At 40.6% G+C, this 62,346-nt stretch overlaps 5 protein-coding genes across 7 annotated transcripts; 2 read left to right on the top strand and 3 right to left on the bottom strand.

Annotated features, from left to right (window-relative positions):
• Window positions 1–19,468: 19,468 nt before the first annotated feature.
• lmo2 (LIM domain only 2 (rhombotin-like 1)) lies at window positions 19,469–23,539 on the bottom strand. The gene is made up of 3 exons (XM_070831473.1): window positions 22,921–23,539; window positions 21,413–21,628; window positions 19,469–20,722 (listed from the first exon to the last, which is right to left on the bottom strand). Exons 1-3 carry the CDS (start codon window positions 22,959–22,961, stop codon window positions 20,497–20,499), a joined length of 483 nt encoding a protein of 160 aa, XP_070687574.1. The 5' UTR covers window positions 22,962–23,539; the 3' UTR covers window positions 19,469–20,496.
• Window positions 23,540–28,931: 5,392 nt separating this feature from the next.
• caprin1b (cell cycle associated protein 1b) lies at window positions 28,932–39,148 on the top strand. 3 transcript variants are annotated; one of them, XM_070831055.1, is made up of 18 exons: window positions 28,932–29,055; window positions 30,514–30,678; window positions 30,886–30,948; window positions 31,061–31,147; window positions 31,251–31,489; window positions 31,585–31,667; window positions 33,210–33,392; window positions 33,502–33,554; window positions 33,644–33,727; window positions 35,395–35,595; window positions 35,670–35,778; window positions 35,887–35,948; window positions 36,051–36,143; window positions 36,755–36,901; window positions 37,260–37,413; window positions 37,576–37,755; window positions 38,394–38,500; window positions 38,593–39,148. In XM_070831055.1, the coding sequence occupies exons 2-18, from the start codon at window positions 30,514–30,516 to the stop codon at window positions 38,677–38,679; spliced, it is 2,097 nt and encodes a 698-aa protein (XP_070687156.1). In that variant the 5' UTR covers window positions 28,932–29,055; the 3' UTR covers window positions 38,680–39,148. The 3 variants fall into 3 exon arrangements, with proteins under 3 accessions (XP_070687156.1, XP_070687157.1, XP_070687158.1); XM_070831056.1 differs by having other exon boundaries at window positions 37,579–37,755; XM_070831057.1 differs by having other exon boundaries at window positions 35,413–35,595.
• A 1,407-nt stretch (window positions 39,149–40,555) lies between these two features.
• Window positions 40,556–48,974, top strand: nat10 (N-acetyltransferase 10). Its single transcript, XM_070830019.1, has 29 exons — window positions 40,556–40,646; window positions 40,871–40,991; window positions 41,117–41,208; window positions 41,304–41,475; window positions 41,584–41,706; window positions 41,793–41,854; window positions 41,945–42,059; window positions 42,783–42,890; window positions 43,047–43,180; window positions 43,270–43,363; window positions 43,449–43,547; window positions 43,626–43,762; window positions 44,265–44,389; window positions 44,466–44,616; window positions 44,939–45,035; window positions 45,159–45,275; window positions 45,620–45,721; window positions 45,808–45,882; window positions 45,960–46,076; window positions 46,186–46,319; window positions 46,408–46,456; window positions 46,546–46,645; window positions 46,736–46,843; window positions 46,927–47,099; window positions 47,191–47,310; window positions 47,409–47,507; window positions 47,765–47,838; window positions 47,953–48,033; window positions 48,122–48,974. The coding sequence occupies exons 2-29, from the start codon at window positions 40,878–40,880 to the stop codon at window positions 48,264–48,266; spliced, it is 3,117 nt and encodes a 1,038-aa protein (XP_070686120.1). The 5' UTR covers window positions 40,556–40,646; window positions 40,871–40,877; the 3' UTR covers window positions 48,267–48,974.
• On the bottom strand, window positions 48,739–51,963 carry mapda (N6-Methyl-AMP deaminase). The gene is made up of 10 exons (XM_070830021.1): window positions 51,831–51,963; window positions 51,577–51,707; window positions 51,236–51,296; window positions 51,039–51,126; window positions 50,856–50,937; window positions 50,610–50,736; window positions 49,924–50,004; window positions 49,698–49,836; window positions 49,510–49,610; window positions 48,739–48,930 (listed from the first exon to the last, which is right to left on the bottom strand). Exons 1-10 carry the CDS (start codon window positions 51,873–51,875, stop codon window positions 48,739–48,741), a joined length of 1,047 nt encoding a protein of 348 aa, XP_070686122.1. The 5' UTR covers window positions 51,876–51,963.
• A 992-nt stretch (window positions 51,964–52,955) lies between these two features.
• LOC139200875 (tyrosine-protein kinase CSK-like) lies at window positions 52,956–60,224 on the bottom strand. Its single transcript, XM_070830020.1, has 12 exons — window positions 60,107–60,224; window positions 59,879–59,992; window positions 59,556–59,674; window positions 57,539–57,758; window positions 56,701–56,794; window positions 56,504–56,569; window positions 55,980–56,079; window positions 55,805–55,895; window positions 55,643–55,716; window positions 54,712–54,907; window positions 54,532–54,618; window positions 52,956–54,047 (listed from the first exon to the last, which is right to left on the bottom strand). The coding sequence occupies exons 1-12, from the start codon at window positions 60,119–60,121 to the stop codon at window positions 53,862–53,864; spliced, it is 1,362 nt and encodes a 453-aa protein (XP_070686121.1). The 5' UTR covers window positions 60,122–60,224; the 3' UTR covers window positions 52,956–53,861.
• Window positions 60,225–62,346: the final 2,122 nt, after the last annotated feature.

Here is a 62,346-nt window from a genome sequence, read left to right on the forward strand (position 1 = left end):
GTGTCAATATCAATGTGTGATTGGCACAAACAAGAGAAAGTTGTCAGCTCTTTATTTGCCAGTTGCTTTCTAAGCCAGTCTCTGCTCGCTTTGTAAATTTTACTGTTTCCACAGGAATTTAGTTAAACATTTCTGTTTGTTGGCTAAAACAGCAAAGTGATGTTGCTTTTGACTCATAAATAATCTCTCAAGATTTATTCAATTTTTCCAGCACTGAAATGAAACCAGCTTTAATAATTTTATCAAACATTTGGTGTTGAAATGCTGAGATTTATTTGCACTTAATTAGCTGCATGCTCAGGGCGGTACAGACATGTAAAAAAAAAAGAGAGAGAGAGAAAGTGGAAACACACGTCTTTGTGCATACACATTTGTACATGCCAGAGTTCTGTCTGCTTCTGAGAGCATTTGGCTTCATGTATAAGAAATATAGGCGAAACTATGAATTGTAAGTTTGGTTGCATTTCTTTCTCTTTTCGCAGTTGACTAGTTATCCTGCAGGAAAAGCTGCTACAAACATTTTAAGATAATAATGTCACAAAAAAGAACCAAGAAATTCCATAGTTAAAGTTTGTCACACAGGAAAACAATCAAGAGTGACAGATTTCTACTTTGAGTGCAGCGCATACGCAGGCCTCCCTTAATATAAACCACTCCACTGCTACAGGCTAAAGTCTCAGCTGTCATAGATATACATCACTCATGCATGGCATTCTCTCTAAAAGGTTTCCACCAAATGGCGACTTGTCTGTTTAACTTCCCAGAGGAACCGTGTCCAGGTATTCACTGCTGAGGGGACGGCTCTCCACTGATGCAGCAGCTCAGAGCCTCTGGGGTTTATGTTGGCACAGGTCTCATGTGTATCAGCAGCAGAGTCCCTGAAAACTCCTCTGGTTATCGTTTTTTTTTTGTATGAGAGGCATGGCGGTGTGGGTAATGGGCTGGAGAAAGTGCTTTAGGTTAGACTTTGTGTCTCAGCACTGCTATGTTCAGTTTGGCTGTGGGAAAGGCAAGGCACGAGGGGAGGGGGGGGACATTTTTAGTCTGTATGTTGTTGTTATGCTTCATTGGAACATTTTTACTGTACAGATATGGTGAAATGGCAGTTTTATAAAAACATACATGAATGGAAACTTTCTAGAGCCACGACAATCCAAGTCAAATTTTAATTTTGCTGCGAGGATGTTCACATCATTCAGCAACAACATGTCACATGTCAGCAGTAAGCCTGGAACTGGACTTGGATTTGAACCTGTTCGGTGTGATGTCCAGTTTGCTCATAGATGGGAATTTGAAATAATTAGAGGAATGCTGGGAATTCATAAACCAGCTGAGCCTCCCCAGCCGGGCCTGCCACATAACTGCTGCGGATCAGATCTCACTCTGTCATTTGTCCCAAAGTCTATTTTAGGGTGACGTTTCTCTGTGCGTTGTCTCCTCTATGCATGCCTGCGGTAATCCCTGTTGTAGCAGTGTCCTCTCCCGTTATTCTCTCTGTCTCCTATGGCTGCAGGATACGTTAAAGGATAGTTCAACATTTTTTAAAACCCGTCTTAAAACAATGCTCACATGCCCATTTGTACATTGAGACAGTCTCTGATTGTTGTAACTGTTCATAAACTCTAAATTGGTTGTTAGAGAGTAGGAAACTGCTGTGCTACCTAATGTGATTTCAGCTTCAGATGTTCAGACAGAAAACAGCCCAGCGTTAACCTAATGCTGCAGTAGTGGTGGTGTTGTTTCAGGTACCAGGGAGACAAAGAAATATGACCCAGGAGGGTGCGTTTCAGTCGTGGATCTATGAGTTTTAAGGCTTGGATACTAAAAAACTGCACCAAAGTTTATGATAAAGAATTTTACAACTCTGATAGTTAGGTAGAGATAAGGTGAAGAGTAGAAATTCATTGTTCACATTACAAAATAATCCAGACATGCTAGTGCACCAGGAAGGTGCTAGCTTTTTTTGCATTGTCACCCCTGCTGAGGTAATGCAGTGGTCCCATTGAAAAAAATTGTTTTTTTTCACGCAGTGCTGTTTGTTTGTCTGAACATGGCCTAAGAGATGTGGGACAAAATCCCTTTTCTGTGTAAAAATGTATCCTGAGGTTCGGCTGAAGCTGTGTCTGTGTTGGATAAATCACCAGGTTTTCCCTCAAACTTAGTATTTTGGTCATGAAATTCCCTCTTTGTGTTTCCACACTGAACTCTGGTGGAGGCAAAGTAACACGAAACAGGACTCTCACACCAATAAGATTGTAAGTTTGGAAGACAAGAAAAGACTGCTGAACCTTTATATCAGCTTTGGCTAAACTTGGAAATGCATTTCTTCACAGAATGAGAACGTGGGATATTTCTCCCATCTCAGTGAAATCGTCTTCGTAAGAATCCCGTCAAAACCAGAGCAGAAAATTTCAACTTCAAATGAATTTACATTTGCGAGTGTGAGTGTTGCTTCAAAACAGACAAATATGAGCATATGATATGGCTCATAAGCCGACGCGGGTGCTTATTACACGTGTGTGGCTGTTGCTGGTTGAGGCTTTGCACGTAGACAGAGAAGTGAGTTAAGTTCTGATGTTAATAAGATGAGGATGGGTCCACAGTTACATCTCCCGTCCTAGCCTGTGAATAGCTCGTTCCGTCCACAAAACTGTTGATCCGTTACCGTGGCAACAAGACGATGAGCCTTGGTGGGGTTGCCACAGTATTTATCTGCATGTGGTATAAACCCAAGGTCCTTTAAACCAGTTACATTTTGTTAACATGATTGTACTCAGAATTACTGCCACGGTGCTCTGTGCTGCTTGGGTGTCCGGCTTCATTTGAGAAATCTCTCTAACACACCTGTAGACAAGCCATTAGATGGTGTTCCCCGCTGAGATTCACACAGAGAGATTATTACTAGAAGAGGGTCTCTGCATCTCCGACAAATGGCACACACCAAACCCTTTGTGTCTGTCTCTGTATGTGTGTGTGGGGTGTGTGTGTGTGTGTGTGTGTGAGAGAGAGAGAGAGAGAGAGACAGAGAGGGTAAAAGAGACACCAGATTTTTATGTGTAGCTTCAAATTGGTTTCACATGAGCCGGGCACACACTGCATCAGCAGATTCTCTGATCAAATTAAACAGAGATGAGGGGAGAGAAAAAAGAGGCAGCGGTTGTACTGATGTGTAATTCAATAAACAGTACCAAGCAGGGGCAGACAGAGAGGATGCTGTACTGCCTTCATCTCTCAGCTCTATATCTGGTTAACCCGTACACCTCCATCCATCATCACTGCAGGAGACGGCACTGGTCCTCACCGGGCTCACCGCACATAGCCAGTCAATACAGATGTATAAGATCAAACATGTAGAGTGTAATAATGCACATAATCTTACTTTACTCACCGTAACAAGCCATTTTTATATCCTTTTTGTAAGAAAATGTAAATGTAATCTAATAGAGCTGAAATATTCAGTTGATTGACAGAAAATTAATCTGCAACTATTTTGATAACTGATTTTACGTCAAAAATGTCACATTCTATATTTTTAGCCTGCCAGCTGTGAGCGTTTTCCGCATTTCTTTGTCTTATGTGATAAGACTTACAGTATGTGAATTGAATATCTTCAGGTCTGGACTGTTGGTTGGCCAAAACAAACCATTTGAAGCGTCATCTTGGTTTGGGGTACATTTTAATGGGCATTACGATTAAACACCTAATTGAGAAAATCTCCACATAGGATGGTGAAATCAAAATTAATCACCTATTGAACATTGCTGGGACCATTAGGATTAAGTTACAATCACTGAGTCATCTAATTGATTAGTTAACTGATAGAACTGAAAATAAACAATGAATTGAGGATATAATCAATAATTATGATAATCTTCAGTTTCTTGCCCTAGATCCTGAAAGTGTCTGGCAGCTTTGGATTTTTTAAAATAAAGAATTGTATTCATTTAAAAAAAAATATTAGGTTACTTTTTTGTGAGCGGACAAAACCATTCATCAGTTAACCAAGAATCAGAACTTCCAGCTACATCAGTATTACTATTACTATTGTTCAAATAATAGATACAAATAATAGACATGAATACAACACATAGGAATAGCACTGTTGTGCTTTTATCAAGGTAGATTAAGCCTGATTTACTGTCCTTCCTACTGAATAGTAATATTGATCTATTGAACCATTTAAACATTTAAGGAAAAAAAGACCATTTCAAAGATCAATATAGACTTATATCAGCTCAGACAAAAACACAATTAATGCCTATTACAAAGGCATTGCACTAACAATAGATCAAACATTTGACATGTGGAAACTTGAATGTGGAATAAATTTATCACTCCACAGTGTTAACATATTCATGGAGGTGCCTCGCTCTAATGCAAAAATTGAAGCAGCCCTCATGATTGCTCAAACACGGGACATATGGAAGACTTCAGAGGATGAGGTTGAACAGTTGTGGAGACACGCTGCAAATATCACAAGAGATCTCTCTCACACACACACACACACACACACACACACACACAGTAGTAGTAATGTATTCCAAAAGGAGAAACATCTCTGTGCTGGTGTTAAATGTCCTTTATATTGAGCCCTTATTGATGACAGCTAGAGGGCATCTTCACCATTAGCTTGCAGAAGATCAGTCGCTGCAAACATACACAGGAGATAATGAAGATAATGAGTCTCTGTTAATGCTGTGCAAATTGATTGCAGGCAGAAAACGTGCCATGTGCCAAGCATTCTGGAAAGATTACAGTTATATCCTGTAATTTTGATGTTAGCTTAATATTGTTGGAAAAAGCCAGATGTGCTTTGTTCCCAAAGTCATCATGAAAAACAACAATGAAGGCGTCATACTGTACATTTCAATTTTACAAGCCTACTTCTGAAATGATTCTATTCTAATATCATGTTTGTAAACTATTTGTAGATATGAATTTCTCAGTGGTTTCCAGCGGCTGCAGTGCACCTCGTGAGCAATTTCATACAAAGACTCACAGTCAAGGCCAGTCTAATGCAAGTCAAATGCTCTCAGTCTGAAAATAGCACTTGTTGCATTTCTACATGCTTATGGTTATTGTTTCCTGTAGCTCTAATATGTAACAAGTACTTTTTAAAATGCAGATTTTTATTGCTGTCTTTCAATAAGACCAAATTACCTGGAGGTCTTATTACACTTCAAACGGACATCCTTTCAGATCTTTATAAAATAAGGTGCCGACAATGCCAGACCTTTTTGTGGCTATCTGTGTAGTAGATTCTGAAATGTTAGAACTGAGCCTAACAAGAGTGTCCATTTGGTGTTCATCTTGGTACAGTATTGCTGCAGGAAAAATGGTGGGGTTCATTTAATTAGATGTAACATGACTTGCCCTGTATCTAAACAGTGTAATTGTCCAATTACATTTGACTTGTGTTTGTGGAGGCTTGAAGCTAAATAAATACGCAGGGAATTACACTCCGCCATGAGCTTTAGTCTCTCCTACTCACAATATGCTGTTTTGAGTATTTAAAAAAATGAAATTAATGAAATTTTATTAAGTACATACTTACATCAGTATCTCAAGACCATGGAAGGTAATAGCCAAAAATACTGCAACATTATTTTTTTACCCAGGTCTCCTCTATGTGCCCGTTTGATACAGTTTTAGCAAGTGTTTGGATTGTAACAGAACACCATGTGTGCGCTGACCCAGCCTGTTCTTCCCACAGCAGTGTCTGGAGCAGGCGAGGCGATGTGCGCAGAGACGCAGCACCAAAACAAAACAAACGGGTCTGAGGGAACATGTCTGTGGATCCAGGGTTCAGCACTGCTACACGGGGCTCAAGAAGGACTCCTATCTAGATGGGGAAAGAGCCACATTCCCCTGAAATGAGCTTCTCTGGGATGAAAGCTTTGTGTGAGCTCCCCAGATGACCCACGACCCCGTCTGTATTTGTGCAGGGGGGAGCCCTGATCCTGGGTTCTCTGCCTCCCTGCCAGGATCCCGGGGAGTCGCGTTGGGGTGGCCAGACAGGCCCACCATTCTACCCTCGGGTGTTTTGCTTTTGGGGTAAAGAGAGACCCTCAGATGAGCCGGCACTGTCACAGCAGTAACCTTTCACCCTAGGAGTTTCAGAGGTGGGCCAGATGAGGCCGTTCCTGGAGTGCTGTGCTATCCCATGTCAGAGTTTGCAACACAGTAATATTTCAACAAATCTTGAGATCTGTTGTCAGTGTTTTGCTTCAAAACACAGTTTGAGATTTTAATATTGGCTGACAATCATATGTATTGGAGTTCAAATCACAGTCATGTGATTTTAACATATTGAACAGGCAGCATGATGTCCACATTTTACTTGCTAGTAGCAGAGTAGAGCCTGGCATGTCTCAGCAAACAGGGAAGCAGCTCCAGAAAATCAACTCTCTGCGAGGAGGCGAGGAGAGAAGCTGTCATCAGAAACCTGTTTTCTCCTTTGATCTCTGCCAGCGATGGTGTGTTGACATCATCACACCCAACAGCCTCTGATAACTCGCTCAAGGGATGAGAGGAGGACCGATGCAGGTTCACAGGTCAGAAAAAAAAAAATCACGTATGTACCCAAACCTGCTGATACATTTGATTAGTAAGGATGCTGAAAGTTCAACGGCAGCAGTCAATGTTTTAGGCTTGGGGACAGTGTTCACCAGGACTGCAATTGCTAACCTCTGCCCTGCCCCTTAGGCTTTACAGGAAGTCAGAGTCAGCCCCAAATACACCCAATTACAAACAAACACAGATGCCCCAAATTCCAATCTCACTTGAAACAGTTGGCTGACCCTCTTTTCCCCTCTGTTCAGGTTACCTCTACCCACTCTCACCCTCAGGCCAATGTTAATCCAATCGAGAGTTTGCTTTAAAGGAGGTTGAACAGGAAGACACTGTGGGTGACTGGTTGACCAACCTAGCCTTCACCTCCTCCCCCACCAGCCTGCATATGTTCAAGGGGGGACACAAGGATAGAGTGCATCTTGACCCGATCGTTAGCGTTACTGTGACCAACTCCAGGTTACCTACATTTCCAGTTCTGCAACAGCACACTTTTCCTCTCATAATATAGTTTTTATTTTTTCCTCACGAACTGTTTTGTGCACTAATTTCCAAAGTGCTCATCTACAAGGGGGACAGTTCAAGAAAAGAAATGTGAGATTAAGATTTCAGTTTTTGTCTTTAACCAAAACACCTAAAATTATACATAGTTTTCCATTATGGAAATAACCAAATAACACTAAAATGAGATTGCACCGGCCGTGGAAATTCTGGTGCATGGAATCAAATACAGACTGTTATTGATTAAGACAATACAGAACAGCTGATGTTTCGAGTGTATAATGTTTACCATGTTCACTATCTGAGTTTAGCATGTTAGCATGCTAACTTTTACTGATTAGCACTAAACGCAAAGTTCAGCTGAGGGCGATGGGAATGCCATCAAATTCGCAGGTATTTGGTGATAAAAAGATTTTGAGTAGATGAAAACTCTGCCAAAGTGATTGCAATTCATCCTGACAGCGACATTAAAGCTTGTACAAAATTTCATGGTATCCAATAATTGTTGAGATATTTCAGTCTGGCCCCACGTGATGGACGGACAGATTGACATTGCCATCCTCATAGAGACTGCTAGCGTGGCTACATAGAAGATAGTTTTTATGGCCTATAGAATATTAGATGACTTGGTGTGCCTCTGCTAGGCTAGTGGGATGAGCTGTCCTTATGTATTAAATGAAGTGGAGACAAAGCCGCGAGGTCACCAGGTGTATTCATGTCTTAAAAAGACGAGCAGCATTTTGGTTTGTTTATGTGTTAGACAACAACATTTCATTCAGCTTCGCTCCTTGTTTTTGCTGGTTTTGCTACAATTCACTTTCTTTTTTCTTTTTCCATCTCTGAAAGAACAAACTGTCCCCCACTCATACCACTTTCATTATCTCTTTTTTTTTTATTCCTTTGTCACTCTATCGCTCACACTCTCTTTCACTTCCTAGTGCCGGAGTCTGACGTTCCTGAATGCTCAGTGTCCCAGGAGGCAATATCCGGATTTGGTCTTGTGGTTGCACCATAAAATATCCTGACCAAGTGACATTCCTGTTTATGCTCTTTGGCTGGCTGAGCGTAAAGCCCCCAACTCCAGTTGAATTAGAGGCTACATTTGCCCAATATACATGTCCGTCATGACGAAATGAAAGCTTTTCTCTGTAAGCCATTTTTTATCTATTTCACTGCTTTGCTGCTCATCGTCTGCAACTTACTTGAGCAATAATGATAGAATTTACTGCAACTGCTGTCATTTTAACCCTCTTGTTAATAGTAACTCTACATAACAGAGGGTGGATATCTTCACCTGCCATTTGTTAATGCTGTCACTTGCAGAGCTACATGCGGATAGACCATATGGTTCCTGTGCATCTTAGACTCCCAGGTAGTCACTGAGCCAACAGACAAGGTCGCCTCCAAGAGACAAACAAAGCTGTACTCATCCTCCTAATTGTCAGGAATGTCCTCTCTGAGACAAGAAAGAAGCTCATTCACATGGCACTTAATCAGAGTCATGCTTCCTGCACTGAATTTCGGAGGACACTTGTTGAACAACTGCCTTGTCCTCTTACAAACAGCTACAGAACCTCTTGTGTCCTGTTCACCCCTGCAGCACCACCACAGGACAATGTTAGTTCACAGCATTGGCCATGTCTCAATCTATCACATCCGTTCACTGCCACTTTAAACAATGTGTCACCTTTTACTCTTGTGTTGCTTTGATTATTCTATTTGTTCATGGTTTGGACGTCAGGGACAAATACTCATGGACAAATTACAGATCTCCCAGAATAAGTTAATCAGGGCTATGTTGTGGTTGAACCCATGGGCACATATTCCAGTAGCTCAGGTGGCACCTTTTGAAGACCAGTGCTGTACAACTGCAAGTCAGTGCAGTTTGTAATCTGACTCGTAGCAGCTAAATGCTTCATGAACTTCACCAGCTAGCCACAAACTTTGTCCGTCTGCTGTTTGGTGCTAATCAATACGTGTGCTGTGGGTTTTAGAGGAATTTTTTTCACTCAAAACAGCTGCCAGTTTCAGCTGAGAATAACACTGATGAAAACCATGGGAGTGAAGTAAAACATTAAAGTTGCAGGCTGTAATATCAAAATAATGAGCTAAAAGATGCTAAAACCCTGCATAGTTTAGTGGGAAGTTGCACAGCCTGGTGAAACTTCTCTGTGGGTTCATCACTGAAAGCGACTTCTTTCATATTACTTCATTTGATCCATTGTTAAAATTACCATAACGACTACTGCAGCTTTAAAAAGAAGGCAAAAATTACGGCTCATAGCCAACATAGCGCTAAGAAAATATTTCATCGGGGGATATAAGGTTTCATTCCGTATATATTTTATTGTATATATGCCTAGATGGTGGTATTGTTGTAAGCGTACCACCCCATTTAACAAAGAGATCTGATGCCAGATACTGAGAATTCACCATCAACAGTATTAATACTGGAGGTATTATTCTAAGAATAGAGTGTGAAGCTCTTTCCTTATTGAACAAGAGAATGCACGTATTAGATATTACATATGACGGTAGCAGATATAATGTTAGTATGACCGAGTGTCGATCACAGCCCCACTTTGCTATGCTGATAGAAAGACACTGCATGAGATGCTGGCTTAACTGTGATTTGTGGGTTCAGATGTGATCTGAGTCAGCTGCAGTAGTCATTATTGCATCCAGGAGTCTGTAGCAATTATAGTAACAAAGCTTTACAACATATAACTTGAGAATAGGGCCTCTGGCTGCCCCACAGACCCTTGCTCTCACTATTGTGCTACAGGGTATTACTGTAAATCTATGGGCCTTCTTGGCACAAGCCAAGAGGGTGTAGTCTATCTTTAACAATATGACAGTTGGCAAGTGAGCTGACCAAGCATTAAAGACACATGTTGGATAATACACTTGTCTACACACACATTTGCCAAGATTGCTTCCACAAGTCAGCTCCACAAATGGTGGCGAGAATTTTCTGACATTTCTACAATCCTGGATTTAAGATTAACATTTTCTTTTATATTTTATAACTAGCCTTGACTTTCTAATCCCACGGAGGGCTTGTGTCCCTTTGGTTTAGTAATGAGCCATATTTTACAGACTTCAGCTCCTCTCGGGACTTTGATTTACTCTGAGAATTAGCAGACTTGAAGCAATTTATTGAACTATTTCACTGCATCGCAGTACAGCTATGGAGTAAGCCATTTTCATTTTCTTTAGTATAATGCCAGCCATTTCCTGCCAAATTTGCATGAACAAGGGGAGATTGACAGTAAACAGCTGTGTGAATGTGGGGCTAATGGGTCCACATGCAGGGGTAATATTTCAAGCTGGGATAAGTTGTGTCACCATTCAGAGTAATTTCACAATCCTGTGTCACTGATGTTTTTGCATTTGAAGCTTTCTTTTTGCAGTTGTTGAAAGTAGTCAAGTCAACATGCTCGGTATCATGGCTTTTGACTGGATGTTGGCCTATCGGAGTTAGCTGATGGCAAACATTCCCAAAACTCGATGTCTCACGTCAAAGGGATTTGTGGAAATTCTTCTCACAGACAATAATAATTGAGATGTTTTTGTGTGGTTGATCCCAGTCTAAAGATAGTTACTCACATGGCAAACACAAGACATGGCAAGCCCAAGCACTAAACCTGTAAACTGCGTGGTTCCTGAAATTGGTGGCCTAGACAATTAGAGTGGAGGGGTCCACACAGGGGTGCTGACCAGAGGCCGATCAAGGCGCGTGATTTAGCCTGAAAGGTAGCAGCAATGATGGAGGGTCATGGACAAAGGCTCCACTCACCAGTGCTCTTTTGCTTTACGCCTCACACTCACGCGCATTGCCCTTCGATTGCTTATTGAATTACATCTAATCATTCAATTAAAGTCACATGGAGGAGCAGCATTCGTTGTCTCAACTGAGCCACTGGACGCTGGATAACGGGCGCTGTGTTGTTGTTCGTGGGAAGTTTCAAAACAAGATGTCTAAAATGTTAGCACTATGACAAGCGTCTCAATCTCTGGCTGCAATCAGATTTGTTTGACGACAGAAAACCATCATGAATCCAGATCAAATACAGGAATTTTCCTGTACTGCATCCTGTTCAGCTGACATGAATTTATGTGCTACAGGTAGAAATAACGGACTTGAAAAGCAAATGTTTGCTGTCAACCGCACATTATATGTAGCTCCTGAGTAGAAAAAAGAAGGAAAAAACAGGTTTTACACAGAAAAACAAAATAAAGGGTGCCAAGGCTCTTAACAATCAGGCTTTGTCCAAATACCCAGATGGAGTTAAAAAAAAGTGTCCATATAACTTCTACATCTTGTTAAAGAAAGTAACCTCTGTCTGAAGTTATGATACAGATGCGAAAAAATAGTAAATACTAATTGGAACCTGTGAATTTTCTTTTTCTTTTTGAATGACAAATTGCTTGTCAAAAATGACCATTGACTATTTACACTCCAGTTTAAATAAATAAATGCAACTATGGGCTTTTTTGGCATGTATTGCAGCATCATAAAACATTATGAGGCATGCGAGAATACCTTTCCTGTTGAATTACCAGCAGGATCTGGTAGGAGTACAGTAACTGTATTTATCTTAATAATCAAATAAAAACTTCTAAATTATATGTACTTAATGTTACAAATTTTAATATTGCAACAAAGTACACGATATAATATTTGGGAGAAGTGGGTAATTTACTGGCATAGTTCCCCATGTATGTCTAAGGCCTTATGCAAGGTCACTTCCAAGGTTTTCTCAATCTATACAAGTTCCATGTGGAGATCTACTGCGGCTGCAGTCGGTTGGGTGTTGAGAGGCAGCAGTGAGTGAGGAGGAAATGGGGTCTGGCATGTTGACTCAGGAGTAAATCCCCCCGGACTTTTCAAAAGGCCGCTATTAGAGTTTAATCACCCTGCGATCCAGGACACACTCTGAAGCTGAGAGGGTTGACTGATGAGCATGCAGCATACAAACTGTAAGCATCAAGTCATCCAGAAGCTGCAATCAACGCTTTGAATGGATGAGTGCAATCCAATGATGAGGAAATAGAATAAGCTTTGGAAAAAAAAAGGAATGTTGCACTCTTCTTTCCACATTTCACGCCTACTATTTTATCAAAAACGGACTGTCATCTGCACTTGAACAATCGGTTTGTGGATCCACTAGATTATAATTGTAAATGATACTTGAATGGCCTGTGTGATTTATTCCTCCTCCTAGTTATGTTTTATTACCTCAAATTTCTCAAGGCCTTCGCGACAGTGTTCTCAATTTCACAACAAGCGAAGCTCTTAGTTTTCATTTAGTCTTATTTTTAGACAAAGGACCCATTCTGTTGTCTGCAAAAGCAAAAAGCAGAGCACCAGTGAATTGTTTCAAGGACATTTGCATAATGCTTAGTGACTGAGTCTCTATTTTAAGATGAATTTTTTCCAGACATGGCTGCTTAAGCTACCAGAGAAAAGAGAAAAGAACAAGTGAGGAGAGAAATGGACTATCAAAGGAAGGAACTGAGCTTTCATGTTAGGACACTTTGATTGTGTTACAGATTGGTTCCAGGTGAGGCAACTCTGAAAGAGAGGAAATCCAAGGGAAGAGAGAAGTTCTTAACTAAGGATGGCATTGCCAGGATTTAAGCATTAAGGGAAGATTTAGAACAGCAGGTGTAGAGAATCGATGAGGTTCAAATATTCTATATTGTGGTGGGTGGCAACTCCCTGCGGTTCCTCAACAGTTTGGGAAAGTGTCCTTTTTTAATCAAAGACAAACTTTTCATAGAGGAAAACCAGTGGTGGGAAGTACCTATCATCAACTTTACCCAAGTACTGTACTTTTTTCTGTGTTTTTTACTTAACTTCAATACTTTCCTTTATATTCCTGTATGATATGTCCACTCCATTACATTTAAGGCTTGCAACTAAAGATTATTTTCATAATGAAAGCATGAAAGCTGAGTTGCTTTCTATGATAGTCCATTTCACTTCTCACTTGTTCTTTTCTCTTTTCTCTGGTAGCTTAAGCAGCCATGTCTGGGGAAAAAATCATCTTAAAATAGGCACTCAGTCACTAAGCATTATGAACATGTCCTTGAAACAATCTGCAGATTGTTTTCTTTATTATTCTTCTGACCAACATCATAAAACTTTATTATAATGTAAGACCAAGGAAAGAGGCAAATTGTCATCCATTATCAAAATTGTTGCAGATTTTTTTATTAATCAGCTAATTCTTGCAGTTGTAAATCAGCTCATAAGATAACACATTATTATAGATGAAACTGCCTTGGATACAAAGTAGCTCAACCAGCTACAACATAAAAGTGATGCTTAAACACACACATTTTTGCTTGTAGTGGAGTATTTTTACTTCTTCCACCAGTGATAGAAGCTGTATTAAAGCCTGTGACTGTTTAAATCGCTGCCCAGTCAGTTTTCTGTCCTGAAGTTCTTCATGATCTGTCCAACTGTGGTCCACCATCCTGCCAGTGTGCCTGCCTGTGCTGGCTTTCTGCGATGATTGGAAGCAGGCATTGCGTGGGAAGTCCAATTAGAGACGGAAATTGCACTGAGCCTGGCGCTGTGTAGCCAAGGTTTGCCGCATGGTCACTTACCTGCACATCTGCATTGATTTTTTAAAAGCAGTAGCCACCTTTTTCCACCACCTTAATTGGAGTTTCCAATTATCGCTGATTGCTTGAAAGAGAGGTGCATTGCCACGGTCTGCTTCCTGGTAACGGTCTGGCTTTTCACTGATGTCTGATGAGAAGGAGGTGGGAGTCAGGTTTAGACGTGTGAAGTCCCCATGATGTGTGGTGCGAGAGGTCACCTACTGTCCCTGGAATAATGTGTCCAGATAAAATATCATATACATGATGGTGTGAGAAAATGGAGATAGTTTAATGAAAAGAAACCACAGGGATCAATCACTATATTGTTAATAACTGAAACAGTCTAAGAATTCACATATAGAAGGGAATAAATCATAAACATTAGTTATGAAAACCATTTTTCCACTTTATTGGACAGGTTTGTTCTCTATAACGAGCTGCTCTCTGCTTACAGCACAGACAAAGCTTTACCTTTGACCTGTAACACCATATCCACTCACTCATGGTCATACTGAACCCTCAGGAATGTTTTCATGTGTCATGTTGGTTCATTTTCTTGGCTGTTCATCCATGAAAGCACAACAAGCCTGTGGTTTTGGAGTTATAAAGCACATAATACCCGTGATTGTAGTTTCTAATCAATATTATGTGGTCTTGACATGCAGCTTTATTTATTATTCTGTAATATTGCCGCTTGCCTGTGTCAGTCAGAGAACAAACAGTTCACCTAACGCCCCACCCATCCCATAAGGGCAACACTTTCTCCCCAGCATGTTTGATGCAGATCTTGGGCTAGAGCCTCTAGTGCAATGTGTAGTTGGTTCATCAGAAGCCAGGAACACCGCTCGACATATGGGGATGATTTTGGGGGGTGGTGGTGGGTGACTTATGGCCAAAGAAACATATGTAAAAAACATACAATAGATCAAAACAGATTTACTACACTTGCATCACATATATTTGCTGATCTTAAGAATTCCAACCATGATAAATGCAAAAGTGTATCAGTGTGTGTTCAGACAAACTGCTTCAAAAGTGATAGAATATAACAAAGTACATTTACAGTACTAATGTATCATACGTAAAGGGATAACCCAAAATCTACTTATTAATTTTCTTCCAGAGTTAAATGAGAAGCTAGATAGCACTCTCATGTTTGTACAATAAATTTGAGCCTGTTAACTTATCTTAGCCCAAAGACTGTAAATGAGGGACCAGGTAGCCTGGATCTGTCCAGCAGGGGCAAAATCTGCCTGCCAGGACCTACCAGGGACTATTTTTGGGCTGTGATCAGGTTGCAAGGAAACCAGCGGAGACTCCAGGAAGTTATTGGTATCACAAAAGCCCCTGGAAAATGGTGAATTATCATTTTATACATTTATTTGTACATATCAAACAAGAAGTGTTTATACGTGAATTTCTGAGCATTAGAGGTGTTGGTAGGTACAGTTTTTTGTACCTTTGGACAGTGACAGGATAACTGTTCTCCCCTGTTTTCAGTCTGCTACCTGTAGCACTTGTAATATGCTACCTTACATCTCTTTCGAGTACTTTTATTTTTGATACTTTCAGTACATTTTTCTGATTGTACTTCCATACTTTTCCACCACTGTGCTCCAGTCCATCAGCACCTCTGTGACATATAACCCTACAGGCTTCCAGGCTGCATCATAATAATCACAGGATCCATCACATCGCACATCTATCCACATGGCTTGCTAAGAGGACAGTAAAAGGGAGGAAAGCTTGAAAGACTAAAACACAAAAAAACATAGTGGGAGTTAAAAAAACGGATGGTAATGTAGATAAAAATAAGTGAGAGAGATTGTGTGAGGTAGGACAAGAGAAACTATATGGAGAGAGTAAAGTCAAGGTGGAGGCAGCTCAGTATTGGAGTTATTCTGGGGCCCCAGAGGTCTTCTACCTAATAAATCCTCAGCACATATTTAATCCAGTCAGAGGACATGCCCGGCGAGAGTTAAAGGATGCACGCTTATTACTCACCTATCCGCCCCTGAATGTGCTGCTGTACCCTTCAACCCCCACCCCCCAAACTCTACTCCCACAGCCTGTCCTCCATCCAGACTGCAGGCGCTATGGGCTATCAGGGAATCGGAGCAGGAATGTGACTCCTGACAGACACATCTCTCAGGACCACAGGCTGAATATGTTCCCAATTAGCTCCATCTGATAAAGTGTGAGTGCAAGTGAAACCCAAGGCGGGCATGATCAATAGCACTTGACTCATTTTGTCAGATGGGTTTGACACTGACAGGCCGCACTGTGATTAATCACTGTAGTGCTGCAGATAATTGTCCCACCACATCTTCCTTTGTAGGTGTCGTTGAACTCTCGCTGTCATGTCTGTAGCGCTTTGAATATAGCTCGTCACTTTAAATTCTGTTGTAATTAATCTTTTCTCGAACTGGCATTCATACGAAAAACCATCTTTCCCTTAATCTGCCTGTCAGTTATTTCACACATGCACACATACACACACACACACACACACACACATATAGCCCTCTTTGTGAGTTACCCTAAGAACATCTACCTGGACCAGAACCGCCATCTGCTGTTCACACAGCACACTGCACCAGAGTGAGGTTGATATGTGGCGGTTGTTTCAGTGGGGTGAGCTGTTTGATAAAAACAAGCTGCAAGCCGTTGCGGTTTCATCCCCAGAAAGTCTCCTTGGTTTCCATGCACACAGCTGGATGTTTTTAGGTTTACCCATACGGGACTGCTGTGACATGGGCACTGGAGATGAAACAGGCCTGCCTCGGCACACAAACACAGCACTACACTCCCGGCCTTGTGTACAGCTGGTAGGGATGACACAAGAGGCACAGGGCTTTATTGAGTCCTGCTGAGGCTGCTGTGCAAGTCAGGGCAGTGCTCTGGCAAAGCTCAGCCTGCAGGGCAACGGAGGAGAGCGGCCCGATGGAGCTTGGCCAGTGCTTAGGTTCTCTGTAGGCCGGTGTGTGAATGTTGTGAGATGAGACCTGGCCTCCTTCAGCTCCAGTCTCATTAAACTGGGTGAACTCTCTGTAGAAAGGGATCAGCAGATAAACAGTACACCCTCCTTTAACTCTAAACTTTTGTTTGGGGTCCTGGAGACTCTGGACTCTCCTTAACAGCTTACAAAACAGACTTGGCTTTGTACTTCATACTACTTCTGTTTGTCCAAGAGACCACAGCTGTAAACAAGAGGCATGAGGCAGGCTAGCAGCTCTGTGAGGCCATGCTAAGGCACAAATGTGCTTGGAACCAAATGCTAATACATCTCAATTTAACATGCTATCATGCTAACATTTCCTACCTAGCTGTAACCACAAGCTACAGCAGAGGCTGATGGGAAATGTATGTAGTTTAGCAAGTAATTAAAGTTAGCCAAAGTATTATACAAATTGAAAGTTTATGTTGGTGATGGTGCTAGATGAAAATTTAAGGGAACACAAAAGTTATTACAATCCACAGTGACATAAATGTCTGTACCAAAATTCATGACAATTCATTCAGTAGTTGTAACCACCATGGTGGTTCTAGAGAAAATTCACTAAAGTCATTAAGATTCATCCTCTGAGTATCATGAGTCTTTGTACAAAATGTTCTGCAAATACTTTGAGTAGATGTGAAGATATTTCACAGTGTATTAGAAAACTTTGACCTGCTGGTGATGCTTCAAGAAAAGTCAGGGGAACCATGAGGGTCATTAGGACAATCCATGTGTCAGTCAAAGCCAACTTGCTGGTGGTGCTGGAGGAACATTAGGGATCACCAAAGTCTGTAGGATTCACTCTCTCATCCTCAACATATCTTCATCCATTCAATCATTGTTTAGACATTTCAGTCTGGACCAAAGTGGTGGATTGACGGATCAAAGGGCCAACAGACCGGCATTGCCGTCCATAGAACCATGCTGCTTGCGTGGCTAAAAGGGCTAAACTCAAGTCTGTTTAGATATCTGTTATTGAGGTTTTGACGTGTGAGTCTGGTTTGGCAAAGAGAGGGGTTACCACATCTGCATTTTTCTCAGTCAAAAGAAAAGAACATCTGAAGAAGAAAAAAACATGTTTTGTAATTATTATCATTATTTTCATGCACAGGTTTGAGGGTTATGAGACCCCAAACAATAAAAAAGTAAAGCCAATGTCAACAAAACACAAAGGTCAACAGTTCAGTGTCACCAGCACTGTACAGTAGATGTTGTAAACTACTGGGCTGCTGCCAATACTCCGTTCATTTATGTTAACATGTTATTTATCCACACATATCTTAAGCCTGGTGTTCAATATGGAGCTGATTTGTTGTTGAGACCACCGTGTAGTAGATTTTTTTTTTTTTATGCAGCCATTCCTCAAGCATTGCTTAATGCCACACTGACGATTCTTCACTCTGCAGACCTCCAAATGAGCAAAGGCCTAGTACGGTACTTTGTGTGCCTATACAGTATATTCCCATCTCTGTTGTGGGAAAACTCGTTAGTTTCCCCATGAGTATCTCTTTCAGCAAAAGCGTCATCTCAGCCTGGGTGGGTTTTTAACTCTGTCTGTTCCTTCATTCCTCCCACTTCTATGAATTAACTGCTGTCAGGCCGAGCTAAAGACATTATCTTGGAGCTCCTGTGCTCTCCCCTCTCCCTTTACCTTCCTCTCCTCTTTTTCTCTCTCCTTTGCCTTTGTTGCAAATTGTTTCCTGATCACCCACTTTTTAATCTCAGTTAAGGCTGCCTCCCTCTCTGTGGTCAGGCGCCTTTGTTCCCGACCTCACACACAAGAGCAGTTCATGGGTTCAATTATTAATGTTATCCCAGTAAAGATTACTGGGGATGGCAGGAGGGTGTGGGATGGCACTGTAGGAGCACGCCTTGTGGCCAGTTCAGAGTGAGTTGACAGCTGGCAGACGTGAGGAAGGGAGCGTTCTGAAGGGCACCAGCTTTGAAGACAGACAGCAAGGAGAAAAACAAGACAGTGAATGTTACGGCAACATCATGACTTCATTAACACCAATGTCTTCTGTTTCTCTCTCTGGGCTTCATTCTCTGTCAGAAGAGTTTATTGTGAGAAAAAGCTGCATCCCATCGTAGATTTGTGATGATTAGCTGTATAACATCTTTTTTCTGCAAAAAAAAAACCTGGTACCTAACTGAGACATTGTTCATTGGATGGTTAGAATTTATAAATCTTTTAGTGACCTCTTGTGGCTAAAACAGGTACACAGAGCAGAGCATTACATCTGCTCAAATTGGAAAAACTAGTACTAATTGAGGACGGACCTTGTTATTTTGTTAAACATACACCCAGAATATTTTTTCTCTTAAAGGCCATGACTGTGTCCCAATTACTAGTTGTATGGCGTATATATTAGCGTACCTTATACTGTCAGGATATAATATGTACACTGTGCACAAGCAATCAAACTGCATCGTTTCAATAAAACGGCCAATTTAACTTAAAAAAAAAAGGGACATAGATAATTTCCAAAAATTCAAAATTATATTTTTTTGTTTGTTTGTTTGTCTCCTTGAGCTGTTTCACCACCAGCAACAACGAGGTTTCAGTTTTTTCCAGATGTGAGATGCTGATTTCTGTACCTCGACAACATATTCAAAAACCAGGGTTTTAGTATTCACACTGAGTATTTAAAACCTGCTTCAATATAGTACAAAGTATGGGTTTGGAACACAGCCTGTGTGTTGGTGGCTGTCTACATGATTCCCTTGAATGCTTGGATTTCAGGTTTCTTTGTAACTCCCAAGACAACACTTACAATTTTAGTGTTTCTCTAAACTGTAATTTATTTAATAAATTGACAAGTAAATATTCAAAAAGTCTTGAGTGCATGTCCAGAGTGAGTTGTAATGATTACAAAAGAGACACTGGAAACATCCCAAAAGTCTGTAAAATTAGTATTGCATGGGTTCCCTTGATCACTAGAGGGCGCCACCAGTTCAACCTGGCAATACAGTACAATCATTCTGATCAGGACTTTTCAAAATGGACTATTGCATTCCATTTATAATATGAAAATCTGGTAAAACTTTATTTTACAGGTCTGTATTTGAAAAATTCTTACTAATTTCCTAAAGGAAGTTTTTGGGAGAAAACTACATAATTTTATACAAATCACCTTAAAATAATAGAGACGTATCAAAGTCTCAGTCAGTGCAGCAAGTAAGCTGAACATGCACATGTGAAATGTGTCCACAGGCAAGCATACAATTCAACATGTATGGAGACTAATGCTTCCAATAAGGAAGGAGCATTTACTTGGGTTTCAAATGGAGCAGTTCTTTTAACAAAGTGCCTCGTTTCCCTATAATTGGTACCAAATTACATTGTTCTTCCCAGGAAATTCTCAGGAAATTACTGACCCATAAAATAAAATGTTACTGAGATTCTTACAGAGCATTTCAGACCAAACTGAGGTAATGCAACAGTGTTTGACTACAAGAAGCTTAACAAAGATTTAGTTTTTGTTCATTGCTAAAATTTTAAAATTCCAGTTTGTATAAGAAACACATATTATTGCATGTTCATTGATTTTCAGTGTTTTACTGATTTTTTGCCTTTATGAAGCCTTAAATGAAAAGCTGTTCTGTTATTGCTGGTTCAGTCTTCATTAGTCTCCAGCAGGAAGCAATGGAGATTAACCTCCCCCTTTATGTTACAATGATTCCATATTAATGTCAGATGAATGACTAAGCCTGCACGGGCTGCAAAAAGTCTGTTTATCGATGATTCATTCCCTTTAAAGTCAGTGGGAAAAGGCAGGGTATCGCTCCTTAGTGCTGAACAAGAGATTCTGCTAAACCATGTTGTTATTGTTGAGTTTGGTCCACTCAAAGATGTCCTGCTCGCACACAATGTCTGAGTTGATGAGCAGGTAGCGGTCACCCACACAGAAGTGCTTCTGGCAGGCAGCACACTTGAAGCACTCCAGATGGTAAACCTTGTCCCGCACACGCATCGTCATCTCAAATGCTCGAATCCTCTTCTCACAGGAAGCACAGAGGCCGTCCTGACCGAAAAGCCTGGGCGAATGAGAAGATGTCAATATAAGACTGAGAGAAAGGAGGAAAACATTCATCCATTCTTATCAACATGAAACTTGAAGTCTCCATTTAACTACAGTGAATCTTTTACCCTGGCCATTGCTGGATTGTATTAATCGCCTACCACAGGGTGCCACCATATGGACGGGGCGGTACTGTACATTGTGAATGTACCATGCTGGAATAATAACAAATGGCCTCAGGATTTCTGTGTTCCAGATTGTTTTAACTGTTAACTATGTCAACACAACTTTATTTAGGACTAAATATAGCAGACACAATATTAGAATAAAAAATGTCAAACATTTTGACACAGAGTCACACAATTGGGCTATAATCCATAATGCCTTTGTTGATATTCTAATGTAATCGTGCATATTCCTACAAGCTACCAAAACTCCAAGAAAATCTGTAAAAATGTCATTTTTAGGCTCCCTGCAGCAGTCTCTTATTTAGGCTGGTTAGTAACCCCTGAATCTCCACTACTCATCTACCTCTGCATAGTGTATTAGAGACTGACTCAAAATAAATTAGTGCCCATGTTCATCATAATGAAGGAGCAGGTCTTTTCATTGGATAAGATGACGATAAGACAGAATATCACCAGACTTATTTCTCTCTTATGACACTTTGTCATGATGTGTGATGATATTACACCATCAGACCAACCTGAGGTAGTCTCTCCGACATAGTTTTCTTCCCAGCTTGTAGTAGAGCCGTCGGCCCACCTCGCCGAGTCGACAGCCGCACAGGTCGCAGCTCAGGCAGTCCTCATGCCAGTACTGCTCGATGGCCTTTAGGAAGAATCTGTCACCGATGCTCTGCTGACACCCACCACATGTCAGCAGAGATGGTGGCATCTGGAGGACCTCATCCACCGGCTCCCTAGAGAGGAAAGAAAACTGGTTAGAATATCAAGTATTCTAGGGCTGCTGTAAATTGTTGTTTTAATCATTTGATTGGTACAATTTACTGAAGTCCAGAGTGAAGTCTTTATATTGCTTATTTTGTCTGATCAACACTCCCAACTCCAAAGGTTTTCAGTTCACGATCATATAAAAGAAAAGCAACAAATCCTCTCCAAGAAGCAGAAACTAGGGACTTTTTGACATTTATGTTTACTTAAACGATTAATGAATTATCATATATAATATACAACATTAGGAGATTCATTTTCTGCAATGACTTCTATTATAATTTCTGATTTATTACAACAAATTGTTTCTGCTCTAAAATAATTTTAATAATAATTTATTTACCCATTCATCTACAATATAGTATGTTTGAATTGTTCATATTTTGACATATAATAGAGCATATAGCCCAAATCTCCTAACTGATCTTGCACCTCCATTCATTCGTCTGCTGACTGTAATTTGCCCATCTTGTCTTGTACAAGTGCATTTTGAAGCAATCCACTTGTGGGAGCCATCCAATATTGTTAAATATAACACTGTATAAACACAGAACAAATGGTACTTCATTAACCCAATTTCTTTCCCCTTAGGAAGCTTTAAAGTTAAGTTGTTAAAGTAAACCCTTTCCACACTGATGGTATTACAGTCTATATGCTGGTTAGTGAAATACTTAAACCCGAGACCCCTTCATCCATTTTTATGGCTACAACACTCATAAAATGTAAATAGTTGGTATGTTTTGTGCATCATCTAATACGCATTTCCCACCAACTCAACCTGAGAAATTTTTTGGAGACGATGGGATCTCCAGTGGGATTTCAAATGAAGTTCTGTACATTTAAATAATGTTTGGATGCAAAGCTTGAATTTGTAATTCCTGACCCACTGACAGGCTGCTGCATTTGAGGGAGAAAGTCCTACTACATGTAGTACATTAGGCCTAGCTACATGCCTAAAACAAAATAAAATATGAAACAATCAGCCCACAAAGTTAAACATGTCACCTTTAAGATGATAACAAAAATGCTGAACTTTTTCTTGCCAGTAGCCATTTTTATTGCTTTCTACACACACAAACATATCTGCTCTTGGACATGAACCTGATCATTTTCCTGGCCTGACAGCAAGAGATCTCATGCTATCAGTCATCTGCAGTTCTCACACGTGAGGTAGTTTGGCTGTCACAATAATGATGTGCCCTTGAAGGTCTTTTTAATATCAGAATTTTTATTATTGCCAGTTTCTGCCTAAGATACTTACTCATTGGCTTCCAGGGTCTTCCTCTCTATAGTAGATGCCATGTCTAGATTATGATGTCCAGCCTGATCCAGATCAGGTTTCAGTCCACAACCAGCTCGGCGGCTACCTGTGAAGCTGCACCTGCTCCCACCGCCTCCAAGACGCCTGTTACAGCCCGATTTAGGCTGTTTTTGTGTTGGATGAGCAGGCAGATGAGTCCCGTGGAAATGGCCGCAAGACGAGACAATTTCGCTCTAAACAGCTAAGCGATGATGGAGGACACTATCATCATTTCCTGAGGCAATAACCCGCCGTGACACTTCCATGCCTCTCAAGTAGACTATATTTAATCATCCTGCGGCGACTTTGAGGACGGGCTGTTATTTAAATTAAAACACCATCAATCCTACCAAACGCTCACTTGCGCGGATCTCTTGGGTCCGTGCGTCTTTTTTAACTGAGCGGGCTGCAGACGCGCTCCTCCGTGCCAAACCGCGGTCACCGTTATTGTGCGGCAGCATCGTGTTTAAATACGTCGGGCCCCCTCGGTCTCTGCTTTCGTTTCCCTCTTCCTGCTCACGACTGTTTGACAATGGGGGGAAATCGGTCTTAAAGCGACAGCTAAACACTGCGCAGCCTGCTGGGTCGTGACTGAGACTAATGAGTTCATTATATGCTTTGCTTCACCAAAGTGCCGACAGGACAAAGATAAAGAGGTGCATGATATAATTAGCAGCCTACAGGCAGTGTGTGTTTCCTCGGTGGGCCCAATTAGAAAGTGTTTCTTTGTATTAGTTGTGATGGAGTCTATAAAATGTGTTGAATCATAATTTAACTTAATATAAGGTAGTATCTTACCACTCTCTATACGGAACTTGGTATAAAGCATTTGATTTTGAGATACCTGTACTTTGCATAACTACTCAGAGGGGAAGCAAGATATTGTACTTTTGACCTCACCGCTCACTAGCCTATGGATTTTAACGTTATAGTTATTATTTACCATAATTTGTGAGATTATTTTATAAAATATGGTGTGCAGGGCCCTGCATACCCACATAAGAGCTTTCAGTTATGGTTGATTAGACAAACATTAGTCACCATGAACTAATGATTAATAAATGAATAAGCATGATCCAGTTGTAACATGTACTGCATCAAAACTAATAGGAATAGAAAACCCCCTGAGGTCCCCTAGAAATATAGTAGTTTTTGGTGGTGATAGTAACTTTAGACGTATGTCCATCATCTTTAGAGCTTGAGGCCTCTAAATTGTAGCATTCAGATATGATTGTTAATGCATTATGAGTACTTTTACTTTTGATACTTTAAGTACATTTAGCTGCTAATACTTATGTACTTTTACTCATGTAGAATTTTGACTTTTACTTGTAGCATAATATAGTAGTATGTTTATTTAAGTAAAGGGTCTGAGTTATTCTTCCACCCCCGGCCATTAAAAGTCACTTTTAATGTTCATAATGAGCCTTTGAGTCTGCAGTTGAACATGTTTATAAGTCACTGATAATGTGGCTCAGACTTTGTATTAAGCCAACAACAAAAATGATCAAGTCATTTGCAATTATACACTGTTGCCCATAAAGTTGGAATAATTGTTCAATACATCCAATTTTGTTAAAGCCTGAATACACAGTTTACAAAGGTTAATTGTGGTTTAAGTTTCACTATGATATGTTTGGAAGACTGTACATATATATATGATTCTTCTATTTTCCCCCCTCTTTTATTTGTCTTCTTTAAACTGTTGATGTACTAACTCCTAAAAGTGGTGGGAAAGAAAAGATGCTATGGGTTTCCCCAAAACACTTTCAGAAGTTGTCTCTGTGATAAATGAACACAATGATATTCCTACATACTTTGTCTCCTTACAGCCTTTCCTTTTCAAACCAGAGGCGCTGTGAGTCCATCCTCTTATCTGCTGCCAGTGCCTCAGGGCTGCCTGCAGGGTGGAGGGACACAGGCAGCAGTTGGACTGGGCAGGGAGATAAAGCACCTCAACTTCTGCAGCCACAGTCAGCTCCTCAGTGGTGGCAAACTCTAAATTCAGGCTGAATGCGTCCCCGGGCTAGATATTTGTTGGACTGTGTGGGTTCACTGGATAGATACCAAGCTGAGAAGGCCCAGGAGCAAGGTGAGCATGGCGCTGAGTTGTGCCAGCTACACAGAAAGCAAAGCAGCTTGAAAGAGATAAAACTCATCCTTCAAATGAAGAACGTTTTTGGAACAAGATTTCTGCCTACTTTCACTGTACAACACAACAGCACAGTGCAAGGGCTAAGGTGGCTCTCTTAGTCTTAATTCAGTAAAAATGCCAAACAGTTGAACCCTTTACATCCCCCTTTAACTTCCCTTAACAATCTCACAAGCTGGTCAAGAGCTTCCCACCATATCACACAATCATCCTCAGTCCAATTTCCATTTATTATTAACATTTTAAGGACCTCTAGTCAATTTTGACTTACAAATGTTGTGACTTTAGAAATGTTTCTGAAGTCGGTGAGGAACTTTTAATCTCAATGTTCTTAAAGTAGATAAAATATTTTTTCAATACCACTCTGTATCTGCGTACACCAGCACTTAAATTAAGCTGTATCACACTTCATCGCTATCTGCACATTCAGTTCTGTGGCTTGCACGATTACATGAATTGTCATTTGCACCATAAAACATTTAATGTTGAACCCCATCAATGGGGTTTGAAGAGCTTAATCAAAATTACTCATCTGTACCATGATGTGTCAAACCCTCCTAAACATCATGCTGCACAAATGCAAAGCAAAAGAAAATCAAGAGAAGAGAAAGTCATAACTTAAATGACACTCAAATCATCCACTACTTCCTGTGGAGTTGCTCAGAGGATGTGCAACTGGCATGCAGAAATGAAGCTGGGGGGGAATTTGGTGCACACTGCATTCACTTCCTACCTACCCCCCACCCCCCACCCTCCAACCCTGTCCAATGCGTGATGGCAACCCCCTCATGACTTCCCCGATAGACAGGTCGGCTCCAGATGGTTCAGCATGATAGGAGTGACACAGCTTACAGCGCATCATAAAAACTCTGCTTCCTAAATGTCACCAAAAAAGGTGGCGCACGCCTCAGTTTGAATTTTAGAATTCAATTTGTATATGTGCGGGCTACGGAGTTTGGGGAGCAAACAGTTAAGAACGTAGACAACCTTTTGGGAAGTGGTGTCACTCATGTCCAGCTTCCTGTTTTGCCCATCTGGTACTGAGAGCATTACAGAGTTGAAAGCAGGGTGGAATTTGAGGGCAGCTGGAAAATGAGTGTCAGCACGAACCAAACAATAAAAACATCTTTCAGCGAATAATGTTGATTCATTACAAGCTGCAAGTTCCTTTGGCAAAGTATAACAAGGCTTTTGCAGGATAAGCCAATGCCCCACCATCTTGCCAAATCATTAGAGATTTCCTGTTAAATAGATCTCCTAATTAGTAGTGGAAGAAAGATGGTTATCCATACATCATGGATTATCTGGATACAGGCTTGCAGGCCCATTTCCTGAAATACAGGGACTCTGGATGTATTGTTGACTCTTTGATAGCTCGAACTCTGGAACAGCAATAGCAGAACTGACCACTTCCTGCCTAATCTGAGACGAAGAGCTTTTAAAGCCCTCCTTCTAAATTTTTACAGGTCAATAAAGGTGGAAATGTTTTATCGCTCCCTGTTACACAGGCTTGACTGAGAGGACTGTGGGATTTATTGTAACTTTTAAAATGTCACTGTGGAAAGGTCAGAGGTCAGACGAGGAGCCACCCTGGAATTCTTTTAGAAAATGGCTGGTGGACAATGTTGTTGTTTGATTGAAATACAGCAGGCTGCGGAAATGAGTCATTCGTTGAAAGTGAGCTTCAGTTGCTCTTGGGATCCTCCCATAATCAGTATTATCCCTAAAAGAAAACACTTTCAGTGGAACAGTGCAATCAAAAAGCTGTGCGGCCATGTTAACTGCTTCCTGTATTTGGCAAAACAAAAGAAAGCTGGTTTCACATTCTTCTGGTCAGTTCGCCACTGTATGTACAGTTTGTGCTCTAAAAACAGGAAAACATATTCCCAAAGATATTAGGAAAAATTTGATAAATTCAAAGATATGTTCAAACGTTTTGAGTTGGAAACTTTTTCGGCATTTGTCCAGTGTGTGTATGCTTATACGGTGTGTGTGTGTGTGTGTGTGTGTGTGTGTGTGTGTGTGTGTGTGTGTGTGTGTGTGTGTGTGTGTGTGTGTGTATATAAGTTATACTTGTTGTCTACATAGTTAATTTGTCAGTCAGCGTTTTAAAATTGGATAGTAGGTCTACAAATTTCAGAGTCAGAGGATACACACATGCTCAAAATTCTCTCCAGCAACAGTTGTACTTCACCAGTATTTTATTGTTCCTACTGCTGAGCTTTACTGCCACCTGCTGATGTAATGAACAAAAACTATTTTGAACTGAAGCTGACCGCAGCATAGGCATGATCTCTGGAAACAGTTTTGTTCTGGCATTTATCTGAGACTTTCCATTTATTTAAGTGCTCGCACAGCTTATTATATGATATATAATTGTCTAATGAATTCTCAATATGGGAAACATGGGAATGGACGACAGAGATGCAGAGCGATTTGTGGTGGTAAAACTGGAAGAATGATATTCATTTAACATGTATAAATGTTAAAAACAACGCAACAGAAACCCTACTCATATTTATATGATCACTCGACAATTCTCTACATGTTTGAGTGCAACTCAACATATAAACATCTATTTTATTACCGGTTCTGTCAGTATGAAGTGCTGATAGCTACCTATATACTATATACTATATATATATATATATATATATATATATATATATATATATATATATATATATATATACTATATATATATATATATATATATATATATATATATATATATATATATATACTATATATATATATATATATATATATACAATAATAATACAATAATTCATCATTCAGACTATACAGACTAAAAAAGAAGCAAAAAACCAAAAGAGCAGCACAGAGCAAGGAGTGTTCAGTAAAGCTACCATTGATGAACATGTGGTTAACCTGTTGTTTTTCTGGAAAACCAGTAAACCAATAACATAGACAATCTCTTGGCAGATGTAAACTAAATGTGATAACTGTTTTAACCCTCCCAAATACTCTAAATAGTGGAAACAAGGTGCTTTCTAAAAATTCTGTCAAAGGCGAATCTAGACAGGCACTAAGATCACATGATTGACCCAAACAACTTTCACTTATATTTCATTTGTGCTATGGCTCTGTGGAGCCTATTTTAAAATCAGACAGAAATCTAAATAACCTGCTCAATTAATTAATTGATAAATTTATTATCATTGGTTTCATTAGTTCATGGATGAATTTTTTTATTTTTATTTTTTATCCAAATTTTGGTTTTAGCTGCGTGCCTGGTTTGTGGATATGGAGTTAGCTTTTGTCTCACAATTTGCAACCTAATATTTTGCAAACTAACTTTATCTTTTAAGGTCTATGCAGTGACAGTCATCATATATTTTGAGTGGACATTTTCCTGTTGAACTTGAATTTCAAAATGATGGTGCAGTCATGTATTGTCATGACTGATGGGTATAAAGGGAGACAGCTGTGAACTCGCACATGCTTGTGCTTACAGCTGCTGCAGAAAGAAATGCTGTATATGGTATAGGGATAGTGATAGGATAGCCTAATCAAAGCTAATGATTGTGCAGATTTTCTGCCAAGAGGCTGTAGATTCTTTTGCCTGATCACAAATACCAATGTCATAATATTAAACTGCGGTAAAATTAACCAAGTGTCAAAGAGTTGAATTAGTATATTTGTATTATTTATGAAAATATTACAATTATTAAACGTGTGCTCTATTAAGTTTTGTTTGTGTAGTTTATTTATTCAGGCATATCTTTGACAGCTGAAAACGGACCTTCGCCTTTATAAAGAGTTTCTCCGTCTTTCGAACCGTCTCAGTTGTCGGTGAGGCCGGCGGGGCGGATCCCACACTAGAGTGAAAGAGAAAATAAAGCAACACAACAATAATAACAACAACTTGGCCGTTTCGTACACTTCGCTAGCAAGCTCCCCTGTGGATAAATACCATCAAGGTGGGTGAACCAGGAGACGCGCTGCCAAACTGACGAGGCTCCCGGCCGGCTGCTGGGTTAGCACGCGTCGCTGTAGCTACCAGACAACCAAGCTAACAGTGCGCGGAGATGCTAAGTCGATGGTGTGTGCTAACGGCAGGGCAGCCAGGGCCATTTTACCAAACCTCAGACAAAACCGGCGACCTGACCTCACTGCCAGGGGATCTCTGGGCCACAGAGCTGGGAGCCAAAGTTACAGTTGAAAATATATAGATCAGGAGAAATACAGGGTTCAAAAACGACCTCCCTCCAGTTGATACACAGTTTGGACTAAAGTTAGCCAGTCGCTATGATGAAATGTTTGCTAGGGCTCAGGGTATTTTGATATGAAGCTAAACTTCATGGCTGTATATCATTTACACATAACAGTTAGACTACATTAATAATGCGCCACATGTAGTAGCTACATATTGTTTTCCTTGTGCTGTTAAATCCCACCTTAACAGCTTATACCTCCTGTCTTTATCCAAATGTTAGTCATACAACGGTTTTTTTTTTCCACTTATGGCAATACATAGTTAATTATATTGTACTCCATTACTCGGACTCCTTACATCTGTATTTACCTAAATCTAATTTACTGTATCATGCAATCAGACGAGTCGTCATGTAGATCTGGTTTAACAGGATAATTAATCCACCAGTAAGTCAACCAGTAGCAATTTATGTAAACAGTTATGATCATTGAAGTCATTATTTTAAACAAATGCAAATTTTTATTTTAAACTGTTACTTTCTTAAGGGTTCCAGCTTCTCCAATGTGAGTGTTTGGTTGTTTCTGTGTTCATAAACTGATATCCATGAGTTTTTGACTGTTAAACCAGCAAATTAAATATGTCGTCTTGGGAAATTGTGATGGACATTTTTCTCTATTTTGTGGGAATGCACCAATCCAACCTGAGCTCTCCCAAAATCAATATCAATACCTCAGCTCAGGGTATCTGCTAATGCCGATTCCCAATCCAATACAAGTGCTGTCTTTTCCCCTAAAGTTAAAATCTGTATACTTCACCACATGAAATTCATTGGAATAATTTTTATGTAAGGAAACACGAGGCCACGGGTTGCTGTGGTGCCAAAAGTCAGGGGCTGAATTAATGTGATGGAATGAGAAAGAAACTGTATGCTTAATGATACTAATCCAGAGTATCTCAGGGGTGAATTTGTATGACTGTCTGACAGTAATTGGTAATTATCAGTAATAACAACTCAATTATCAGCTCCAGCCCTAATCTGTTAACATTATCCTCAATAGTCATCAGTCCAAAGATGATTTCGACAGGCTTCACCTCATGTTGCTAACAGCCATTTTCGGTTAATCATTTGTTTATGTTTTTATATCACGTTAGTCATAATGAAGGTGTCTCTTAATTACAACCAGAATTTGATGTTTCACACTTTTATTGATTTGATTTATAGATGCCCTCAGTGATGAATGCAAATGGGACAGTGCAGTCTGCCAGCCCAGATGTGGGATCCGCTCCAGGGTCAATGGGCAATTTTGGCCTTGGTGGACAGTCTGAAGTCTTGAAGCAAGTGCTGTGTGTCATCGACAAGAAGGCCCGCAACATGGAGAAGAAAAAGGTGAGTACTGTTGACAGCCATTTTGTCTAGATCCTCTCTGATAACGTGTACCCACATCCCTGTTGTGTAAAGTATGAGGCATGACAGGTATTCGACTCAGAAGCAATCCATAGCTGAAAAACTAAAGCACAAACATAAAAAAAACGTTCAACCAAGTATGTTTCATAATTCAAAACTGTTTCCTGCATTTTGGGTGTTCTATTACAGAGCAAACTGGATGACTATCAGGTCAGGAAGAATAGTGGGGAGCGTCTCAATCAGGACCAGCTGGTTGGTACACTGACGCCTTCGTCACTTTAAGCACAAATAATCCCGTAATTCTTGAAAAGATTTTAAAACGTAGAAATGTGTAAAATCTTTTTTTTTTCCTTCATCTTTATAGGAGGCTCTCACCAAATACCAGGAAGTCATGAATAACTTGGAATTTGCCCGAGAGTTGCAGAAGACATTCATCGTACTGGGACAAGATGTAATAATGACTCAGATTTTCTGAAAAATGACCCTTCAGAGTGGTATCCAATCCGACCTGTAGTAACTTGACATTATGTGACTCATGTATATGTTATCATTAGATCCAGAAGGTGGTAAAGAAGTCTGCACGGCGGGAGCAGCTGCAGCGGGAGGAAGCAGAGCAGAGGAGGCTGAAAACGGTTCTGGAGCTGCAGTTCCTCCTGGACCGGCTGGGAGACGACACTGTGCGGCAAGACCTGAAGCAGGGGGTTGGCGGCTCACCGCTGCTGACAGACACAGACCTCACAGCTTTTGACGAGTTCTACAAGTTAGTTGGGCCCGACCGTGACCAAAACGTCAGGTTGGTCTAAGTCACTGACAACCTGCATTTGAGATGCAGCTGACTTCTACCTTTTTAAACAAGGGGGCTCGTATAACTTATTTCTACACTTGCAGGTTGGCTGACCAGTATGAAGAAGCATCTGTGCACCTCTGGGACCTGCTGGAAGGAAAGGACAAGGCTGTGGTTGGAACAACATGTAAGTCAGGCTTAACTTGGAGCCTAAAAATGGTTGGAAGCATTACAGCTCAATATTTTTGTTGCCAATTGCTTTTGGCTAATTATTTTCTGCACATGTAGCCATGTATAGCTGCAACAATTAGCCGATGAATCGATTAGTCATTCAGCTGACAATTGGCAGCCATTTTGTCCGCTGGTACCTACTTGTCAATTGCAATGGTCATGCAATGAATTGGTCTTATTACTTCTCTATAATAGCAAAATGAAGTTTTTTATTCAAGACAAACTGGCTTCATTTATATGCCCGGCTGGTGGTGAAAATTGTTGGCAGGACATTTTATCAGATGGTTAGTGACACAGCAGTCACCGGCAAGCTTTATGTTGTGTTTAAGTTGGCAATAACTAATTTGTCTCTTACTTATGAATGGTTTCAAGGCACAGCAGATAAAGATGGGGAATGCTCTACACAAAACCTTCTTGTCAGAAGGTACTGCAGGCCATTAACCAGTATTGATATGTTACTGTAGCAAATGTGTTGTATTTTGTTAATGCTGCATCTGTGTAGTGCTCCGATGTGAATAATCAGGGCTTGGGGATATTGGCGTACTGCATTCTCAGCAATCTGGCCTCAGGACTGCTGCATTCTGCTTGGGGGCTGAGCGCTGTGGGCTTATCCTGACTCAGCAGTGGGGCAGGGTGCCAGTGGCCCTGTCGCCTGTGGTTCCACTGGTTAGATCTCTGGAGCCACGTTAGGATACTGGTGACCCAGTTCACTGCAGTGACATCAGCCAACCCTTTCACCTCAGTGAGGAGGTCTCACTTGGTGACTCAGGGTGATATTTATTCAGGCAGCAGCGGACTGCTTTCCTTAGCCAAAAGTAGAAATGCCTGAGCTAGCTTAAGGGCTCTTCTGGTGTGTTCTAGTAAATTAGAAGCCATGTCTGCACTAGTGAGGTTCCTTGCCTATGTTTTGTCAGGCCAAAAGATGAGCCAAGTATTTGTTTGCTAAACACTTAATGATGTTGCTTTTTTTGACTTGATTGAATTTGCTTATTTAGTTACAAATCCTTGATGTTATTCAGAAAGAAGACTTGAAACTATGTTTTCAAGGGCTTTGAGCTAGATATTTTGAATATGTTGTGTGTCACTTTTACTGTATTTGGCTTTAAATGCCATAGGGTGCGCAGTCTGGCTAGCTGAACCTGTTAAAATGGTCACATGGCCTCATTCACCCCAATACCCTGTCACCTGCATCTGGTCAGCAGTGTCATCTGAATGGGATGTTTTCATTTGCCAACCTGGAGTTATATTGGTTGAAGGATAAGTCTGCCATTTCTGTTTTTCTTTTGTATTTTGTGGGGCCGTAAACAGCGATAATGGTCATTATTATTGAATCTGCTGATTATCTCAATAGTTGAGTCTATAGAATCTCAGCAAACGATGCAAAAAAAAGATAAAAATGATCGCACTTTCCCAGAGCCCAAATTTTGAAAATGCTTCTTCTGTCTGATTAACAATCCAGAACTTACTATGCTTGTCTACTGTGTTATTCCTCTGCCAGACAAGGCCCTGAAAGAGACTTTGGACCAGGTTCTGCTGAGCGGATACTTTGACCGGGTTCCATCTCACCAAAACGGAGTGTGTGAGGAGGAAGAGGAGGAAGAGCCAGCCTCAGCGGCGGCAGTAGTGACCGCGGCAGCAGTAGCTGAATCGTCAGAAGCAGAAGAGCAAACTGCTGATCCAGGTCCTGACCACTCTCTGAAGTCATTCTGCACAAAACTTGGTATTTCTAAAATGCTAATGTAATCAAGCAATCAGGACTGCATTCTCCAATTTTTTTTTTTTTTTTACAGAAGCTGAAATAATTGAGGAATTCATAGAGCCCATTGCGGTGGAAACAACAGAGGTGAGATTAATTTCCCCTTTGCAGTGAAATCTTGGGGCTGATTATATTGTTTTTGAGCATGCCACTGATGTTTGCTTATTTTCCTCCAGTTTGTAAACAGACAGTTCATTCCAGACGGCACTTATAGCAGCAGTGAGAAGGAGCAGGGGGATGAGTGGACCACGGAAACAGAGGTATGCTGCAGGATGTTGTTTTTCTGGGGCTGAAGTTGACTTCTTTTTGTTTGTGTTGCTGAATATTTTCCTCGTTTTTCTGATTCTTATTTTATTGCATCATTAAAGCAATCTGGCCTTGAATGACCCCCATTGTGTGAGGGAATTTCAATAGATCTTGTTTTAGCTGGCTGGGACATAAATTCATATAGGTGTTGCAAATATTTCAGTGGAAGTAATCGAACAAGCACATGTTAAAGATGTATATTATATTATTAGAGCAAAGCATATTATAGCAATGGAAAAAGTTCAGTTTGTGACATAATGATTTAATGTGGGACGACTTCATGCAGCATTAGAAAGCAGAATTTACAAATTAGTAATAGATATTTTAATTAAAACTATTTGGAACTTGACTGCATGCTCAATGTGATTCTTTGGCCAGTATTTGGAGTATGTGTTAAATTTTTGCGACTGCAGATGCAGCCACAAAATAATAGCCATATGGTTCATGTAACAACAAGCTGTTTTTTTTTAAAAAAAAGAAGAAGAAAAAACTTGTGTGGTTGCAGAAATATGGGATGTATTGCTAAGTAGCTACTGTTTCGACGCAACATCTGCATTTTCTTCTGTATCGTGGTGTTCTATGTCTGGTTATGTGATGCTCAGGTTAGTCGGTGCGTCGTATCAGATTATCTGGGTTTCTTTTGAAAGATTTTTTGGCCTTTTGCCTTCATTTGATTGTGACAGTAAAGACACAGACTAGACGGATATTTGGCAGATGTTCTATCCACTTTGGTAGTATTGTTTTGTTACTGACTTGGACTCAGATTGGCAGAATCCTGCAAAAATCCTCAGACTAGTCCAGGTTTTTGTGCAGAGTACATTCATGTTCAAGTCGTCGAAGATGTGTCTATACTGGAATGGCGACATTACATTTTTAACCCTGAAAACCCACGGTGCACGCCTGTGTCACGCTCCGGCTGCTCCATCCTCAACTCGGTTGTAAACCCACCTGGAGCGTTTCAGAAGCATTTCAGGCACTGAGCATTTTGTCTGGCTTGCTCAGATTTTGTTGATTTGGTCATTTTCCTGTGATTTTTGTGCTTCTAACGTGTCCAAAGCAAGTGTATTTACTGTGTTGTGCTGTAGCCTACAGACAGCAGCTAAAGTGAAAGTATTTTTTCTACATCCAAGGCAAACCTCTCATCGCCCATTGTGTTAAAAACCCCTCTGACGGTTCATGTCTGGCCCAGTGCCACTGATTATAAAATAATGTAGATGTGGTGCTGGAATATGCGATTGAAAGTTTGCACGGGGGCTTTTATTTTGAAAACTGACTGGATTCTCTTGGCCATTTGTTTGTCTGACTTCCTGCACGCCTCATCTGTTCCGTGCTGCTTGACACGGTCAGGCTGTGGCCAGTGTTGAAAATAGACCAGGCATGTATCTTTAGCGGAGCGCCAAGCCACTTCTGGAACACTTCTGCTGCACTTCTGGTGGGTTTTAAAGCATTAACTAGAGTATCGCAGCCGGAAAGCAATGCAGACGCTCCTGGTGGGTTTTAGCCTTAATTATCAGCTGTAATGTTGCTGCGAATATAAACCAACTACAAGGCACTAAACCAGTTTTCAGTTATTCTTCCTCCTGGTTCTTACTTGCCTGTTCTGTCTGTCTTCCACACTCAGGCAGTCAGTGCCATGCAGCAACAGCAGCAGCAGCAGCAGCAGCAGCAGCAGCAGCCTGTGCAGCCTGCGGCTTCTCCTGTTGCCCTGGAGACCCACACCTTAGCGTCTCCTATGCCGCCTACTACTACTGACCCCATGGTCAGGAAGCAGGTGGTGCAGGACTTAATGGCACAGATGCAGGGAACGTATAACTTCATGCAGGTGAGGACCTTATGCCACTAACAGCCGTTTAGTGTGGATATTCAGCGTGGTGCTCATCAGCTCTCTGCTCTCAGGACTCTATGTTGGAGTTTGACGGACAGCCCATTGATCCAGCCATTGTCTCAGCACAGCCCATGAAACCCGCTCAGAACATGGACTTACCACAGATGGTGTGCCCTCCAGGTACGTTTTAGACAAGAGAAACACAGTTGTTATGTCATTTATTGTGTTGAAATGATGCATGAAATGGCTTTATTGGTTCACTAAGGCTCAGTGCTCAAATCTCCTCAGTTCACCCAGAGTCCCGGCTATCGCAACCCAACACTGTTCCTGTCCAACCTGAGCCCACACAAGTGAGTAGTCAGACTTGAATGTACAGCACTGATTGTGTAGTCACACTGAAGAATTTTTAAAACATGAGAAGATGTTAATTTTTACTCCCCTTTTGTTTTTAGGTTCCAATCGTCTCTCCAACTCCACCCCCCATGTACCAGACCTCACACACGCCAGATCCTCGACCCTCGACAGAATCCATCGACCCCATCCAGGTAAATCATGCTGTTCAGTGAGTTAGTCCCTTTGTAACTTAAAGAATTCAGTTTTCATGTCTTAAATGTAAATGTTTCAGTGGTCCAAACATCTTGAGACGTTTAAGCGAATTCTTCCAGTTATATTTTCCTTTAAACGTTATTTCCCAAGATGAATGTCTAAATTCCTTTTCAAAGCCTTCCAACATATTGAACGCCAACATCTTCTGAGTACCAACTGCAGTGTGTCCACCACATTGTGTAGTAACAAAGTCGGTATCAGAGTTTTTCTGATTTTCTAACTTCAGATCGACAAAGATCTGCAACATGCACTGCACCGCTGAGAGTCCCAACCCTAGTCCTGTAGTTGGTCGACTAAAAGTAGTCAAATTTAAGTAGTGTAAACATGCTGGATGCCTTTTAAAAAACATACCTAGTGTAAGTATTTATTACATTTTTACAATTTGCTAAATTGTCCAACTAGCAGAATACATACACGTACAAGAACAATGTAAAGAATTGGAATTGTGAAAGCTGCACTTCAATTTAAATGACAAATGTTTGACCCTTTTGATTTACTTTACTGCAAAACATGTTTATGCAGCTTCCATTGTGTTTCCTGTCTTCAACAGACCTCCATGTCCTTGTCGTCAGAGCAGCCTCCACCCTCTACAGCTCTCCCACCTGCCTCTCAAACGCAGGTTTTCCAGCCTGTTTCCAAAGCTCCTCACAGCAGTGGCATCAATGTCAACGCAGCACCATTCCAGTCGATGCAGACAGTAAGGCCCTTCTGATGACACTAACGCCATTATTGTTCAGTCAGAATTACCCTTGTTATGAAATAGTACCTGTTTCGAAACCATTTAATGTTAAAGTTAACTCAATTTCTGGATTATCTCATCTGTCAGATGAAAAAGGTGCATTGCCACCAGTGTTGTCAAAACAAATGCATAAATGACTTCCAGTAGGAAATGTTTGTGGAATACTTTAGTGCCCTCTCATCATATTGCAGTTGTTTGTTTGTAGTGAAGCAGCTTAATCCAGGAAATAGTGAGTAACGGGCTTTATTCCTAATGAGCCTGTGACCTTTCCTCTGGTTTTGGCTTCACCACAATGTGGCCCTTGTTCGCCCTTCAGGTGTTCAACCTCAATGCCCCAGTCCCGCCAGCAAGTGAAACAGAGGCTTTGAACCAGGCCAGCCAATATCAGAATAGCTACAACCAAGCCTTCAGCAGCCAATCACAGCTTCCTGTGGAGCAGACAGAGATGCAGTCGGAACAACTGCAGTCTGGTGGGCAGATTTTCAGTAATCTTTTCATTATCTCCTTTCTAAATTGATTGTCTGCCTATAAGTTCTAGTTAAATTCATTTTTATTAGATCACTGTGTGTTTACTTTGACTGGTTGATTGACTTGTATCTGTGTTGCGGCACCCAACCCTGTGTGTTTTTTAGTAGTTGGTGCCTTCCATTCCCAAGACCAGTCAGGAGGCCATCAGCAGCCCTCCCAGCAGGGCCCAGGCTTCGGCAGGCAGCCTCAGTCCTTCTACAACAGCAGAGGCATGTCTCGTGGCGGACCTCGCAACGCCAGGGGCATGATCAACGGCTACAGAGGCTCATCGAATGGTTTCAGAGGTGAGCTCAATCTACAGCCACCAATTAATCATTATCTTCACTCAAAGCCTTTTCATTTGTGGAATATGTCACATTGCTGGCTTCATTTGTTAAAGTAGGCTTTTTGTCAGACATAATAGGACCTTTTACAGAAAGAAGTGGCTCATCAATTTCATTATTCATTATAGCAGTGTTTCCTAATCCTGGTCCGGGGGGCCCTGCATGTTTTAGATGTTTCCCTGCTCCAGCACACCTGACTGATCATTTGGACCAGGATTGGGGAAACACTGCATTATAGAACTTTTTTTTTTTTTTTTTTTTCAAAAGTGTGGTTATAAAGTAATTTCAAATAAGAATCTCTCTGCAACATAAACGTATGAAACATTTTATTCCCTTTCAAAAAAAAGAAGATGATTAAGGGATAAATGTACTACAGTGCTTAAAAAAGAGGAACAAGAAGTGACCTCATGCTGCTGTTTGCATAATTTTACCGCATTCTGAGTCAATTCAGAATAGTTTCCTGGGTTTTTGTTGATTCTAAATATTCCCATCGCATTTAGTTATGTTTATGTTTGAAAGGTACCAAAGAGTCGGAGCTTCTTTTTATTGTAAATCTCAAGAGAAGCATTTTAAGTTTAATGTCTCCTTCCTATTTTCAGGTGGCTATGATGGGTATCGTCCTCCTTTTGCCAACACTCCAAACTCTGGTTATGGACCGACTCAGTTCAACACACCTCGGGATTATTCAAATGGGAATTATCAGAGGGTAGGAAGCATTCAGACTTCACACTGATGTTTGTTATTTTTACTGTCCTGTCATGGTCGTTTGTAAAATGTGTTTTTTTTCTGTTGCTCAAGGAGGGTTACCAACAAAACTACAAGCGCGGAGCTGGTCAGGGACCCAGAGGAGTGTCAAGAGGCAGCGCTCAGGCAATACGATCCTGAAAAGGCCTTTCATAATGACTGTGACTGACTAACTTGCACCACACTGAAAATTCAAAATTCAAGAATGCATTTGCCCCAGCTCACTCATGTACTCTTTTATTTGTTCTTCATCAGTGGTATTTTTCCTGTCTCTTTAAATCAAAGTAATGCCTGCTTTGATATTTGGAAATATTAAAACATTTAAAGTTGAAAACACACGCTAAGCTGTAAATCACATCATTGATTTACACAAGCCATGTGTTACAATATTCCTGTAAACTTGAAAGATTTCATAAGTTATTTTTTGTATAAAAAAAATGCACCTGCCACTGCTGGTCCAATCCTTGGGAGTTTATTCCCTTTCTCAGTTCTTTTTTTTTTTTTTGTCATTTTGGTTCTAAAAACAATGGATTTTATGTTCAATGAGCTCCCGTTTCCTTGTTTGTAAATTGATGTTGCTTCAAGAGTTTCAATAAAGTTGTGTTGCATACCCATGCTTCAGCCTCAGTTTTCTGCTGTACAGTTCAGGTACGTGTCAGGCATGAACTAAGGGTGCAAAATATATCAACACTGCTGTGGATCAGTTTAGATTCTAGTGACTGTTTAGTTGTATTCAGAGTTGTAGTTTCCTCTTTATCTTTCACTGTCAGTGACTTGTATAGTATCCTAGTTTTCAGATCTGATTGAATAGTTTAGTTTTTGCATGTTAAGTTGTCTTTTTTTATTTTATTTATAGATTTAATGTGAGGATGTCACAGCCACAGTCAGTATTTCTCTCTTCTAAATGCTGTGTACAGTTTTTCAAGCCAGGATACTGGAGTTTAAACGTGCGTGTGTGTGTGTGTGTGTGTGTGAGGTAAGTTAACCAGATCCAAAGCCTCGGATGCGATGGCTTGGATAGACTTCACACATTTTACCATCTTCACTTGCTCTGAGACAGAACGGTGTGTTATCTGTGAACCATTTCAGTGTCTAGAAAGATCCGGATGTTTCAGCAGCCTGTGTTGCAGCACCACACTGTGACTTATTACAGTTCAGATTCTGACATGACACTGAATTATTGACTCAAAACACATTTTCCATTAAGGCTCCCTGGCAGAAAAAGAAAAGAAAAGACCATCTTGTTTAATACTGTCCGGTGTAGTTTTTGCCATCCAAATTTGTTTTTATTGCTTTGTTTGTTTTTTAATCATGATTATATGTAGCTGAGTTGTTGAAGTATAACGTAAACTTTACGCTAAAGATTTTTTTGTACTGTTGACAAATTCCCAGTAATCTGCGTCGTAAAAACGCAAAACTAAACTAAATTTTGCCACAAACATGCGTGTTTTCCAGGGTTTTTTTTGGCCTGATCTGATGCTCACAGGCGACATATCCTGTCTTTGTTAAGCCATTTCCTGACCTAAACCTTTATTTCATTCATCAGACTCCTTGACACAGAAAGCTAAATACAGCAGCCAGTCATGATCTCTATTGATGTGGTCTGCTTGGAGGAGAATATCATTTAAACAGACGACCCAGTTATCAGACTGCCCGTCTGTAAAATATCAGAAAACAACTCAGGTTGTTGGATTTCCTCGATCATTACCTCAAACGTTTTAATTTGCCATCAAACAAGACAACGAAAACCAACGAAATCTTCACATTTGAAAGTGATAACTGACACGCTTTCTTAACGAATAATTTCAACGGCCAAGAAAGTACCAAAAAAGCTTCCTCTATCGAATAACACCAACTTTACGGTAGAGTTACTGTAAAGTTACACACTTGCACCTGGCAGACTGGACGCGGGGCCACATGTGCTCAGCTTTTACTTTCTTAAAAAAAAAAAGACCCGTCGCGCCCTTATGACGTCACACCCGGGGTCCTCCATGAACTGATGTCTCCACGTGAGAGTATCAACATGATGGCTGGTGTGTGAACTGAGCCTTCGAGTTTGTTGGAGTTTTATGAAGATCAAACAACGTCCAGTGTGTCTGTGCTGAAGGGTAATTTAAAGCGTTTTTTGTGTGGACATTTTTTTCCCCTTCAAGTTGTGGCAGATTTAAGATCCTTACTTCTAAAACTCATTCATTTTGGCTTTTTTTTTAGCTTTCCTCCTAACTCAGATGACAGCACTTTGCCGGTGTTACTGCTATAACTGTATCAGTGATATTTCTCTTTAGGTGTTAATACAGTGTATGTGTATGTAATTTTGTTTTGTCCCCAGCAGAAAGACGATGGCAACAGTCCGCAAGAAGGTAGACAACCGGATCCGTGTGCAGATAGAGAATGGAGTCGCCCTGCAGCATCGGACCATGTTTGTGGTGGTGGGAGATCGTGGGAGAGATCAGGTAATCTGTCACCCCGTGTTCTCCCTGCCAAAGTCCTGCAACGGGCTTGTTTTAAGGTCTATTTAAAGTGTCTGTCACACAAGCCTCTTTGCACATCAAACCAACCGGACCTGTTTCTGCTCCAGGTTGTCATTCTGCATCACATGTTGTCCAAAGCTGCCGTCAGAGCTCGACCTTCTGTCCTGTGGTGCTACAAAAAAGACCTAGGGTTCAGCAGGTGGGTGTGAACTCCTCTCAGAGATTTAGTTGTTTTTTTTATTGTGTCAGATGGGAAAAGGGGGGTCTGACTTGTCAAAAACATATTTGAAACAGCAATCGGAAGAAGCGCATGAGACAGCTGCAAAAGAAGATAAAAACTGGCACCCTGAACCTGAATCAGGACGACCCGTTTGAACTCTTCATCGCTGCAACCAACATCCGTTACTGTTACTACAATGAGACACACAAGATCCTGGGAAACACCTTCGGCATGTGCGTCCTGCAGGTGAGAGACTCCTCTTTCTTAAAGCCATTGGATCCCAGTCCCAAAAAAGGCTGAGAACCGCTGCTGTAGCCAGTATGTTTGACTCTGAAGAGATTTTGTTATTTGCAGGACTTTGAAGCTGTTACTCCCAATCTCTTAGCGAGAACTATTGAGACTGTGGAGGGAGGTGGTATTGTGGTGCTGCTGCTAAGGACAATGAACTCTCTCAAGCAGCTGTACACTATGACTATGGTAAGTGTACAACCTGTTCCATCTCCACACACGTCACACTCTGCTGTTCAGACGATTTGAGATCATCATGGCCTGTTTTCATCCAGGATGTGCACGCCCGATACCGGACTGAGGCTCATCAGGATGTGGTGGGAAGGTTCAATGAGAGGTAAGAGCTCCTCTGGCTTTTGTGGAATTTGTTTTTAGTCAATCAAAAGCCAATTTAACAATATTATTGATTCTGTGTTTCTGTTTGTAGGTTCATTCTGTCACTTGCATCTTGCAAAAACTGTGTTGTCATTGATGACCAGCTCAACATCCTGCCAATCTCCAGCCACATGGCAAACATCAAGCCCGTTCCTCCAAAGACTCAGGTAACCATGATACAGTAGAAATGAGTCTTTCAGATCAGCAGAAAATGTATCTGTAACAAGTCTGATAATCAATTATTGGGTTCAAGTCATTTATCAAGCCAAAATGATTCTACTGTCTCAAATGTGATGATTATCTGCGTTTCTCTGTCCAATATCATTTTGAATTGAAAATCATTGGGTTTGGACTTTTGGTCGAACAAAACAAGCAATTTGAAGAAGTCGCCTGGGACTCTCAGAACTTGTTATGGGCAGTTTTCACTTTTCATCACATTTTATGAACTAAAACTTGGGGGGAAAATAGATAGAAAGATAATCGTTGCTTGCACACCTAATATATACGCACAATGAAGATTCACAACAATAAAAGCAAAAAGCACAATTTACTGCTTGCTTATACAAAATCTTTCAGCTTTCTTGGCAGTTATGTGTTTCTGCCCTTATTGACTTTGGAAGAAGCCTCCTGAAAACAGTTCACTTTTTAAAAGGACTCCTAAAATGTACATATTTTCTGTCGATTTTTCTTGATGGCATAGCATAATGTTTTCTGATTTGTACACTTTGTGTCCTTGTTTTTATACGGTCTTGCTGTCTCTTGTCCTTTTTTCTTTCCTTCCCTACTATAAAGTATTGACTACTGTTTTGACAGATAGTATATGAATAAAGTTTTCTTGCCTGTTGGCTATATGCTCCCTGTTTTCTAACCAGTTGTCTGATCCCCTTCAGGAGGATGGTTTGTCTCCACGAGAACAGGAGCTGAAGGATCTGAAGGAGTCCCTTCAGGACACTCAGCCCGTGGGTGTGTTGGTGGACCACTGCAAGACCATGGACCAGGTCAGAGCCTCTTACTAAAGAGGAAACAAAGCTTTCCACAGTAGCCAAGATTAACCTTTTATAGACACAAATATGATCAGTAGATGTTTGTGATTTCAAGTAACCAACACTTTGCAGTGCAGGGAACAGTAGATTAAGGTTTGTGTTGTCGTCCAGGCTAAAGGAGTGCTGAAGTTCATTGAGGCGATCTCAGAGAAGACTCTGAGGAGCACTGTGGCTCTGACTGCTGCTCGTGGTCGAGGCAAGTCTGCAGCACTGGGGCTGGCTGTCGCTGGAGCTGTGGCCTTTGGGTACAGATTGGTTTTCTATCGGCATCAGTCAGTCTTGTCCATTATTGTGTCTTAAATTCTTGCTAGTGATTGCCTGACATTCTTTACAGCTACTCCAATATCTTTGTAACTTCTCCGAGCCCGGACAACCTCCACACCATGTTTGAATTCATCTTCAAAGGCTTTGATGCTCTGCAGTATCAGGTAGGCTGCCTGAGAGTCTTCTCTATTAGGCTCCTGCTGTGAGCACAAACGCCGCTTCATACCCCCCTTTTTGTGCATTTTGTAGGAACATCTGGACTATGAAATCATCCAGTCTTTGAATCCAGAGTTCAACAAAGCTGTGGTGCGGGTGAACATCTTCAAAGAGCATCGGCAGACAATCCAGGTAAACGAGACCAGACGCTTCCTGTTCTTCACAATAGAAAGTGAGCGTGTCTGACCGTCCTGTTCTTGTGGCCAACAGTACATCCACCCAGGTGATGCAGTGAAGCTGGGCCAGGCGGAGCTGCTGGTCATTGATGAGGCTGCAGCCATCCCTCTTCCTCTGGTTAAGAAGCTGCTGGGGCCTTATCTGGTTTTCATGGCCTCCACTATCAATGGGTCAGTAATGGGGCTGGGTGATGTTTACATAATTAAATACTACATTACTTTTGTCTGAATAAGATTACAGATAAGGTCGTTTCGAGAAACAATTTTAAATGATATGGCTTTAATGACCAGTGAAGCAGAAGCAATAATAATCATTTTTAATTGTAGGACTTCAAGAAATGACTGTTTTCATTATCATTCAAGATTAATTGTCTATGTAAAGGAAATTAGGAATTAGTGGAAAAAAAATAGTGCATCACAATTTTCTAAATCTAAATTTACATATTCAGATTGTTTGTTTTAGTTCAAAACCCAAAGATCAGTTTAATATAATAGAAGAAGGAAATTATTTACACTTGACAAGCTGCAACTAGTGAATTTTTGGCATTTCTTACTATAGAATAGAATTACTATAATGATGTATCAGTTACCAAAATAGTTGATTAGTATTCTTAAGGCACTTCAAGCTCTAGTTATTAGCATTTCTGACCACTGTTTTCCTTCATCTCTGCAGGTATGAAGGCACTGGACGCTCCCTTTCCCTCAAACTGATTCAGCAGTTGAGACAGCAGAGTGCCGACAGTCAGCAGAGCATGTCGGCAGAGAACAGGACAGCCAACACAGCGAGGCTAGCCGCGGGTAAATATCTCAGCATTTTGCTAAGTGGACCCTCGGCGTGTCTCTGTCATCTGACTTACTCCGTCTCCGTACGCAGCTCGCTCTCTCCACGAGGTTTCCCTGCACGAGTCCATTCGGTACGCTCCAGGGGACGCTGTCGAAAGGTGGCTGAACGACCTTCTCTGTCTGGACTGTCTGAACATACCCAGGCTCATTTCTGGCTGCCCGCTACCACAGAGTTGTGACCTGTATCCTTGATTCACTTTAAAGGGCTCAAAGTTATTCTAGTCTAGACCACATCTGATACACATATAACCTCTTTAAATGGTGGAAAAGGTAATAACCCAGGCTACAAGGCTGCGTGTGTGATAGGATGTATGGGATGGTGTGAACAACAGCACCAGTTAAAGTATTTCTCTGGTATTTCTATGCATGTGCTTACTGAAATGTCAGTGAACACATCTGAATATGCTCAAATAACACAAACTTCTCATGTTGGAGTAGAAGTAGGTTTTACATTTTTGAAACACTACGGCCAAGATGTGAGTGTCCTTAGCCCATTCTGTCCAGATATTATGTGAACAGAGACACGCTGTTCTGTTACCACAAGGCATCTGAAGCTTTCCTGCAACGGTTGATGGCCCTCTACGTGGCATCACACTACAAGGTGATACTATCAGTTTGGAATTGCATAACTTTCTTTTCTTGCACAATGTCCTGCACACAGTGCAGTGCAGTGCAGTGCCATCTTTGTGTTTCATGGCTGACTCATTGTTTTCTTGCTACCCAGAATTCGCCAAACGACCTGCAGATGTTGTCCGATGCTCCGGCCCATCACCTCTTCTGCCTCCTGCCCCCTGTCCCTCCCACGCAGAACTCACTGCCGGAGGTCCTCGCTGTGGTGCAGGTAACACAAACCATGAACTCCTATGTTTTTGATGGGTGCAAAAGTGATGTTTACTCCATGCAATTAAAAGCAAACCGCTTTGGTAATGGGCCTTTTGCAAATCAATCTTTTGTCTGAACTTTGTGGGGCAGTTTTATATACAGAAGGGTATTCTATGACCCACTAAAACTTCCACCAAATCAGCCGTTCCTTTATTCATTCATGTAGAGCATTCAGAGACAAGATCCAGCCTCCTTTTTCTTGTGTTTTCTTTTTTTCATTTCTCTGCCTTTTGCCAAGTCTGTTGCCCTAATTTACTGTCTTTGTTCTACTTTAAGTGCTTTTGTTGTTCTTCGATCCCTCAGGTGTGTCTGGAGGGAGAAATATCGCGGCAGTCCATCCTAAACAGTCTGTCCAGAGGAAAGAAGGCCTCTGGCGACCTCATTCCCTGGACGGTGTCCGAGCAGGTACACACTGGTCACAAAGCTTTTGTCAAAATCATTACGGCTCACGTTTTTGAAGTGAAAATACTAATCGTCTGGTTTCTTTGCAGTTTCAAGACCCAGAGTTTGGCAGCCTCTCCGGAGGCAGAGTGGTGCGAATAGCCGTCAATCCAGACTACCAAGGGGTAAGAACTTGCAAAGCCCTCCAGTGTTCGTCCAGCTGGATCCACTGTATGTAACTGGTCTTCCTCCTGTTCGCCAGATGGGCTACGGCTCCAGAGCTCTCCAGCTGCTGCAGATGTACTACGAGGGCAAGTTTCCCACCATGGACGAGAGCGCACGCTCAAATCACAATGAGATCACCTCCGTCAGCAGTGAGGTAGTACAATTAAAGACATGAAATGCATTTGAAAGACATAAATTCCACAGACGCAATGTAACTGCAGTTAAGATACTTGATTAAATTTGGTATCCTTGTTGTCGCCCAGGCTGTCAGTCTGCTGGAGGAGGTCATCATTCCACGGAAGGAGCTCCCTCCTCTGCTGCTGAAGCTGAGTGAGAGAAGAGCAGAAAGGCTGGACTATCTAGGAGTTTCCTATGGCCTTACTGCACAGCTCCTCAAGTGAGTTACCTTGAATACGTGAAAGGGGGAGGGGAATGTAATGTCTTTCGGGTTTAGAAATGCCAAAGACTCTTTTTGCAACCTACAGGTTCTGGAAGAAAGCAGGTTATACTCCGGTCTACTTACGACAAACCCCTGTAAGTATAAAAAGTCCTGTTTTTGTATGTTTCTGTACATTGTGCTGCTGTCGCATGCTGTAACTATTTGTGTATGTGATTGTATGTAGAATGACCTGACAGGAGAGCACTCCTGTGTGATGCTGAAGGAGCTGAATACAGATGAAGACTCGGTGCAGAGCAGCCAGTGGCTGTCTGCCTTTTGGAAAGGTGATTTTCCTCAGCCTTTTCTGCTTGACCTGTAGAGATCTGGTGTGTCTGAACTTAAAGTTTGACTGAACTGTTCTCGTTTTCCTCTAGATTTCCGCCGGCGCTTCCTGTCTCTCCTCTCCTACCAGTTCAGCAGCTTCCATCCGAGCATGGCACTCAGCATCCTGCAGAATAAGAAGTCCAGGGAGGAAACGAGCAGTAAGACTCCTCTGATAACTTACCTGATCACACTTCCTTCTGCGTCTTATAGACCTGATCTGACTTGTGTTTGACCTCCACAGCCCTCAGTAGCTCTGAGCTGGCAGCCCATTTCAGCCCTTACGACCTCAAACGCCTGGAGCTATATTCGAGGAGCATGGTGGACTACCACCTCATCATGGACCTGATCCCATCTGTGGCACGCATGTTCTTCCTCAATCAGCTCGGTCAGCTGTCTCTCTCAGCTGCACAGTGTGTAAGTTTCCCCATGGTTATCATTGCAGTTGTTTGTGAATGTGAATACAGTTTTATTGTAATAATTGTTGATTGTCCTTGTTCTTTTGTAGGCTTTACTGCTTGGTATAGGGTTACAGCACAAATCAGTTGACCAGCTGGAAAAGGAAATTGATCTCCCAAGCTCACAGCTCATGGGCCTCTTCAACCGCCTGATCCGGAAAATTGTGCAAGTACGTCCATTCTTTAAGTCACAACCCACAGAAAAACACGATATTAAGATGCCGTTCAACCGAATACTTAATATTATTCTGTCCTTTTACTGACTTAGGTCTTCACCAGCATCCAAGAAAAAGCTATTGAGGCAGAGATGACGGCCACTAAAGATGTTTCCATGGAGCCAACTGTCAAAAGCCTCAATGATGATCTGGTAGGTGGTCAACAATTTCAATCCTTAATTTATTAAGTGATTTATCAAGAAGTTTCACCGTTAGAAAAAAATTAGAAATAGTAAATTCAATATTTTTGGATTTTGAGCTGTTTGTCATTGTGGTTCCTGGGAAATTGTAATCGGCGACATTGTAAACTTCTAATCAACACACCAGTTAAACAAATGTTTGTTGCATCCCATCTTCTTCTGATGTTTTAAGGGGAAAAATGTAAAAAAAATGAATCTCTCGTTAACAGAATGATGCAGCAAAGGAGTTTGAGGAGAGACACAAGCAGGATGTAGAGAAAGTGAAGGAAATGGAGTTGGAACAGTGAGTATGAGGTTGGGGGAGTGGCCTGGCTCATAATTTGTGTGTATAATTATGAATAAGAAATATACAGGACATTATCTGCTGAAGGTGTAATGATTTCTGTTGTATCTTCAGGTACAAGATCCGCGGAGATGATGAGGACTGGGACCAGGCTTTGAAGACAGCAGGCGGCACAGCTATCGTCAGCATCAAGAGGTACAGTGACATCCAGGATCCTCTGCAATATTGTGCGGTTGTTTGGTTGTTGTAGACACGTTTGTAACAATGTCCCTGTTCCCAACAGCGACAAGAAGAGGAAATTGGACGGGGGAAACGCCATAGCGAGCAATGGGGCTCCCCAGCAAGGGAAACAAAAAAAGAAGGAAATGCAGCACGGCAAATTCAAGAAGAACAAGGACAAGCATGGAAAGTTCGGAAAGAAGGTGTGACCGTACACATGCTGCATTGACAGGACAGTGTGTGGCCGCAAAGCAGCATCAACATGATCCATAGTTTGGAGAACTTTGGATATCTTGGATGGACTTGCAGATACTGAAGATCACCCAAAAGACTGAATATCATTTGAGACTTTTTTTTTTTTTTTTTTTTTAAATCCTTCAGTTTTTTTAAATGCTGTTCCCTTCAATGCACCTCTATTTTTACATTATGTATTAGAATGTAACACGTTTGTTGCTTTGATCTATGTTAATAGCAACTCTGCATAGACACTGTACATGATCAGAAAAGAACACACCTACACCTGTACTAAATACTTATTTAATTCTAGTATCTCAAACATCTTCCCTTCAGTTTCATGTCATGATTTCTACAAAGAATACTTATCAAAAAGTTAACGGAAAGGCTTTTTAAACTGAAATTTGAGGTATATGATAGGCTTTAGGTTCGGTTCCATCGAACAGGTCACTTGAACACCTGAGGTTGTATATCAATCCACTTCTGTTTGAGCTGCTCTTTCACGGTGTCTGGTGCGAAGATGCAGTCTATGGCCTGCTGGGAGAGCTTCCATATGGCTTCATGACTCAGACCAAACGTGGAAGCTGCCAGCTGATATTCCTGAGACAAGTCTGTACAGAAGACTCCCTTATCATCAGTCTGTAATGTGAAAAAGAATAAAAATCATTCATGGTGAGCTTTAATTTATTCACCATTAGGTGTCATTTCATCTTCTACAGATTCTCTTTTTTTTTTTTTTTTTTTTTAAAGGTTTCATTTAAGTTTCATGAGGAGTACTATTGAGCCTGTGAAAACTCTGGATAGGCTTCCAGGGATCCATTCTTTTAGATGTCAGCTTCTGCAGAACAATTTTGACCATCCTTTTTTTTTTTTTTTTTTTTTAAGCTGTCACTTCAAAGCTCCCTCCTTCAAATGAAACTGCAATACTAAATCACTGGAGCACTCCTTTTAACAAAGTAAACCAATAATCAGACATCGGGAGTGGACTTTTGAGTTCAGACAAAAACTTTAGTACTAAAAGTTGCCGTAATGCTTGGTTATATTCTTGGTCTTGTTTGGTTGTTTTTGGTAAAAATGTTTCACAAATTAAGAGAAATATATCAAATAACAATTTTGGCATCAGCACTGAAACTCCAGTTATTGTATTAGTATACAAATATTATCAATGCTGTACAGCCCCAATCAAAAAATAAAAAAAAGTGCAAAGGAGTAACTTACACAAATCACACTTGGATGCCCCAACTCGTACCAGTATTTAAAATGATGCTTGGAGTAACATGGCACTGTTTGTCCTTTGACGTTTGAGGTCAGGCAAAGCTCTACAAGAAGAAGAACGTTCCAAAATCAAAAAACAAATCAGCATAGTGTGCACACCCCAGAAAATTAATCATTTATCTCAGTCTTACCTAGAGGTATGTTGTTCTTCACCACTTTGTCAACAAGACTTTGAGATCCACCCACTTCAGGATGCAAGAAGGTGCCGTGACCGATCCTGTCCGGAGGAAGATTCAACAGCAAGTCTGACTCCTCCACCTGTGATCGTACCTGCAACAGTTTTTGTTGTAGTGTCGGAGCACTCAAAGACAATGTGACTACAGATAACAAGTAACATTAAAAATGTCGTGGTCATACTTCTGAAAGGTGCAGTGACAACTTCAGTCCACAGTTCTTGGCCTTCTGCAGAGCAGGAAGCAGGTCTCTGCCGTGGCCAACCTTAAAATAAAAACTACATTAATTTACAGGAAGTATTGTGACAAAGCCCAGCAGCAATCTCCCCCCTTTGCTGCTCATCTTTCATATGCATTTCGATAGTTTTGATAATGATTTGCTGCAATTTGGAGGCATCAACTGACCTGAATCATTCCAAAACTTTGGGCTCAGTGGCATTTAATTTGTGCCAGTAAGATTGAAAAACTCAGCAATGTTTTAATTTCAAAATATGACAAAGCACAATTACACAAGAGAGACCCTGTCACACCCACCAGCTGTCAACGGCAGAAACCGAGATCAGTCATTATATTTGAAATAATTGATTAAATGCTTGATTGGCACAGAAAAAGTAACTTAGCTCCTTTATAGTGGGATAAGTTAGTACCAGAAAACTTCAGCAAAATGTACCACAGCAAGTTGGATGGACCCATCACACCTTCAGTAAGAGACAAAATTTTGCCATGCTTTCACTTTCATTATGTTTTGTAATATGTTAGTACAGTTTGTCTAACGAGTGTAGACCTAATGGCGGTTTTAACTCTAATGACACAATATTAGAGGTAAAACTGTCATTTTCTTTTCTACAAGTCCAAAACTGTCTGACTGACCGTTGGATCTCCGCTGAGGTCGAGTCCCACCACCAATCCGTCAGACGACAGCATGAAGTCCTCAGCCAGCTTCACCGTCTCCATGGCAACCTCGGTCCCATTCCTGCGGTCGATCGCCACCAGGAACCTGCAGCACAAATTAAACACATTTAGAGCCATGCAAGTTATTGGATCATCATTGTAAAACGTTATGCAGTATTTTGTTGGTTTCATCACTCCTCAGGTACATTTCAGGGCTTTGCCTACCTGACATCAATGTCCACTCCCTCATTTTTACACTGTTGGATGGCTTTGATGACAGTTTCAACATAATTCTTTTTCGTCAGTCCTTGGAAGAAGATAATAAACTTGTAAGGCTAATAATTTGGTAAAACAACCCTCAAGGCAAATGATGCCACATATTTTTAGGCTCCATGCTGACATCCTTACCTGTGTTTTTCTCCTCCCTTGGTGTACTTCTCAGTTCTAAATATTTGACACCATCAGCAGCAAACTCCCTGATTACATCTGTAGCCACCTGGAAAACAAAAAAGGAAAGAAACACCTGTTACTGGCATCCTGGGCAAAACAATGATACAAAAGACAACAAAATCTAATTTTATTCTGGTCGAGCAGCCAGTCCTCACCATGAGGATATCCTCCTCCGTGTCCACCAGCTGATGGATGACCTTGAACACCTGAAAACACCTGCGGACATGCGCACCACATTTCTTTTAATGCTGACCCGTTTAACAAAGACGCCCCTTCTCATTGTCAGTGTTACTATTGTCAGCTTGAATGGAGCCTCCCACACAAACAATATCTACTCTAAAATCAACCACATTGTTTCTACATCACTTAGGTTGAAGAATTAATTAAATGAATGAATCAAGGACGAATCAGTAAGACAATCAGCCGCAGTTTGATGTCAAACAGCCCCGCTAGCTCTCACATCAAACTCTGAATAACAGATAAAAGTTATACTCACTCATCCAGGGTCCTCCGCTGGCCTTTGCCGATAGCTGTCATGTTATGCTCAATGTTGAGATGCGGTTTTCTGCTGATGAGTTTCTCGATGGTTTGGAAGCTGACTGAGCCGTTGAGGTGAGCATGAAGCTCCTGGCGACAGACAGTCAAAACGCTGACGTTAGCATGTAGCTACCACTGATGTTAGCTACATTAAGACACTCACTAAACACTCATTTTTCCTCTAAAACCGTTTTCAGGCCGTTTGTGACTCACCACTTTTGGCAGCTCCCGATAAAACACGTCGGCTTCATTATCCATCACAAAGTAAAACAAAGATTGAGCTAACAGAGGAAAAAGAGCCCTGAGTTGTTCTCTGTCTGTCACATAACGCTGACAAGCTGCCTTTGTTTTCAGTCTACATTTTCCTGTAGCACCACCGAGTGCAACACTGAAATAGCTCCCTCCTTTACTGTGCTGTGGATTCAAGGTTCCGCTGCATCCGCTGTAAAGCGTTGAAATCCTAAATTCTTAATCAAAAAGTTCAAAATTTATATTGAAGTGATGTATCCTTTATGTGAAGTGTAGCCTTGTGACTTATACTGCTGGACCGAGCAGCACCTTCTTCCTCAGTCAGTTTAAAAATAGCTTCCATGTACTACCAGGCAGTGACTAAATAATTTCTAAAAATCTGTCATTGCACCAGCCCAAACAGGATTTTAGTTCTTCTTGTATTTTATATTAATATTTACATAGAACATTTATGATTATTTATCAATGATTTCCATGTAATGTGAACTAGCAACTCTGAATCAATTCCATAAATTATTACCACATATGCCACATCCCATGCTTTCTGTATTTTTAATAAATATTTTTAATACAATATATGTTTTTTTCAATAGTTTCCATGTAATGTGAGGCAGTGACTCTAAACCTGGAAAAATACGACAGTCAGTATTTGAAGTTAGTCAGCCTATAAGACAACCCTCTCCATATTGGATGATTCTTTTTCATAAACAATTTTATGGAAAATTCGTTCATTGATGTTGATGCAAAACATGACGTGACCATAAAATATCAGACAGAGGAAGTATTCAGATCCTTAACTTAAGTAAAAGTAGCAATACCAGACCATATAAATACCAGTAAAATGCAGGACTTTAAGGAGTATAAAAGCCTGCATAGAGAGTTTTTATGTAGCTAGTTTACAAGATATGTTTTATGTAAAATCTTAATCACCAATATAAGTATTTAGGTCATATTACAGGAACATTTTAAAGACTGTTCAACATAGTATTCTCTACTTCAACATTAAACAACAAATTCTTTAACAATGAACAATTTAGACAATGTTGATAAAAAAAAGATGCTTAAAAAATAGTTGTTCCTGCAAAACAATTTCAAACTGAATTATTCTTTTATTGTTGAGAATGGCACATGGTACATTTATTAACATTTTCCTCTTCTTATTACATAAAAAATCCAGATAATTTGGTTACATTAAGATTCCCCAAATAAAACATTTATTAATGTTGGATTTGAAGTTCTGTACATGGGAATGATGCCCACATGAATGAGCTGAATGGTGTTATTATATCAGTAGTAAACATAACATTTGTCAAAACTTGTGCTTCCTTTTTTGACTTATAGAGGGATCAAACAGTAGGCATAACAAATAAAAAATTCATATAACAATGAAAAAATAAGGCTGCATAATTATGGTTGTTTTAACTTAGTACTTTTAACAAAATAATTCAGCATTCATGCAACACAGTGTACCTGGAAACTGCCAATAAAAATAATACAGCGAGTAATAACATATCAAAATTATATTCCTACTTTCTAAGCATCTTTCATTGTTTAAACGGATACCATAGATTCAGTTAGCTTAGTCAAATGATGTCTATATGTTCATCAAATGAATGCCACCAAAATGACCAAGGCTATCAATGTAAAGGACAAACAATGTATATTAAAAAAAAACAGTCAAGGCACTGTGGCACTGAGGCAGCACTGTGAGACTCGTCGATATGACAGTTAATCATTCTCTCTTGATAACCGAGTGCAGAAAGACTCACTAGAACAACTGAGCCAGTAATAAAGAGTTACTGCAGTTTGAACAACTTGAGCTGAGGGATGACGCTCAGAGACATAAACTCAGTTTATGGACGATGCGTGAAAACAAACTTTGTCGTGAATCGAATAATAAAGTGTGAGTTACATTTTTCCTCCCCAAGTTATGGTCCAAGTGGTAAAAATGAAGAAAAAAGAAAGTTACTTTTTGAGTCTGTTCTGTCATATCTCTCATTGTCTTTTTCCCATCCCTTGGGTGATATGTTGTAGCCATTCCTTCAGCATCTGAAAGCTTGGTCGAGCAGCAGGATCCAGGTTCCAGCACTGTTTCATGATGTTATACACCACTTCAGGACAGCCGTCTGGACAGTCCATTTTGTATCCCTTCTCCACTCGAGGCACGACGTCTTTTAATGGCTACAGAGTGGAAAAGAGCAAAGTTGTTGGTAGAAAGAGTGTCGACAGTAAACTTATTTTGAAAAATTAGTGTGATTCCTGAATGCTGTAACACACAAAGGATGAAATGAGGCATGAAATGCGACTGGTCGCGGTCAAAGGTGCAGTCAACACATTAAAGAGCTCAGTATATCATCTTAATCAAAAATGTAATTGAAGGGGAACAAAGCTCTTCAGCTTTTTAAGCCTGCTACTTAATTTCAGGTATGAACACGACCTTTTTAAGATGATGTGCATGTTGTACAACGTTATGTTCTACAAGAGTCAAAATGTCATACAAAAATTATACCCTTTAGCACAATAAACTTCACAATAAAGTTCTCAAGCATTACTGCAATAGGAAAGACTGTAAATGCACTGCTGCTTAATCCCTCCGTTAAAAAAACAATAATTCTTCCTTAATATTTTCTGCATGCCTCTTTTCCAAAAAGATATTGATACTTACAATTCGAGGGTAAGGCACTCGGCCAAAAGAGTAAATCTCCCAAAGCAAAATACCGTAGCTCCAAACGTCTGATTTGGTTGAAAATTTCTATGGATTAAGGGAAAAACAAACATGTAAGAGTTTACCTCAGTCGGTGGGAGGTACACACGGCAAAGCATGCTATTCTAAACAACAGGGTACCTTTTCTCTGAGGGCCTCTGGCGCTGTCCACTTCACAGGCAGCTTAGCAGTATCCTGAGTGGAAGAGGCCTCCTTGGTCAGACCGAAGTCACTGACTTTGGCTATGTTGTCCTCTGACACAAGAACGTTGCGGGCTGCTAAGTCCCGGTGGACAAAGTTATTGGTCTCCAGGTACGCCATGGCTTCACAGACGTCTCTGTAAAAGTGCAAGCGCACAAATTTCAAAACACAAATTTCTCTTTATAATATAGATATATAGTATATATAGTATAATATATATATATAGTATACATTTCCTGATGATCCAACAAAACATGGGCAATCTTAAAGAGTACACTGTGGAGTTTTCTCTGAATAAACATGGTTTTGTTTACAGTCAGTGTTTCTCATTTACAATGCGTTTACGTGTTTGATCTGACGAACCAACTTCAAGTTCATGAAACATTTGCAAGGCTGATTTTCCTTTGTCTTCTATCTTACTTTATTGGTGCACTGCTGCATTTTACAGATTACAGCCATCACTGACTGTCAATATGTGGAACTGAATGAAACTGAGAGACATCATACAGCTGTTATTGTCCATTTAGTAATAATGGCCCATTTTTGAGGTAGGCCTATGCAGAGAGTTTAATTTTACAAACCCTTTAGACATGCAGGTCTAATTATCAACTGATGTTTCCCTAAAAACACTAACTGTAGAAGCTAAATTATCCATATTAGCTTAAGTAATACATATTTTAAGATCTAAATGTTGCACAAAAAATGATAATAATAGATAAAACATTTGTTTGTTCCATTGCCCTTTAAGATATTTTTTTCAAATCTTGTAAGTCTGTGCTGCTCATATGTTGCTGTACATTAAGCCCATTTCACTAGTGGTCAAAAACTCAGTATAAATGTTGATATTGCACACAATTATAGTCATACGCACAGTGCAAAATTAAGGAGAGCATCTCCACCAAGTACTGTCCGACCTCTGGAGCGTAAGTAGTCAACCAAACAGCCCTGAAAGAATGACAGAAAACAAACGAGACATCTTTATAACAGTACTGTAGATGCTGTCAGATGATCGTACGGACAGTCTGCCACCTACCTTGGCCATGTACTCAGTAACGATAAACAGACTGCTGTTCTCTTCCACAATCACTCCAAGCAGCTGCACCAGGTTATTGTGCCGTAGTTGCCTGAGAAAGGAGGGGAGCACGTGTTATCTGGTTTACACGTTACTTGTTTATTTAGGGTGACAAAAAATATGCAATTTTCCTTACGTCATGACAGAAGCCTCTGCAATAAAGGCCTGAGCTGTAGCATCGTTTTTTATGCACTTCACAGCTACTTTTGTCCCTCTGTAGTCTCCCACCATGACATCTGGAATGATCACAAACAATAAGCTGCACGTTTAACAGGAATAACACATTTTTTTGTTGTATCTGAGGGGAAGTTGAATTACAGCTGGTCCCATTGAACAGCAATCACTATTATGCACCCTTCTTCCACATAGTGCAGCCACAAACACCTTTACATAAACCATAAGGGACATTACTCGGCTTCTCTCAAAACCTCTGTACAAGTTCTTACACAAAATGCGAAGTTAATGCTCAATTTGAACCGATAATAGTTTACATGATGTACCTTAAAGTAAAACCAGTCATGGCCCATCTTTATTCCCCGTTTACATTTTCACAATATCCATCTCATAATATCGATCTCTGCTATAGGCAATGAAATAAAATTGGGTCACTTGTACTATGCTGTGTAAACTTAGCCAAAGTTATAAATGTGAACCACTTGCCTCCAAACTCTCCTTTTCCAATAACCTGCTGCAGCTTGAGATCCTTGCGGTTCATCGACCAGCCACCTGTTGGACATTTAAAAAGGAAAGAACACACAGCTGAAACATAACAGGCCCGTACATGCTTCTCATAAACAAAAAGGCCTCAATGATGTAGTTGCACATATCTAAAAAAGGACTGACAAACGGTCACTTACTCCTGGAAAACTCATCCTGAGCGGCCACCGTCCCCTCCTCCAGCTTTGGCTTTATTAGTCTGGTGCACAGGCCATCAGCATCTTTGGTGTAGTGCTAAAAAGGAAGAAATAACCAAAAGTAATATTAAAATCTTACCATCAGCATTATAGCCCAAAAGGTTGTTCATTGCTCATAGCTTCATAAAAGCAAAGTCCATCTGAACAGAATCTCTGTCATTTTGTCAGCTTAAACTCTTCACCATGTTAACCGTTTGCTTCACAGTCTTCTTTGTTATGTTGTACTGGAGTTATTTTATGTAAAATTGAAGCAAAAAACACCACCAATTGAGTTTAGAAGTAATAAAACTCAGTAAGCAATGCTTCAGGATGGCCAATAGAGGGCTGTATAGTCAAATTAGCAAAAGATATAATGGATGACTGACAAGGTTTTCCCTTAAATAGGTCATACTGAACTCACTCATACTCCTTTTTACTCTGCAATATATCTTGTATATTTTATTACATATATATATATATATATAGAGAGAGAGAGAGACAAAATACAGGTCACACAGAAAAATTTGTCATTTTCAGAGTAAAAGGCTTGGTGTGTTTTTGAGGTGAAGACTCTGAACCTCAGCACACTGTTCACTCTTCCTCTTTGACACTTCCTGTTCATTATTTGTTCCAGGAACTGTATGTGGTCTATGTAGTAACACAAAGACGTGGGGACTCTAAAACAGGAAAATACAACATACATACAGTATAGTAGACGTAAGCTCTGTGCAGCACCACAGCAAACATGAGTCACCTTCTTTTATTTATAATAAAAGAAGGTGTTACCTTTGTATTGTCTTACCTCAACCAGCTGCATGAGGTTTTCAAAGAAGCCCTCTTCATCGATAGTGAGCTTGCCGTTGTGGTAGATGATGCGGTAGTGCTCCACCTTGCCATCGCAGCTGACACACAAAGTGTAGTCGCCTGGGAAGTTGGTGCTCTCTCGCACCAAAAACAGGCCTGTTTCAGGAGGGTAAAGCAACCGTTCTGCCTGATCCCGTGTTATCTTCCCGTGAAACCATCTGAGAGTGGAGAAACCAGAGAGGTGACAGTGCACCCAAAAAGACAGACCACGACAAGCCTGTGACCAACGCTAATCTTATCACTGTGAAAAAGATCGCTTTGAAATGGAGCAAAACAATCCTTAAAATGATAAATACATATATTTTAGGAACCAAATGAGACTGAAACATACGTGGAACCTTTCTGCTGACTGCCTTCTGTCTGCAGCAGTCATCACAGAGCATATTACAGGTACATGTATCTAAAACTAATACAGTCTAATACGACAAATAAATCCTTCCTTCATGAAGCTTCTAAAGCAGTTTCTACCTTGCTAATTATTTTAATTTTTTGAAATTCTCATTTTTCCTTGTTTAATGCACTTCATAATGTTACCAGCAACCGCAAATGAGCCCTCAATGCAAATAAAACAACTTCTGTAGAGATAGGTATAGATTGCAGTAGTGTGTATATACACTGTTGCCCATAAAGTTGGATTAAAATGTTTTTTACCTCTTCTCATGAAATGATTGTGACAATGTGATTTATTCTTGATAAATAAAGTGTATATCTTCTCAACTTTATTGATCAAACTCTTCCAAACATATCATAGTGAAACTTAAACCACAATTAACCTTTGCAAACTGTGTATTCAGGCTTTAACAAAATTGGGGGTATTGAACAATTATTCCAACTTTATGGGCAACAGTGTATATCTACTTTATACAGACATCTATATTATTGGGAAGGTCACAGAAAGTGCAGTAAATTCATTTGCATATGGCTCCATGACAAAATAACATTTAAATATGACACAGAAATGCTTGTTGCAAAGCTGAGACAATGGCGTTTTTTCACAGAAGCAGAAGCAGCGTCCTTCTGAGGAAGAGGACTGTTGAAGCTCTTTACTCAGAGGCCACAAGATTCCCCTCTACCATATGAACCCATTCATTACTGCTGGTATTTGAAATAATGAACGCTGCATTTTATATGACAAGATTAGTTTGCAACTTGTGTCCGTTCTTTTAATATAAGTTTTCATTGTACACCTGTTTTTTTTTTACTGTAAAACAGGGTGTCACTGTACAAGAGAATGGATGCTCAGTCACACTAGTCTGTATGTATAAATAAGATATTATTACTATTATATGTCTATAAATATAGATACAATACTAGCTGATGATTTAGGGCCAATGCTGGGTAGATTAGGCTAAACTTAGCTAAGAGTAGCTCAAGTGGGCTGTTATGTCTTTCTAATGTGATTATTTCATCATGTTGTGTTTTATATTACCTTACTTCTTTGTATGTTTTCGTCACTGTTGGTCTAGGTAGGTCTGTCTTCATGAACTCATTTGAGACTTCATTTTGTGATCAAGACCTCTATAAGTAAACTTGTCATTCATAGCACATGTGTACATGCATGCACACGGAAATCTGTCATGTGGACAAAAAAGGAGATTTTTGAGATAGAGTGCGATAGAAAAGAAACAACAGGAAGTTCACGCAAAGCTGAGCTGGAAACAGACACAAGTGCACAGCAATTACAACACAGCCCGACCCAACTGTGGTCTCCATTCACATAACTACAGTGTTGCTGCCACGACAAATAGGCCATCTGCCTACAGCAACCACAGAGCCATAGGAAGAGGGCAAAGTCAAGCTATTTTAGCCACGGCTGCAGACACAAAGCTGGTGTGGTGGCAACCTTTGAGATCTAAACGGTAAATACATAAGCCTAATGTTGCTTGCTTTGAAAGTGAAAGATTACATTGGGCATCTGTGCTATAAAAAAAAAACATGATTATCTGTGTACTCACGGCATTAGACTCAGCTTGCCTCCTCCTCCTTGCCTGACACCTTCCCTTTTCTGAACATAGTTGGCTGGAATTGTCCCTTCGCGACCTGCAGCATTTTTAGCTTTGTACCAGTTTGGATCCTGAAACACAATATGGCAGAAAATGTTAAAAATGAATAAACATTAATGAGGAGTAAGTAACAATGAAGTCATCCCCATGTGTTTACATATCTACAGACAATAAGTGTCATTGTTAAATTCACAAATTGCAAGAAAACTGAAAAGAAAAGTTCTACATTTACAAGAACATAAGTTAGGCCAGAAATGTAGCAGACGAAATATTACCTTTGTGACGACAATAATAGTTAACACATCTCCTTTGTTAAAGGGCAGGTCCTGTTCTGATGTGCCTTTGAAGTTGTACCTGGCCACACACTCTGCGCCCTGAGGCCATGGAGTCTACGGGAACAGGGGCAGATCACTAATTAGTAAGCAAATTACTCATTAGACACGCCTCCTGTATGTATGAGTTTTGGCATGCACCACTGTTTGTACTCTAGAAGCCTATCTTACCTGGACCTCTGTCATGGTGAGGCGTTTCAGTCCTCTCACAGGTGATGTTTTCTAGCTGCTATCATTAGAGCTGTTACACACACATGCATGCACACAGTACCTATGAAGAGGAACTCAATTTAGTCAGTATGATGTGCCTGCTTCAGAAAAAGTCACTTAACCACAAGCAAAGTTTTATTAAGTAGAGTTGCAGGTTAAGTCAAGACAAACAAGTGAGCTATTGACAGAACGCTCTAGAGTTGTGGCAGATCAGACAGTGTCAGTAAAAATAACTCACTGATACAGAAAGCAGAACTAACAAGTCTTCTTTTTTAAAATCACACTTTCACAACTGGGGTAGAATGTTTCCATGATGCAGGATAATAGCATGTGCATAGAGACAAGGCAATAACACGAGTTAAAAACTAAGAAATGTACTATAACATAGATATTTGAAGATAGATATTCAAGCTGATGAGTAAGCAGGATAAAACTTGATCTACTTTGTACTTTGCATTCCATATGGTAACCCTGTTCATTTTGACCAAAAATGGACACACACTGGTTCCCCAGCTAAGCCCCAATGACTGGGCCTTGTACGAATCAAGATAGCTCTCTTCAGTGCTGGAATGCAAACTTGTGGTGAGATCTGACCAGGCCCGGGGGACTCATCCAGCCCAGAGTTTCTTTACGTCAAAAAAGAGGCCACTGCAACAGTAACCTTAGGCCTGAGTCACATGGGGCAGTGTTTCCACGATACAGCCACAACAAATCAGAGGAGAGGCGTTATAGTGAAGCGATGACCTATCGATGAAGTCATGCTCTATGCACCCCCTCCTCCACCAAAATCCCACTTCCTCTCTTCCTGTATCAGTTCCCATGGAGAAGTGGTGGGGCTTAATGGTCACAGCTAAGGGGAAAATCCTGGCTCTGATAGATCTGTCACCTTACATGAGGTCACATCCTCTGACATGACCATTACTATGCAGTCAACTTCCTGTAGCAGAGCCCAGATTTAGAATACTCCAATATTAGGGTGGAGCTCTTAGAAACATTAAAGATACAACAAATCTGCTATTATCACTCTTCAAACTCTTCCTTTCAGAAGCATGTTTCTTCTAAATAACCTCTTCAGAGACACCAAATGTAAGTTTAAAAACTCTCATGTGTCCCAGAGAGGACTGTCATCACAAAGTATGATGAGGATGTGGCGGATATCGTCCCCTACGGAGTCCTGCAGCTGTCTTTCTGTTTCTGTCTATCTAGACACATTTCCCACGCACACACACTTTAATATTTCACACTGTATAGAAGGTCATAACAGGAAAATAACACTAAGAGTCTACAGCCGTGCTAGTGGCTTTTTGAAGCTGTAATACTCAATGCGAAGAAACTAGTTCTTTCAGGTGACTGCTAAGGGTCTGAAATGGCTAGGAGTCACAGATAGTTCACAGGAAGAAAAAGACATTATTAGAGAAAAGATTCTCTCGCATTTATCAGTTTGGGGCACCTCAGATGTATCTGTGATATCGCTCAGGTTGGAAACTGCTGTGTTACTGTAGATAAAAAGCATTTCCTACAAGGGCATTTATTCAAGCACTGCAGTATAACTGTCAGTTATTTGTATTTTACTTAATTGTATTTTTTTTACTCCATTGCATGTATTTGGCACCTGTGGTTACTAGATATACTGCAGTTGAAGATTTTAAAAAACAATAATGAGCATATAAAATACAATGCATTATCATAAAGTAAATTAAACTACCAAAAAGTACAAAAGAGGGGTCAGATTAACTCTACTGCAGCTGGGTGCAGCATAAAAATACATTACATGTCAGTGCATCAATAATAATGATCTAATAGAAGATACCAGGGACAGGCACAACAACAGGGACCATTTAAGCTGCACAGTGAATACACTAGTAAAAGTGCATATATGTACGTATAAGTACATTTTCTTGCTAATAATTATGCCCAACACTTCTTCCACCACTGAGAGACCATGAATATCTCCACCACACTATATAATAATCTAATCCAGCAGTCCAATAGTTGTCAAGACATTTAATTCTGAATCACAAATGTCAACCTGCTGCTGATGCTTAAGGTAAAATCTGGGGATCACCAAAGTCAGTGTGACTCAACCTTAGAGAATATAAATGTACAGAATTTCATAACAATCCGTCCAAAGTTCTTGAGATAGTTCAGGATGGACCAAAGTGGTGGATCGACCAACATTGCCATCCCTGGGGCTTGCTGGT

Source organism: Pempheris klunzingeri, chromosome 5, assembly GCF_042242105.1.
Source record: "Pempheris klunzingeri isolate RE-2024b chromosome 5, fPemKlu1.hap1, whole genome shotgun sequence".
Taxonomy (NCBI): domain Eukaryota; kingdom Metazoa; phylum Chordata; class Actinopteri; order Acropomatiformes; family Pempheridae; genus Pempheris; species Pempheris klunzingeri.

What these genes read in the sequence shown, in the direction of transcription:
- lmo2 (XM_070831473.1), bottom strand. Translation starts at nt 22,961, where the DNA reads ATGGCATCTACTATAGAGAGGAAGACCCTGGAAGCCAATGA. An exon ending in AAGACCCTGGAAGCCAATGA is followed by an intron (nt 21,629 to 22,920) that starts GTAAGTATCTTA and finishes TTTCCTCTCTAG; the next exon opens with GGAGCCGGTGGATGAGGTCC. An exon ending in TGTCGGAGAGACTACCTCAG is followed by an intron (nt 20,723 to 21,412) that starts GTTGGTCTGATG and finishes TCATTCGCCCAG; the next exon opens with GCTTTTCGGTCAGGACGGCC.
- caprin1b (XM_070831055.1), top strand. Translation starts at nt 30,514, where the DNA reads ATGCCCTCAGTGATGAATGCAAATGGGACAGTGCAGTCTGCCAGCCCA. An exon ending in TTGCGGTGGAAACAACAGAG is followed by an intron (nt 33,555 to 33,643) that starts GTGAGATTAATT and finishes ATTTTCCTCCAG; the next exon opens with TTTGTAAACAGACAGTTCAT. An exon ending in GAACGTATAACTTCATGCAG is followed by an intron (nt 35,596 to 35,669) that starts GTGAGGACCTTA and finishes CTCTGCTCTCAG; the next exon opens with GACTCTATGTTGGAGTTTGA.
- nat10 (XM_070830019.1), top strand. Translation starts at nt 40,878, where the DNA reads ATGGCAACAGTCCGCAAGAAGGTAGACAACCGGATCCGTGTGCAGATA. An exon ending in ATGGCCTCCACTATCAATGG is followed by an intron (nt 43,763 to 44,264) that starts GTCAGTAATGGG and finishes TCATCTCTGCAG; the next exon opens with GTATGAAGGCACTGGACGCT. An exon ending in GCTGTCTGCCTTTTGGAAAG is followed by an intron (nt 46,646 to 46,735) that starts GTGATTTTCCTC and finishes GTTTTCCTCTAG; the next exon opens with ATTTCCGCCGGCGCTTCCTG.
- mapda (XM_070830021.1), bottom strand. Translation starts at nt 51,875, where the DNA reads ATGGATAATGAAGCCGACGTGTTTTATCGGGAGCTGCCAAAAGTG. An exon ending in ATCGGGAGCTGCCAAAAGTG is followed by an intron (nt 51,708 to 51,830) that starts GTGAGTCACAAA and finishes GTCTGTCGCCAG; the next exon opens with GAGCTTCATGCTCACCTCAA. An exon ending in ACCTCAGCGGAGATCCAACG is followed by an intron (nt 50,005 to 50,609) that starts GTCAGTCAGACA and finishes TTTTATTTTAAG; the next exon opens with GTTGGCCACGGCAGAGACCT.
- LOC139200875 (XM_070830020.1), bottom strand. An exon ending in ACCTCATGCAGCTGGTTGAG is followed by an intron (nt 56,795 to 57,538) that starts GTAAGACAATAC and finishes CTTCCTTTTTAG; the next exon opens with CACTACACCAAAGATGCTGA. An exon ending in GCAGAGGCTTCTGTCATGAC is followed by an intron (nt 55,896 to 55,979) that starts GTAAGGAAAATT and finishes CTCCTTTCTCAG; the next exon opens with GCAACTACGGCACAATAACC.